This window comes from Chelon labrosus, assembly GCF_963514085.1.
Source record: "Chelon labrosus genome assembly, chromosome: 1".
NCBI classification, from domain to species: Eukaryota; Metazoa; Chordata; class Actinopteri; order Mugiliformes; family Mugilidae; genus Chelon; species Chelon labrosus.
In genome coordinates this window covers 30,367,991-30,433,963 of record NC_140337.1, presented here as the reverse complement: position 1 = coordinate 30,433,963, position 65,973 = coordinate 30,367,991, and the positions used below count along the sequence as shown (strand labels likewise).

The 65,973-nt window shown below is 42.0% G+C and overlaps 3 protein-coding genes across 3 annotated transcripts; all 3 read left to right on the top strand.

Annotated features, from left to right (window-relative positions):
- Nucleotides 1-9,748: 9,748 nt before the first annotated feature.
- LOC311492351 (Fc receptor-like protein 1) lies at nt 9,749-11,004 on the top strand (the record flags this gene model as incomplete). Its single annotated transcript, XM_084550613.1, has 5 exons — nt 9,749-9,779; nt 9,922-9,963; nt 10,143-10,400; nt 10,483-10,728; nt 10,823-11,004. 5 exons carry the CDS (start codon nt 9,749-9,751, stop codon nt 11,002-11,004), a joined length of 759 nt encoding a protein of 252 aa, XP_084406739.1.
- A 15,370-nt stretch (nt 11,005-26,374) lies between these two features.
- LOC311492343 (high affinity immunoglobulin gamma Fc receptor I-like) lies at nt 26,375-33,097 on the top strand (the record flags this gene model as incomplete). Its single annotated transcript, XM_084550601.1, has 6 exons — nt 26,375-26,405; nt 26,548-26,589; nt 26,765-27,022; nt 27,105-27,350; nt 32,560-32,805; nt 32,895-33,097. 6 exons carry the CDS (start codon nt 26,375-26,377, stop codon nt 33,095-33,097), a joined length of 1,026 nt encoding a protein of 341 aa, XP_084406727.1.
- A 5,468-nt stretch (nt 33,098-38,565) lies between these two features.
- Nucleotides 38,566-56,556, top strand: LOC311492335 (high affinity immunoglobulin gamma Fc receptor I-like; the record flags this gene model as incomplete). The annotated part of the gene is made up of 7 exons (XM_084550590.1): nt 38,566-38,596; nt 38,840-38,881; nt 39,061-39,318; nt 39,401-39,643; nt 47,059-47,313; nt 54,582-54,731; nt 56,516-56,556. The coding sequence occupies 7 exons, from the start codon at nt 38,566-38,568 to the stop codon at nt 56,554-56,556; spliced, it is 1,020 nt and encodes a 339-aa protein (XP_084406716.1).
- Nucleotides 56,557-65,973: the final 9,417 nt, after the last annotated feature.

The window sequence follows — 65,973 nt, the reverse complement described above, 5'->3', positions numbered from 1 at the left end:
GTCAGTGCAGAGTCTACACATCTTGTATGAATTGTCGAAAACTCCAATTAGGACTAGCCTGTCTCCAAGCACTGATGCTAGTATTATATATATGTATGTTAACCTCTAAGATGGTGTCATTCAAGTGGTCGAGGGGTTCAGAATTCTTCGTGGTAGAGGGTTAAGGGTAGAGATTTTAAGTCATGCTTTGCTCTTTAAATTTTGTAATGACTTCTTTTCTTTCTATAATCTACAACTTCCTTGATATTTGTCTTCTGTGTCCTATTAGTTACAGGTTGTTGAGTGCTGACTGAAAAGAGGAGCTTCATGATCTACATGAAAACCAGGAAGTGACCCAGTTAGGGCCAGTATCGTTGTTATTATTGTACAAGCTAAAACAGAAAGAAAATCTTTTGACCTCACGTCTGTTTGCTGTGTATCAAATTTAAAATAGTTTCTGTGCAAAAACAAACATACAGAGTTTGACAGCGTGTGCGCTTTAACCAACACATCAGAGAAGTTTCGGTCGATTTTCGTCAGGCAGTTTAACCAACTTGTTCCATCAGCTTAGTCTGTTCACACAGTTGCTCACCAGATGAGAGCTGCTGCTGCTGCTGCTGCTGCTTCTAAACGTGCCACGGTTAGCTGCATATCTGACATTGCTGCATTGCTTTTTTAGGTTTGTGGTCAGCTTCATGACGAGAGTTTCTTGTGAGAGTTTCACCAATGAGAATAAAAGCCATGTCCTACACGTCAGAGCGTCTGTTTGAGTTTGTTCTGTGGTACAAAATGTCAGCGTTTTCTCACGTGTGTCATGATAATTATAACTATAGCAGAACGTTCCTTGGTTTCATGAGTGAAATTCATGCACATCCTCATGAAATAACCTGTGTTCACAATGACAGTGGTCTTGAGGGTTATGTCTTTTGAAAGCGCAATCAGTCGATCTTCCCACGTTCTGATAAGACAGTCAGAGACGGTAGTTTGAAGATGCTCCAGCCTCGGCCAATGAAAAGGTCATTCCTTGATCTCACTTCTTTGTTTGACTTTAGCTAATGGACTTCTTGCCATGTCGCTGCAGTGCCTGTTGTTCTCCGGTATACAAATATTCATTACAGTTCTTTTATTTCCTCCCCTTCTCCCCCGCTACACCTTGTGACAATCTTTGTAGCAACTCAAAAGCCTGGGTCACTATACTCCCCCTTATGGTGAGGAAAGGTTTAATACAGACTGGCTGTGCCATGTTAAGTTTAATCAAAACTCTTATCATGAAAAATATTTATCTTTCTGTCTTGCTGGAGACCCAAACTATGTGCCAGAGATCTGGTGGCATGAAGTCTGGTTTTAGGGCTAGCTGCTGAAAAGAGTATAACCACACCTTTAATCACAGAGTCTGTCCTTAAAATCATCACACTGTTTATGTGTGGATCTTCCACATTCTCTGGTGCCCCCAGCATGATGGCTTCGGTGTCCTCTGAACATCTGATGGAGTTTTTCAACTATGACATTTACAGTAGCATGGAAAGCCCCATCTGTCAGGCTTTCTGTGATGTCACTGCAGAGGACATCCCTGTTAGAGTTCACAGAGGCTATAGTAAAAGAGGTCATCGACGAAATTAACTCTTCCCAACTCTGACCACACAAGCCGCTAAAGTGAAAGGAGAATGGTCCAAGTTAACCTTGAGTGGAGCTATTTCAACCATGAAGACCTCCTCACTGGACGTGGACATGTGAAAGACAAAGGTCAAAGAGACACAAACTGAGTCGGTCTCTTTTTACTGTGAGGGAGTCTTTTACTGTGATGTTGAAAATAAATTGATTGGAGGGAAGCCCTCATGTTGCACCACTAATGACAAAACATCAAGAGGACCTAACTGCACCATTAAAACTCTTTATCGAGAAGACTCTGGAAAGTATTGGTGTGAGGAAGGAGGAGAGAGAAGAAACATCATCAACATCAATGTCGCTTGTATGTTTGCAGTGAGGCAGTGATATTTTGTGATTATCTCAACATGATTTCAAGATAAATTAAATATGATCGTGTTCTTCAGCTGGTTCTGTGATCCTGGAGAGTCCTGCTTGTCCTGTGATGGAGGGAGAAGATGTGACTCTGAACTGCAGAACCAAAATATCTTCCTTCAATGTCGCGGCTGATTTCTATTGAGATGGAGTCCACAGGTGGAGAAGCTCCACAGGAAATCTGAGACTCAAAACAGTCTCCATGCTTGATCAAGGATTCTACAAATATCACATCTACGGAGCTGGAGAATCACCACAGAGCTGGCTGTCTGTTGGAGGTGAGACATATAGTTTTTTTTTTCAAAATAAGATTCATAGAGTATTGATCTCGTATGTGTTTACACTCTCAAACTATCTCCTAAAGTCTCAGCATAATGTCTGTTGTCTTGCCAAAACTCTCACAGATCATCGTCCCTCCTCAGATCATGTCTGTCACATTTACCCCATCCTAAGGACCGTCTGCACCATCATCATGGTGGTGGTGGTGCTGCTGCTGCTTAAAATGATTCATAACATTGTTAATCCCAATATCTGCGCATGATTTATTGTTCTAATTAAAAAGACACATTAGTAGGGAATATTTCATTTGTCTTCAAAGCAGCAGAGTCCAGCGTTCCCTCACTGACCCTAGACCTCGTTGACACTGATGTCTGCTATTCTACAATTCAGGATGTAAGTCAAATACAGTCTTTTATCTTCTCATTGCTACACAGTTGTCTTTGTTCTTGCTTTGGTCTTGCTGTCCACACATAGTTGCTGAAAGACAAGTCAAAAAGCAACTCAAAAACCTTGAGCCATCGAGCTCCTCATCTTCTGTCGGTGCAGAGTCTACACATCTTGTATAAATTGTCGAAAACTCCAATTAGGATTAGCCTGTCTCCAAGCACTGATTCTAGTATTATATATATGTATGTAAACCTTTAAGATGGTGTCATTCAAGTGGTCGAGGGGTTCAGAATACTTCGTGGTAGAGGGTTAAGGGTAGAGATTTTAAGTCATGCTTTGCTTAGTAAATTTTGTAATGACTTCTTTTCTTTCTAGAATCTACAACTTCCATGATATTTGTCTTCTGTGTTCTATTAGTTACAGGTTGCTGAGTGCTGACTGAAAAGAGGAGCTTCATGAGCTACATGAAAACCAGGAAGTGACCCAGTTAGGGGCAATATTGTTGTTATTATTGTACAAGCTAAAACAGAAAACAAAAAATCTTTTGACCTCAGGTCAGTTTGCTGTGTTACAAATTTAAAATAGTTTCTGTGCAAAAACAAACATACGGTTTGACAGCGTGTGCGCTTTAACCAACACATCAGAGAAGTTTCGGTTGATTTTCATCAGGCAGTTTAACCAAGTTGTTTCATCAGCTTAGTCTGATCACACAGTTGCACCATCATCATGGTGGTGCTGCTGCTGCTGCTGCTGCTTGTTTTCACTGTGTGATAGTCAGAGCTACAAAACATGACCCATCTCCAGCACAAGACAGAGCTTTCTGTTATATTAAAGAAAAAGATGGCCTGGTTGACAACTAATAGGAGAATAAAAGCTAGCTTAGTCGCTGACATCGTGAAGTTAATATTTTATCATGTCTTGACGTAAGCCCGCTGCTATCAAGCTGCTTTCTGTGCTTCTAGACACAGGGTTAGATGCTGTAACTGGATCAGGACATCAGCGTCTTGCTGAGAAACTTGTCTAACGTGTCTGCAAATGTGGTTTTTAAATCTTTCGCACTGGCCATAACTCTGACACATGGTGTTTAAAATAAACACAGCGTCTGAACACATCTATTAATTAATGCTGGTTTGTATAAACGTGTGAAATGTCACAGTGTCTTCTGGTGTTTGCAATTTTGTAAAATCTAAAGAAAAATAAACTTAGCAATGTATTACTGTGGTGTTCTTTAATGTGGTCGTTATTCATTTTCTTCCCAAGTTATATTTTAGAGTATTCTTAAAAAAATGTTTTAACCTGAATGGTGCACGGGTGAGAGAGTAAGGCAGAAGTGAGATAAAGACAAAGACTGACAAGTCTCCATTACTACAGAGACACTTATGAACACATATGTTATTATATTTATGCAAAGCATTTCAGTTTTTACACACTATTGGCTAGACATCTTCTAATTTAAAAACTGGGGGCTTGGAGGATAGGGGGGAACCAGATAGACAGTTGACAGTATTTTCATTCAACTTTTTCTTTCATTCGCAATGACTTCATGTTCTGATTGTTAATAACCACTAGTCTATTAGGTATACCGCTTCTCAGCATATTCACCAGGAAGTCCTTCCTCTAGGCTGAGCATTCACATTTATTCACCCCATTTTTATTTTTTATTTTTTATTGTTTAATTCACTTGCAACCCATCTGTGGTAAAAATCTATTGGTGTCAGATACAAGCAGCCATCTTCCCGACCGTATGTTTGTTTACGTTTACATTGGCCAAGACTTACCTTACTCTGGATTACCATTACGTTTATGTCATTGCAGGTATGTAAACTCCTTCAAGCCTTCCTAATCACTTGTCTTTTGAGCTCTTACTCCAAACGTCTTCATTTCACTAAAGTTCATAAACTATTTGGGTACATGTCTTTGTTCAATACATGTTGTCTGTGTTACTTGTGCAATCAACTCACTAAAAGTCATAATGTCATTTAGTTTGACTTGTACTCAACAGTGTCTTTTGAAACTAGAGAAGCTACTCTTCCAATTGACACATAACTGGAGATAAACAGCTAGCCTCAGCCAACAGAGAAAACACCAAAACCTTGACTTACAAAGTCAACATTGCAGAATTAGTCTCAATATTTTGACATATATGAAAACAATTGTGAACTGATATTGTTTTCATTACCTTTTGAGGTCCATTTGAGTTGACTCACAGGATTCTCCATCAACTGTGTAACACATGACTTGCCTGACAGAATCTGGGCCCTCTGCTTCAATTTCATACATGGTCCTTTGTCTCTGTCTTGTGGGCTAATGATGGTACTATAAATAGTATACACATATGAATCTATAAAAAAAGACCTTTACAACAATGCGCAACACACCTTTGTGACTTGTTCTAATATTTTATATTTTATTTTATATGTACACAATGGCAGAATTTGATGATGTACAGGATAAATAAAATGTCCAAAGGTTGAATTGTGTGTACATTGCTCCTGTAGTGTAATCAGTAGTATTTTGTAGCCAGATTCCCGTTCAAGAAGCAAAAACCGAATGTGGAACACTTTGCGTACCTTGGTTCTCCAAATGTCCAAATGGAGAGTGGGTCTGGTTCTATTTTCACTAGAACCTTTGTAGAATATGTGTGTGGTATTTCTATAAGCTCTTGGTCCAGTTCTCGTCTAGGCCCGGGTGTTTGGCACCTGCCGCAATTCGGTTGGCCCTCTTTCAGACCCGGTTTGCATGGACTGAGTCCAAGTCTGGGAGAGGACCCCCACAATCCCCTGTGCAGTCCTTATCACTCAGACTAAGTCCCTACTGTCCTCAGCTGTGCATCTCCCTTACCACACTTTCATACCTAGACAGAGGATGGGCTCTATTGTGGTCCTGTAGAAGTTAGTGTGTAGTCAACAGGAGAGTCCAGCCCTCTTCAGCTTCCTGAGGAAAAAGAGCCACTGTTGAGCCTTCTTCACCAGGTGTGTGGTGTTGACAGACCACGTCAGGTCAGATGTGATGTGGATGCCCAGGAATTTAATGTCGAGTAGTGTGCTCTGTCTTCCTGGACCTCCTGTAGTCCACAATCACCTCCTTGGTCTTGCTGGTGTTCAAACGAAGGTTGTTGTCTGAGCACCACTCTGTCAGGTGTTGGATCTCCGGTCTGTAATGGGTCTTATCATTGACACCCACCGCGGTGGTGTCATCAGCAACCTTCACAATCGTGTTTATGGGATGGATGGAGGAACAGTCATGTGTGAAGAGTATGAAGAGAGCTGGGCTGATTACACAGCCCTGCGGCATTTTAGTGTTAAGGACCAGTGTGGACGATGTGCAGTCCCCAATTTTCACCACCTGAGATCTGTTGGTAAGAAAATCCCTGATCCAGAGGCACATAAAAGCAGACAGTCCAAGGTCATTAAGCTTCAGTGTCGGCTTGTTCAGAATGAGAGTTAAAAGCTGAACTGAAGATGTCGAAAAGCATCCTGGCATACGTGTTAGGATGCTCAAGGTGGGACAGGGCTGTGTGCAGAGCTATGGAGACTGCATCCTCTGTTGATCGGTTCCCTCTGTAGGTGAACTGGTGGCTTGTCCAGATCAGTAGGGATGATGTGCTTGATGTGCTTTCGGACGATCCTCTCAAAGCACTTCATGATAACCGGGGTCGGACCGCCCGGGTGGTAATCATTGAGGCAGGTGATAGCTGACTTTTTAGGTAGAGGGACAATGATGGAGGACTTGAGGCAGACAGGAAGTGTGGACAGCTGCAGAGACAGGTTGAAAGTGTCCAGGAAAACTCCTGCCAGCTCGTCAGCACATAGTCTCAGGGTGCCACTTCATCAGGTCCTGCAGCTTTGTTCATGTTGATCTGCCTCAGGGTGAAGCTCAGTTGACGAAGCTGCAGGACAAGAGGCTGATGTTGCTCCTCCAGCTGGGGAAGAGATCTAGTTTCATTGCAATGAAGGTGTGATGAAGCGTGAAAAAAAATTGTTCAGGGTATTAGGGAACGTGGGATCACGGCTGACCTGCTGGTTGCTGAACTTGTAGTCTGTTATTGTCCTGATGCCCCTCCACATGTTGCATGTGTGGTTGTTTTCAAAGTGCTCCTCAATGTGTTGCCTGTATTTGAGTGTAACCAGCTGAATGCCTTTTTTTAGTTCACTACTGGCCTTGCTGTAAGCCATCCTGTCACCGGACCTGAAGACAGCATCCCGGGCTTTGAGCAGCGGCCGCACAGTGCTGTCCATCCACGGCTTCTGATTTGGAAAAAATTGTGATGGTCTTGGTGGGTAAATAGCATCTCTGCAGAACTGCACATAGTCCCGGACAGATGACAAGTAAGTCTCCAGGTTCGAGGTCCCTTTAAACACTCCCCCAGTCGGTGTGTTCAAAACAGTCCTGCAGAGCTGAAGCAACCTCCGCAGACCATACCTGCACTGTTCTGGTGGTTGGTTTAGTCCTGCAGATCAGAGGAAGAGATGTGGTCTGACATGCCCATGTGTGGAGCTGCTACCGCCTTGTATGCTCCCATATGTTGCAGTAAACCTGATCAAGGATGTTATTGTCTCTGGTTGGAAAGTTTATGAGTCTGTGGAGTTTGGGAAGTACTGCTTTAAGTTCCATGTGGTTAAAGTCTCCAACTACAATCACAGCTGACTCTGGGTTTGAATTCATCTGTCTGCTGATCAGACAATACAGCTCCTCTAATGTTAGTGGCAGATATTCCAGGTCAGGGGACCGTTCCGATAATGCTGTTAGCTGTACACCATGAGTTGTGAATGTATAGCACTAAGCCTCCACCTTTGCATTTGCCAGAGGCCGCAGTCCGGTTGGCTCAGAACAAAGAGTGCCCCTGTAGCTCCACCGCAGCATCTGGGATGTTATTTTCTAGTGATCGCCACACAACTGTCCCTCATTTGCTGGAAGATCCTCAGCCGTATCTCGTCCATTTTGTTGCCAATAGAGCTAGCGTTCACCAGGAAGAGACTGGGAAGAGCTGGTCTGTGTGGGTTAGCTTCTAGCCTGCTTGCCCCACTTTGGATTGGTAAGCCACTGCATTTCTGGTGGAATAAAATCTGGCTTGGGATAAGCGTAAATCTCTGCTGACTGTCATTTCCTAATAATTCAGCTCATCCATATGGAATCAAGGCATCCACAAGATGCAGCAGGGCAAAACACACATATAAACTAACAAGCCACTGTAACGAAAAACGAAAACAGCAAGGGAGGGTGAACAATACCACACAAGCACTCACACATATGGCCCACATTCACAACAGGACGCCAGGACTCACATCAGACTTTGTGCTAAATAGGAGGAGCCTGGGAGATGAGAGCGGATTTAAATGGACAACTGGTTATCCCAGCTGAGATAGCTAGCACCCGACTACGGCCAGATCTGCTGTTGTGGTCTGAGCCAGAGAAAGTAGTCTATTTCATAGAACTGACTGTCCCGTGGGAAGATAGAGTTGAGGAGGCTAATGAACGAAAAACAGTTAAGTATGCAGAGTTAGCAGCAGATGCAGAGCAAAATGGATGGAAGGCTTATGTCCGCCCGGTACAAGTGGGCTGCCGTGGATTTGTGGCAAAGTCGGTGATTGCTCTGCTGAGTGAGCTGGGCATACGGGGAAGGAGCCAGAGGACTGCGGTTAGCAATATGTCCCGGGCAGCAGAGAGAGCCAGCGACTGGTTATGGGTGCGCAGGAAGCATGCTAGCTGGGGAACTAGCAAAGGTAAGGATGGCCGCATGTAGGCCACGGTCGATTTGTTTGTTACGTAATTTGTTTGTTACGCGATTTGTCTGTTTGTTACGTGTTTCGACCCGCATCAACGGGGCGAATCCTGGTAGATTTGTTTGTTTGTTACGTGTTTCAGCCCGCATCAACGGGGCGAATCATGGTAGATTTGTTTGTTTGTTACGTGTTTCAGCCCGCATCAACGGGGCGAATCATGGTAGATTTGTTTGTTTGGCTCGTGGTTATTAGTTGCTATATTAGTTGTTGATAAACATCGAATGGTGAGGAAAACAGGGTTGTGCAGTGGCGGTGAGGGTGACTCTAGAACACTGGAATTCACTGTTAAGCCTTCTTGAGGTGTCGTGGGCCTAACTTAACGAAACATCGGTGAAAGGAGGTGCCCACTTGAAAACCCCAATGACATGCTGCATACTGCTGTTGTTTAGGCCAGGTTCCTGTTGTCTTCATATTGTAGCTATGGTTAGCTGCTGAGCAGGACATACAGTTTATGTAGATTATAGGTTAATTGTCATATCACATGACCATAAGGTTCGGTAGGGCCTCTTAGTTGAACAGGGCCTCTAAATGTGTTTTGCCTGGGATCTTGGCACAAGGGATTGTAACATCTTATCCTGTGTATTACTGAATAATAAGTATATATTAGAATGTTAATAAACCTCAAACCGACATGGAGAACAAACCCTATGGAGTCGATGGACGTTTACAGTTTACAGTTTAAGACGATGTAACAGCAAGACGCAGTCTCACTGAGTCTCCGTTTTACCTTACTTATTGTGACGCCTAATAGTTTTGGAAATGGTTGTAAATAGTTGTAAATAACTTTGTTGTTTTACACAACTTTTACATAAGCTTTTGAAATTTACAGTTAAGATTTGCATTCTAAGTTATAAAAACGGTTCATTAAATATGTTTATGGTTTCCCCAGTGAAAAGATTTTCCTAGTCGGATTTTTGTTTTTTAATGTGGTTTTAGGTTCACTGTGTTAATACAATATGTCGAAATTAAAAGATAACTGTAAAATCACACATGTGAGGTTGTGCTGAAAAGAATGATACCAAACAAGGCGAGGTAAACTGTTTTTAAGATGAAATATAAAGGTAAAAGTAAAAGTAGTCAAAAACAGCCAATTATACTCTAGACCTCAGAGGGTTCCGCAAATGTCAGAGTGGCTCTGAATGCAGATTCGCTCTGTCTTTGCTCTTTGCACCGCCCACTGATATTAAACTAAAACACTGAAGCTATTTCCATCACCTCTGTTTCTCAGAAATCACACAGGAAGAGACCACTTCTCACTTTCCACTTCAGTCTGATGTTCAGTCAGTCAGTGGCAAGACAACATGGAGGACAGAGCTTTCTGCGTCGCACTGTGTGAGTACTGGCTCCTTTCCAGATTAAAACTTAATGATAAAGACTTTATTTACAATTAAAAATCTTATGCATGTGAAAGTCTTTGAACATTATTTAGTGAATGAACCTAAATTTAACTAATTTATTTTCTTTGCGTCTTCAGTGACTGTGATGATCCTGCTGTGTGCACAGGACCAGGAAGTTGGTGAGTAGATGTTTTGTTGGGCAGTTGTAGAAAAGAGGCAAGAATATCTTGAGATTGGTGTGTTTAATCATCACAGGAGTTCCTCTATTACTTTTCTACTTTTAAATGTTGAAGACGTCATCCAGCTGTTCACAGGAGTAAATGTCTAAACTGAATTTCTCTGTTTTTCTTTGTCTCAGATGCAGCTTTTCTTCGTATCTCTCCAAACAGACTGCAGTTCTCTGAATATGAGTCGGTCACTTTTTACTGTGAGGGAGTCTTTTACTGTGATGCTGAACATAAATTGATTGGAGGGAAGCCCTCGTGTTGCACCACTAATAACAGAACATCAAGAGGACCTAACTGCACCATTAAAAATCTTTATCAAGAGGACACTGGAAAGTATTGGTGTGAGGAAGGAGGAGAGAGAAGAAACATCATCAACATCAATGTCACTTGTATGTTTGCAGTGAGGCAGTGATATTTTGTGATTATCTCAATGTGATTTCAAGATAAATTAAATATGATCGTGTTCTTCAGCTGGTTCTGTGATCCTGGAGAGTCCTGCTCGTCCTGTGATGGAGGGAGAAGATGTGACTCTGAGCTGCAGAACCACAATATCTTCGTCCAACATCACAGCTGATTTCTATAAAGATGGAGTCCACAAGTGGAGAAGCTCCACAGGAAATCTGAGACTCAAAACAGTCTCCATGCTTGATCAAGGACTCTACAAATGTCACATCTCTGGAGTTGGAGAATCACCACAGAGCTTGCTGTCTGTTGGATGTGAGATATGTAGGTTTTTCAAATTAAGATTCATAAAGTATTGATCACATACGTGTTTACACTCTCAAACAATTCCCATCTCCTTAAGTTTCAGCTTTTCCTACCGTCGATACAGAAGATCAGGAAGACTCTAATCCTGCCTCCTCTTCCTCCATAACCACACCATGGATCGTCATCTCCGTCTTGTTGATGCTTCTCTTGTTGGTTGTTGGACTACTTCACTTTGGCAGATTTCCCTGTGCCAGAGGTGAAGAACATAAAGTGAACTTTACTTAATGCACTCATTGGTTTTGCTTTGTCACAACACGATTCTTCCATGTACACAAATTAATAATTTCAGGAAATACTACACAATTTTCCAAACTAAATGAACTTCACTCTTCTGTAACTATTGTTACTTAGGAAATCCATTCCTCAGGTTACTTTAGTTCCATTCAATATACCTTCTTTGTTTTTTTACAGATTTTCTTTCACAGTTACTGGCAGTGCTTGATTCACACTCATCAGAGCATCAGCCAGGTAGGTTTAATGTTAAAAGATTAAATTTATAGCAGAAAGCATATTAAAGGAACAGTATGTAAGAAATGTATTTCAATTAATCATAAAATGGCCCTGATATGTCACTAGACATGAAGAAATCATGTTCATTTCAAATACATATATCACTGACAACAGTGGTCCGGCCAGGATATTGTCATTTAAAAGTGAGAGTTGCAGCCCTCAACTGATGTTGATGTTGTCATGTTGTGTTTTGGTCTGAGGCTCCACCCTCCACCCATCTACTAATCACGAAGTCAGTAGAGTTTCGTCATCCGGGTTGCCAGCACTGCTCTAGTTACCACAGCTACAAACGTGTCGGATAAAACATGTATAACGTTACGAAACCTAAGACCTCGTTATGAATCCGAACTACGTCGTGACAAAGTCCGAAATAACACAAGGATTTGTAGGAGATGCCTTTGAAAGATGGAGACGGCTGAAAACGGAGAAGAATTTGAAGACAGACGCCAACGTTGCTAATTTTCTCCTGGCTAACTTACTTGTACATAATGTAAATGGACATTTAAAATATTCACGAGAGTCGAACAAAGTTATGCATGTTCGTGCAAAGTAACGTTAGGTTAGCACATACAGAGGAGGTGGGTCATCGAATTGAAAAGGTAAGGAATTGTTTGGGAAATAAAAACGGCGAGTCATCATTGCTAACATTAGCAATGCATTATGAGCCCGTTTCTCTGTCATTATGCTGAAACGCCGAGGAAAACAACATTAGCACGTCGATTATGGCAATGTGAAACGTAATTGAGACGTATTGAGTAGCCTAACGTTACATCGGTAACCTGGCAACCTTGAGTCAGGGGGGAGGTTGGAGGGGATACACCGTTCTACAGTATTTTGAAAGTGATTGCAGTACCAGTTTTGGCCACAATCTTACATACTGTTCCTTTATATATGTATTTATTTATTGTTTTTTTCCCCCTAGTCTCTGTACAGACCAGTGCAGCTGAAGCAAGCCAAGCAATGTATGCTACTGTAACAAAGAACAGGAAGAAGAAAGGTATTTCCTCTAATATTATTTAGCCCAGGCCACAGTTAGCATGCTACTCAGCATTTACATTGTTTGACGAGACAGTGCTGTCGATAAAAGTCTTGGTGTTGTTGTTAACTTTCGCATCCTGCATAATCAAATCTACAGCGGCAGCTCAGACAAGGTAAACATGGCTGTCTGTACAACTTGAGACTTATATTCAGTTATCTAAGTTTCTGTAGAGTTTATATTTTTTCTATTTGAAACCTGAATTTTCGATCTCAAGCACAAGTTATTGACACTAATTCAACAACTGATCAGATTATAAATTGTGGAACAAGTCAAAGCTCCAGAGACATATGCTTATTGCCATTCAAGCTAAGAGCTGAATGTTAACTGGAGTCTGGTGGTGGTTAGCTTAGCTTAGCATTAAAACGTTGTGGATTTAACAATTGCAGAACCAATCCTGTAAAAGACACATTAAAGGGGAACTACTGTTTTTTAAAACCCGGACCGTATTTCTAGCATAAAATACGGTCGTTTACTCACCCAAATAACTTTTGTGTCATTTGCACTGGTTTAGGAAATAATTACATCAACGCATATCCATATAGCGGGAGTGACAGGGCACCGAGACACAGCCTCTAAATAACGCATTATCTGCTGCGAAACTCATTCATTTCGCCAATATTTTGTTATAATACGCTAGTGCTATTCTCCGCTGAGTCCAGAGTTACCCGTTATCACCATCCAGGGTCTGTAGATGGACTTAAAGACCCTGGATGATGTCTTCTGACTTGGATGATGCCATTTCTGAGTGGTGCATGCACCCGCGACGGTCGGCTTGTTTACCTGTAATTTGCTACTGCTATGGTTCATCCACAGCCTCAGAATTGGAAAAATATTCAGTCCTGTTGCAAAAAATTAGCAGTGCAAATGAGACAAAAGTTATTTGGGTGAATAAACGATCATATTTTATGCTAGAAATAAGGTCCAGGTTGTAAAAAAAAAACAGTAGTTCCCCTTTAAGTTGATATTTTTCAGCTGTGATTGTTTCTCTCTCTCAGATGAAAATGGAGATTTACCCGTTTACTACGCTTTGGGCCAGAGTGGCGCTCCACAGCTGGGTCAGAATTAAAATTATTCATAACAATGTTAATCCCAACATCTGTGACAGATTTATTGTTCTAATTAAAAAGGCACGTGTAGAAATATTTCATTTGTCTTCAAAGCAGCAGAGTCCAGTGTTCCATCGCCAAACCAAGCCCCCGTTGACAATGACGTCTACTATTCTACAATTAAGATTGTAAGTCAAATACAGTCTTTTATCTCCTCGTTGCTACACAGTTGTCTTTATATGAGCACGTTCTTGCTGTCCACTCATAGTTGCTGAAAGAAAAGTCAAAAAGCAACTCAAAAACCTTGAGCCATCGAGCTCCTCATCTTCTGTCGGTGCAGAGTCTACACATCTTGTATGAATGCCCAAAACTCTAATTCACTGATTCTAGTATTATATATATATATATATATATGTAAACCTTTAAGATGGGTTCAGAATAATTCCCAGAAGAGGGGTAAGGGTAGAGATTTTAAGTCATGCTTTGCTTAATAAATTGTGTAATGACTTCTTTTCTTTCTATAATCTACAACTTCCATGATATTTGTCTTCTGTGTCCTATGTGTTACAGGTTGCTGAGTGCTGACTGAAAAGAGGAGCTTCATGAGCTACATGAAAACCAGGAAGTGACCCAGTTAGGGCCAGTATTGTTGTTGTTATTGCACAAGTTTAAACAGAAAAAAAAATCTTTTGACCTCACGTCTGTTTGCTGTGTATCAACTTTAAAGTAGTTTCTGTGCAAAAACAAACGTGCAGAGTTTGACAGCATGTGCGCTCTAACCAACACATCAGAGAAGTTTCGGTTGATTTTCATCAGGCACTTTAACCAACTTGTTCCATCAGCTTAGTCTGTTCACACAGTTGCTCACCAGATGAGCACTGCTGCTGTTGTTTCTAAACTTGCCGCAGTTAGCTGCATATCTGAAGTTGTTGCATTACTTTTTTAGGTTTGTGGTCAGCAACGTGACAAGAGTTTCTTGTGTTTCACCAATGAGAATAAAAATCATGTCCTACACGTCAGAGCGTCTGTTTGAGTTTGTTCTGTGGTACAAAATGTCAGCATTTTCTCACGTGTGTCATGATAATTATAACTATAGCAGAATGTTCTTCGGTTTTATGAGTGAAATTCATGCACGTCCTCATGAAATAACCTGTGTTCACACTGACTATGGTCTTGAGGGCTATGTCTTTTGAAAGCACAATCAGTCGATCTTCCCACGTTCTGACAGGACAGTCAGAGACGGATCCATTACTTTCAGTATTCTTCTTTTGAATTTCTTGGGTCATCAGTAGTTTGAAGATTCTCCAGCCTCGATCAACAATAAGGTCATTCCTTGTCCTCACTTCCTGTTTTATTTCTGGTGGTTGTACTTCACCACCAAGACACCTCATCTGTGTCTTGTCAACTCTTATCCCTTATCTGTGGTGTACTAGTTCCTTTGTTATAGTTTTCACCTCATTACTCTGTGTACGTATATATAGTCCTGTCTTATCCCTTATGACTTTGTCTGTCCAGTTACTGTGGAAGTACCTGTTGTGCTCTCCTGCTATTGAATGTGTTCTTTTGCTTCTTCTGTTTCCCAGCGAACTTTTTTTTTTTTTTTTTTTTTTGGATTACTCTGCTGTAGTTACCATGAATCCAACAAAAGGGAAACTGGACCTTTTGTTTGACTGTAGCTGATGAACTTCCCGCCATGTTGCTACAGTGCCTGTTGTTCTCCGGTATACAAATATTCATTATTCTTTTATTTCCTCCCCTTCTTGCCACTACACCTTGTGACAATCTTAGTAGAAACTCAAGAGCCTGGGTCATTCAGCTTCCCCTTATGGTGAGGAAAGGTGTAATACAGACCGGCTGAGCCATGTTAAGTTTAATCAAAACACTTATAATGAAAAATATTTATCTTTCTGTCTTGCTGGAGACCCAAACTATGTGCCAGAGATCTGGTGGCATGAAGTCTGGTTGTAGGGCTAGTTGGTGAAGAGAGGAGACCACTCCTTTAATCAGAGAGTCTGTCCTAGAAATCATCACACTGTCGATGTGTGGATCATCCACATCCTCTGGTGCCCCCACCATGATGGCTCCAATGTCCTCTGAACAGCTGATGGAGTTTTTCAACTATGACATTTACAGTAGCATGGACAGCTCCATCTGTCAGGCTTTCTGTGATGTCACTGGAGGGGACATCCCTGTCAGAGTTACACCTGAGTTCACAGAGGCCATAGTAAAAGAGGTCATCGACAAGATCAACTCTTCTCTAACTCTGACCGCACAAGCCGCTAAAGTGAAAGGAGAATGGTCCAAGAGAACCTTGAGTGGAGCTATTTCAACCATGACCCTTACTTGAACTCCGCCCCTTCTTTTAGCTTCTAACCTGTTTAGTGTCAAAATCTACTGGTGTCATGCACTAGCAGCCACCTTCCTGACAGTATGTTAATGCCTGTTTACATTCCTTTAGACTGACCTCCATCTCGGTACCATTAGATGTAGGTCATTGCCTAGCTGCTTTTTAAAAAAACAGGCAAAGAGTTTTTAAACTCCTTCAAACTTCATCAATGTGAACTCTTTCGAAGATGACTTGCAGAGATACTCGGCCTTTGCTCTTTGTACCACCCACTGATATAAACTAAAACACTGAGGCTATTTGCACCACAACAGTTCTCAACAGTCGAACAGGAAGAGACCACTTCTCATTTCACACTTCAGTCTGATGTTCAGTCAGTCAGTGGCGAGACAACATGGAGGTCAGAGGTTTCTGCATCACACTGTGTGAGTACTGGCTCCTTTCCAGATTAAAACTTTACGATACAGTCTTTATTTATGATTAAACACTTTGAACGTTATGTAGTGAGTGAACTTAAATTGAACACTTTTAACTTAAGTATCACCAGCTACGACATTTAATAGAAAATATGCTAAACATCGTGAGCAGCTGTAGGAGACGACAAAACTTTTATTGATTCGTCTATTTTCTTTGCGTCTTCAGTGACTGTGATGATCCTGCTGTGTGCACAGGATCAGGAAGTTGGTGAGTAGATGTTTTGTTGGGCAGTTGTAGGAAAGAGGCAAAAATATCTTGAGATTGATGTATTTAATCATCACAGGAGTTCCTCTATTACTTTTCTACTTTTAAATGTTGTAGACGTCGTCCAGCAGTTCACAGGAGTAAATGTCTAAACTGAATTTCTCTGCTTTCTTTGTCCCAGATGCAGATCTTCTTCGTATCTCTCCAAACAGACTGCAGTTCTTTGAATATGAGTCGGTCACTTTTTACTGTGAGGGAGTCTTTTACTGTGATGCTGAAGATAACTTGATTTGGGGGAAGCCCCCGTGTTGCACCACTAATAACAGAACATCAAGAGGACATAACTGCACCATTCAAAATCTTTATCCAGATGATTCTGGAACGTATTGGTGTGAGGAAGGAGGAGAGAGAAGAAACATCATCAACATCAATGTCACTTGTATGTTTGCAGTGAGGCAGTGATATTTTGTGATTATCTCAACGTGATTTCAAGATAAATTAAATATGATCGTGTTCTTCAGCTGGTTCTGTGATCCTGGAGAGTCCTGCTCGTCCTGTGATGGAGGGAGAAGATGTGACTCTGAGCTGCAGAACCACAATATCTTCCTCCAACATCACAACTGATTTCTATAAAGATGGAGTCCGCAAGTGGAGAAGCTCCACAGGAAATCTGAGACTCAAAACAGTCTCCATGCTTGATGAAGGACTCTACAGATGTCACATCTCTGGAGTTGGAGAATCACCACAGAGCTGGCTGTCTGTTGGAGGTGAGACGTGTAGGTTTTTTTTTTTCAAAATAAGATTCTTAGTATAGTATTGATCTCGTATGTGTTTACACTCTCAAACAATTCCCATCTCCTTGAGTTTCAGCATAATGTCTTTTGTCTTCCCGAAACTCCCACAGAGCATCAACCCTCCTCAGATCACGGCTGTCACATTTACCCCATCCTAAGAACCGTGTTCACCATCATCATGGTGGCGCTGCTGCTGCTACTGCTCTGATGTCTTCACTGTGTGATAGTCAGAGTTATAAAATGTGACTCATCTCGAACAAAATAGAGAGTTTTCTGAAATATTAAAGAAAAGGATGGCCTGGATGACAACCAATAGGAGAATAAAAGCTAGCTTAGTTGCTGACATCGTAGAGTTAATATTTCATCATGTCTACTCTCACATTTCATCTAAGTTAAGCCTGCTGCTATCAAGCTGCTTTCTATGCTTCTAGACACAGGGCTAGATGCTGTAACTGGATCAGGAAATGAGCGTCTTGCTGAGAAACTTGTCGAAAAAGTCTGAAAATGTGATTTTTAAACCTTTCGCACTGGCCATAACTCTGACACATGGTGTTTAAAATAAGCACAGTGTCTGAACGCTTCTATTAATTGATGTTGGTTTGTAGAAACGTGTGAACTGTCACAGTGTGTTAGCACCATTTGGTGTCTTCTGCTGCTTGAAAATTTGTAAATCTAAAGAAAAATAAACTTAGAAATGCAATAACATGCGGATGTAATGTGGTGGTTTTTTATTTTCTTCCCAAGTTATATTTTAGAGTATTTTCAAAAAAAAGTTTTGAACCTGAATGGTGTACAGCAGATGACAAAGTAAGGCAGAAGTGAGATAAAGACGGACACAAATAGAAAGGATGTAAGAGAAGAAGCTTTTATAGATGAGTCTAGACTGAAGATGGAAGTCTGACAAGTCTCTATTACTGCAGAGACACATATGAACACACTTATATTTATGCAAAACGTTTCAGTTTTTAGATACTATTGGCTAGAAATCTTTTGATTTAAATACTGTGGGCTTGGATGATTGGGTGGAACCAGATGGACAGTTGACAGTATTTTCATTCAACTTTTTCTTTCATTTGCAATGACTTCATGTTTGAAATGTTAATAAACAGTAGAGTCGATCAGGCTTATAAACCCAAGTTGCCTCGGGAAAACAACTGATTTTAGCTCAAAAATCCTTCTCAGTATATTCACCAGAAAGTCCTTCCTCTAGGCTGAGCTTTCACATTAATTAACCCCATTTTTTTTTTTTTTTTTTTTTTTTTTGCTTGCAACCTATCTGTGGTTAAAATCTATTGGTGTCAGACACAAGCAGCCGTCTTCCCGACTGTATGTTTGTTCACATTTACATTTACATTATGTTTATGACATCTTTCTTGGGTGTAAATTAACACTTTTTAACCTACACCCTCCAGCCAATCAGAATCGAGTATTCATCCAGACCACAATATAAACTTAAGTGAAATAAAGATACACTGCTGCTACTCTCAATGACGTTGTGCGACTGTTTTATGCGTCTGTCCAGTCGACCAAAGAAGGAGGAGAATACAGTGTTGCCAGTTTGAGGAGTCTGAGAGCCGGCATTAACCGCCATTTAAGTGACGTCAACATCATTAGTGACACTGTGTTCAAGACCAGTAATGCGGTTTTTAAGGCGATACTGAAGCGTTACAGAAAGAGTGGGAAGGACACCAGCTTCCACCATCCTCGCATCACTCAGTTGGATCTTCAAAGAATCAAATGTTCATCTGCGCTGTCTCCCGATACGCCCCTCGGCCTCGTCAGAAAGGTGTGGTTTGACATCCAGCTGTGTTTTGCTCGGCGTGGCAGGGAGGGCAGCCGAGAGCTGACCATGACATCTTTCATCATCCAAAGAGACGAGCATAGCATTGAATACCTCAGCTTAGCGCATAATCCTCAGACAAAAATCCATAAAGATCCGAACGACCCACACAAGGAAAACCTATGAGGGTTCATGTTCACCAGGCCCGGGGATGCTCTGTGTCCAGTAAAAAGTTTTAAAAAGTACATCTCCAAGTGTCCACCAGATGCAAAATCATTTTATCTCCACCCGAAGTGCTCCATCACTGTGGCATCTGTTGTGTGGTACTCCAGGGAGCCGATGGGTGTCCACTACCTGGGGAACATTCTGAAATAAAATTAGCATGTTCCCCAGGAAGAGGTCTGTACACTAGCTACATTCTAATAATAATGAAGCTGTATAACCCCTCTTCTGTCCTCATTAATATAGCCTGTTTATTATTGTTTCTTTCAGGTGGGTCTGTCGCGGGTTTACACCAACCACAGCCGTCGCGGAAGCAAAGCACCAAAACTTTGACTTACAAAGTCAATGTGGCAGAATTTCTTCTTATGTCTGAATATTTTGACATATATGAAAACAACTGTAAACTCACATTGTTTTTATTACTCTTTGTGGTCCATTTGAGTTGATTCACAGGATTACCCATCAACTGTGCAACACATGGTGACTTGCCTGACAGAATCTGGGCCCTGTGCTTCAATTTCATACATGGTACTTTGTCTCCGCCTTGTGGGCTAATGATGGTACTATAAATAATAAACACATATCCATCTTGTATAAAAAAAATACATTTACAACAATGTGCAACACACCTTTGTCACTTGTTCTAATATTTTTATGGATTCTATATGTGCACAATGGCAAAATTTGATGATGTACAGGATAAATAAAATGCCCAAAGGTTAAATTGTGTGTACATTGCCTCCTCAGTAGTATCTTGTAGCCAGATTCCTATTCAAGAAGCAAAAACCCAATGTGGAACACTTGGGGGTACCTTGGTTCTCCAAATGCCCAAATGGAGAGTGGGCCTGGTTCTATTTCCAGTAGAACCTTTGTAGAATATGTTTGTGGTATTTCTATCAACTCGTGGTCCACTTCTAGTCAAGGGGTTGCTGTATGAGTTCAGAATGATATCACTGCTATCAGGGTGTTTTGTGGTTCTATTGTGGTCCTGTAGAAGTTTGTGAGTAATCAATGGAAGAGTCCAGCCCTCTTCAGCTTCCTGAGGAAAAAGTGCCTCCTCTGCTGGGCCTTCAGGTTTGCAGTGTTGACAGACCACGTCAGGTCAGATGTGATGTGGATGTCCAGGAATTTGATGTCGAGGGGTGTGCACTGTCTTCCTGGACCTCCTGTAGTCTGCGATGACCTCCTTGGTCTTGCTGGTGTTCAGAAGAAGGTTGTTGTCTGAGCACCACTCTGTCAGGTGTTGGATCTCCTGTCTGTGATGGGTCTCATCATTGACACCCACGATGGTGGTGTCATCAGCAACCTTCGTGTTTATGGGATGGATGGAGGAACAGTTATGTGTGAAGAATGTGGAAAGAGCTGGGCTGATCACACAGCCCTGCGGCATTTCGGTGTTCAGGACCAGTGTGGACGATGTGCAGTCCCCAATTCTCACCACCTGAGATCTGTTGGTAAGAAAGTCCCTGATCCAGAGGCACACAGAAGCAGACAGTTCCAGGTCATTAAGCTTCAGTGTCGGCTTGTTCGGAAGTTCGGAACTCTTCGGAAGAGTTAAAAGCTGAACTGAAGTCGTTGAAAAGCATCCTGGCATACGTGTTAGGATGCTCAAGGTGGGACAGGGCTGTGTGCAGAGCTATGGAGACTGTATCCTCTGTTGATCGGTTCCCTCTGTAGGTGAACTGGTGGCTTGTCCAGATCAGTACGGATGATGTCCTTGATGTGCTTTCGGACAATCCTCTCAAAGCACTTCATGATTACTGGAGTCAGGTGGTAATCATTGAGGCAGGTGAAAGCTGGCTTTTTAGGTAGAGGGACAATGATGGAGGACTTGAGGCAGACAGGAACTGTGGACAGCTTCAGAGACAGGTTGAAAGTGTCCAGGAAAACTCCTGCCAGCTTGTCAGCACATAGTCTCAGGGTGCGACGTGCCACTTTATCAGGTCCTGCAGCTTTGTTGATATCGATCTGCTTCAGGGTGGAGCTCCCTTGACGAAGCTGCAGGACAAGAGACTGATGTTGCTCCTCCAGCTGGGGAAGAGGCCTAGTTGTATTGAAGAGAGCAAAGAAACTGTTCAGGGTGTTAGGGAGTGTGGGCTCAAGGCTGACCTGCTGGTTACTGAACGTGTAGTCTGTCATTGTCCTGATAGTCCAGTACACATAACAAATAAGTCTATAGGTCCGAGCTCTCTTTAAACACTGCACAGTCGGTGTGCCTGAAACAGTCCTGCAGAGCTGAAGAAGCCTCCTCAGACCATACCTGCACTGTACTGGTGGTTGGTTTAGTCCTGCATATCACAGGGTGAGATGTGGTCTGACATGCCCATGTGTGGAACTGCTACAGCCTTGTATGCTCCCCGTATGTTGCAGTAAACCTGATCCAGTATGTTATTGTCTCTGGTTGGAACATTTATGAGTCTGTGGAGTTTGGAAAGTACTGCTTTAAGTTCCACATGGTTAAAGTCTCCAGCCACGATCACAACCTCCTCTGGGTTTGCATTCATCTGTCTGCTGATCAGACAATACAGCTCTTCTAATGCTAATTTAGCATTAGGCTACAGTGGAATGTAGACAGAAATGATCAGGACAGAGCACTCTCTAACCAGTTTATATGGTCTGCATTTTAATGCAAGACATTCCAAGTCAGGGGACCGTTCCGATAATGCTGTTAGCTGTACACCATGAGTTGTTAATGTATAGCACTAAGCCTCCACCTTTGCATTTGCCTGAGTCTGGTTGGCTTGGAACAAAAAGAGCCCCTGTAGTTCCACCGCAGCGCCTGGGATGTTATTCTCCTCCCAGGTCTCAGTGACTATCGCCACACAACTGTCCCTCATTTGCTGGACGATCCTCAGCCGAATCTAGTCCATTTTGTTGCAGATAGACCTAGTGTTCGTCAGAAAGAGACCTGGAAGAGCTGGTCTGTGTGGATTAGCCTGTAGCCTGCTCTGCTTGCCCCACTTTAGTTTGCCTTCTCCGGCTCCTAGGCCGCAAAAGGGGGGATCGTGAGAACGCTGGTGAGCCACTGCACAATAAAATCTGGCTTGGGATATGTGTAAAGTCTCTGCTGACTCCCATTTCCTAATAACTCCACACGTCTGTACTGAATTAAGGCATCCACAAGATGCAGTAGGGCAAAACTCACATATAAACAAAGAAAAACACGAGAGTCTCAAGCTGCCTCGTACATAGCCGCCGCCATCTTGGTCGGCCATCAGTCAGAGTATGGATTGGTTAAGCTCTTGATAGGTCACAGTAGAAGAAAGGGAGCACCTGGCTTCTCCAACAGAAGCCTTTTTAAACTCCAGCTCCTCAAGCATCCTCCAATCACTGACTGGCCTACAGGAAGCTGTAAAGAAAAACAGAAACAGCAACCCCTGCAGGAAGGGAGGAAGAATATTACCATACAGGCACTCACATGACCCACAGTCATAACAAGACTCAGCCGATAAATGTGTGAGCTGCTTTTAAGATGTTTCCTCACAGTCTCAGCTATACATCAGACTAATAAGTATACCGTAAATCCTCTAATATTGGCCTGTATTCCATTAGCGGCCGGGTCTCCAACATTGGCCGGTCTCGCTGTCAGCGGAGGTAAATAAAGGCCGGTCTCTAATAGTGGCCGGGGCTATTATTAGAACCATCTCGGCGGGTCAGGATTTCGGCGGCACGGTGGTCGGGACCTCTCCCCGGCGTCGGCCGGCCCCCGCCGGGCGCATTTCCTCCGTGGCGGTGCGCCGCGACCGGCTCTGGGTCGGCCTGGAAGTGCTCGGGGCGAAGGTGGCTCGCCGGCTCCGGCCGCGAGCTTTACAGCGACCCCCCGCCGCTTCCCTGGGGTCGTGGAATCAGTGCTCACTGCGCCCTCTCTCCCTGCGGGGAGGGACGGGGCCCCCTCGCTCCCGGTGCGACACCGGCTGCGGACTGTCCTCAGTGCGCCCCGACCGTGTCGCGCCGCTCATTTGTTGTTAATGTTCTGTATGCATACCAGGTTATGGTAACTGTCCCACTGCGCAAAGACACATTCAAATAACGTCTTTTTAACGTCCTTTTTGCACGTCGAAGTTTGGTCTTCTGAAGGTGCAGACTGATACAACAGATGACGTCTTTTCCCGACGTCGAGTGAACGTCCGTTACTGACGTCCACAGGACCTCTGTATAGGAGCCAGTTGTAGTCCGAATGTGGTCTTCTAGACGTCGTTTCTACGTTAAACTTAAACTCATTTTAGACTACAGTCAGGTCTACAATAAATCACAATCCAATCACGACAGTTTTTCCCCAATCTTTATTGCAAACGTCAGTCTTAGGCAGCATAAAATGCAGTACAATTTGTGAAAAAGTGGTAAAATACAATAAATAAAAATGACTCCATCTGCACAAGTAGAAAAAGACAAATGATTAGCGATCGAAACGGCAGTTAACACCGCCAGCTTTTTTAGAATGCGTCTGTATTGCCGGAGAAAAACAACAACAAGAACAGTTATCCCAACAATGGCGGCCAGCCAAAGTCTCACACAGGAATAACTACTATCGCTCTGATAATGATAGCGACTGAACAACTGTTGTTTGCAGTGTTCCCTGCAAACATTTCGACGTCTACTAAACGCTTTAATGTGTACAATTGTTCACGTTAAAGCGTCTGTAAACGTTAGCACGGTGGTTGTGTTCAAAAGCTAACGAGCTGATGGGAAAAGATGCAATGCTAATTGTAGCAACAACTGTTTAGATTAATACGACAAAGCTAAAACTGCAAACACTATAAATGAACATAAAGTTAACTATGCAGTATGGGTTGACCGAATTTACCTGCAATTTAGTGAACGATGATTTTGAACAGCTGTAGTAGCGTTCGTAGCCTACGGTGCAGACTCGGCCATTGCTTCCACAGAAGAGGAACACCTGGGCCAATCGGAGTGGCTCTTACGGTGTATGTGATGACACAATGCCTCAGCCAGTTAGAGTCGCGAATTCGCACACATTTCGCCCGATATGACTGTGGCGCAGAACTCAGTTAAATTTAGCCAGACCGGATTGGTTGTACAAACTACGGTCCAGAGACCCTTAAAGGAGTCCTAGAACACATTTTTTGACCATTAGGAATTGATCTGTGAGCCTAAATAATGGCATATGTAAATTTGTGGGGCTGAAAACGCCCCAGGAGCACTGCTAGAGAGCCTAATACAAGGTCATAAATAAGCCCTGCAATGAAACAGTTTGTTTTTCCCGCCCACTCAGCAAGTTCATGAATAATGAAATGAGCTGCGTGCTGATTGGCCAGTTTACCCAAAGGCTGATTGGCCCACATATCCTGAAAGCTGATTGGCCTAATCCACCGGGCTGAAGCTAGAGCCAAAGCCATCGATAGCTAACCGAACTACGTTTACTGCTGAGAAAGAAATTAGTCGAATTCGTCGGCGTTAGCAAACGCTATGCCAATTAGCAACACTAATTCTGCCCTGTATTTTTCGAGCCGGGCAAACTTAGTTTTCAATCCATATAATGACAACAGGTGATCGATTGCATTGCCACAAATGGTCCACAAACGGGGAAAAAACAGGGAAAAACATATCCTTAACCATAACCGGCCATTTGTCATACAAACTAGTCACAAAAACGCAAGACGTCAAACTGATAGCCGTAGAGATAGCTAGCCAAATCATATACAGATAGCTACTATGGCTAATAGCTGATACATTAGTCATTAACGACACACAAAACACACAAAATCCTAGCGTGATACTTACGGATGTCTGTTGTGGTGTCAAAATCATTGGCACTGATCCTGGGTTTAATTTCAGGCGCTGTGCAAAGCCGGCTTGATACTGTCCGAGGTTGGAGAAACACTCCGGGGTGAAGTGGGCAGAACAAACTACCAACCTCGGGTTGAAGCTCTGTGGAACGCGGTTGTAAATGAACATCAACCATTCCCGCTGACAGTTGAGTTCTTGGGGAAGTCTGTGTAGAGTCTTGACCTGCCCCAAACATCCTGGAACATTACACGCATAGTCCGACATACCGTATCCCTCTTGTCAGAAACTGTGGTTAGCTGTCGCCGGGGCTAGCTAGCTAACGCCTCCGCCCTTACAGTGGGCTGGAACATGCAAATGAGAGAGGGTGTATCCAAAAGGGCTGGGCGCCTATTACGTGTTATCGGAGCTCTGTTCAGATTTGCCCATTTCAACACGGCCATTTCTAGTTTTGAATTTGCATACGAAAGCAGGCTGGAGAAGGCGGTGAAGTTTTTGGTGTGGTCCTTAGACACCACTCGGAGCCTAAATTCAACAGGAACAACGTAAATGTGGTTTTGAATTCTAGGACTCCTTTAAACAAACCAGTAGGAAAAATACGAAAATGTAAAATAACAAAATATTATGTATACAATAAATAAATAATAAATATTTTTAAATCTCAAATCAACAATCAACAATGAATATGAATATAAATTATTAATTATTCATATTGATTAATCATGTTGATAACAACAAGTTTGATATTTATCTTAAATAAAAAAAAAATAATACATTCGTCAATTTCCTGCACCTGTCTTAGACGTCCATATGACCTCCAGAAAAGTTATCTAGTCTGACGATCAAATGTTGAACGGCATATTGACGTCTAAATGGGGTCATGGTTAGACGTCGAAATAGCGGACCTAGTTTGCACATCGTGTAGACGTTCAGAATTGGTCATGGGCCGATGGACGCAATATAGACATGATCTGCACGTCAATCAGACATCTAATGTTTAGTGGGGTACGTTTTCAATAAATGAACCTAGTATTTTACAGGTTCAAATAGACACAAACTATTGTTTTTATTCATTCTACCGGTAGTTCATTTTGCTCAAACAGAAATTGAGGCCTGCCTCTAAAATGGCCTCCTTCCAATAAAGGCCTGGACCGCAATGCGCTTGAGTAAAATAAAGGCCCGGGCCTGTATTAGAGGATTTACGGTATGTTATAATGTTAAAAAAACACAAACAACATGGAGAACATTTAGCAAATGTCAGAGGTGCTTTGACCACAGATTTGTTCTGCCTTTGCTCTTTGTACCACCCACTGATATTTAACTAAAACACTGAGGCTATTTCCATCACCTCTGCTTCTCAACAGTCAAACAGGAAGAGACCACATCTCACTTTACACTTCAGTCTGATGCTCAGTCAGTCAGCAGCAAGACAACATGGAGGTCAGAGCTTTCTGCATCCCACTGTGTGAGTACTGGCTCCTTTCCAGATTAAAACTCAATGATAAAGACTTTATTTATAATTAAAAATCTCATGCACGTGAAAATCTTTGAATGTTATTTAGTGAGTGAACTTAAATTTAACTAATTTCTTTTCTTTCCGTCTTCAGTGACTGTGATGATCCTGTTGTGTGCACGAGACCAGGAAGTTGGTGAGTAGATGTTTTGTTGGGCAGTTGTAGAAAAGAGGCAAAAATATCTTGAGACTGGTGTGTTTAAGCATCACAGGAGTTCCTCTATTACTTTTCTACTTTTAAATGTTGTAGACGTCGTCCAGCAGTTCACAGGAGTAAATGTCTAAACTGAATTTCTCTGTTTTTTTCTCAGATGCAGCTTTTCTGCGTATCTCTCCAAACAGACTGCAGTTCTTTGAATTAGAGCCAGTCATTTTTTACTGTGAGGGAGTCTTTTACTGTGATGTTGAACATAAAACAATTCTGGAGACGAACTCGTGTTGCACCACTAATAACAGAACATCAAGAGGACCTAACTGCACCATTGAAAATCTTTATCCAGAGGATTCTGGAACGTATTGGTGTGAGGAAGGAGGAGAGAGAAGAAACATCATCAACATCAATATCGCTTGTATGTTTGCAGTGAGGCAGTGATATTTTGTTATTATCTCAACGTGATTTCAAGATAAATTAAATATGATCGTGTTCTTCAGCTGGTTCTGTGATAATGGAGAGTCCTGCTCATCCTGTGATGGAGGGAGAAGATGTGACTCTGAGCTGCCGAACCAAAATATCTTCCTCCAACATCGCAGCTGATTTCTATCAAGATGGAGTCCACAAGTGGAGAAGCTCCACAGGAAATCTGAGACTCAAAACAGTCTCCATACTTGATCAAGGATTCTACAAATGTCACATCTCTGGAGTTGGAGAATCACCACAGAGCTTGCTGTCTGTTGGAGGTGAGATATGTAGGTTTTTCAAATTAAGATTCATAAAGTATTGATCACATACGTGTTTACACTCTCAAACAATTCCCATCTCCTTAAGTTTCAGCTTTTCCTACCGTCGATACAGAAGATCACAAGGACTCTAATCCTGTTGGAGGTGAGACGTGTCACTTTTAAGATAGATTGAATAAAGTGTTTTGCTTATTTCACTTCTATTTAGTCACAACCACTTTCTGTCTCATAATGTCTTTTCTCTCTTCGGAAACTCGCATAGATCATCGTCCCTCCTCAGATCACGGCTGTCACATTTACTCTATCCTGAGGACCGTGTTCACCATCATCATGGTGGCGCTTCTGCTACTGCTGCTCGGATGTCTTCACTGTGTGATAGTCAGAGTTATAAAACATGACTCATCTCCAACAGAATAGAGAGCTTTCTGTTATATTAAAGAAAAAGTTGGCCTCGATGACATAGGAGAATAAAAGCTAACTTAGTCGCTGATATTGTGGAGTTAACATTTTATCAAGGCTACTGTCACATTTCATCTAGAATTAAGTCCGCTGCCATCAAGCTGCTTTCTATGCTTCTAGACACAGGGTTAGACGCTGTAACTGGATCAGGAAATGAGCGTCTTGCTGAGAAACTTGTCTAACGTGTCTGCAAATGTGGTTTTTAAACCTTTCGCACTGGCCATAACTCTGACACATGGTGTTTAAAATAAGCACAGCGTCTGAGCGCTTCTATTAATTGATGCTGGTTTATAGAAACGTGTGAACTGTCACAATGTGTCAGCACCATTTGGTGTCTTCTGCTGTTTGAAATTTTGTAAAATCTAAAGAAAAATAAATTTGTTTGTTGACAGTGTTGACAGAAATGCATTAACATGGTGTTCTTTAATGTGGTGTTTTTTTTTTTGTTTTTTTTTTAAAAAAAACTTTTTATCCTGAATGGTACACCTCAGATGAGAGAGTAAGACAGAAGTGAGGTAAAGACAGATGTAAAAAGAAAGAATGTAAGGGAAAATGAAAATCATGATATTCTTCATCAATTTGACCCTTTTATTTCAAAAGTAGCTTTTATAGATGAGTCTAGACTGAAGATGTAAGTCTGACAAGTCTCCATTACTGCAGAGACACTTTTGAACACATATGTTATTATATTTATGGAAAGCGTTTCAGTTTTTACACACTATTGGCTAGAAATCTTTTGATTTAAAAACTGTGGTCTTTGAGGATCGGGGGAAACCAGATGGATGCACTAGAGTCTATTACATATAGCAAGTATACAGCATATAAACCCAAGTTGCCTCCAGTAAACAACTGATTTTAGCTCAAAAATCCTTCTCAATATACTAACCAGAAAGTCCTTCCTCTAGGTTGAGCATTCACATTAATTGACCCCATCTGTGGTCAAAATCTATTGGTGTCAGACACAAGCAGCCGTCTTCCCGACTGTATGTTTGTGCACATTTACATTCCCTGAGCCTTACCTTACTCTGGACACCATAATGTTTATGTCGTTGCTTAAATGCTTTTTTGAAAACATGCAAACAGTTCTGTAGCCCCCTTCGAGCCTCTTAATCACTTTTCTTTTTAGCTCTTACTCCAAACGTCTTTATTTTACTAAAGTTCATATACTACTTGGGTACAAGTCTTTGTTCAATACACCGAACAATACCCGATTTGCATGAACTGAGTCCAAATCTGGGAGAGAACCCCCTACAGTCCCCTGTGCAGTTTTTATCATTCGGACTAAGTCCCTCCAGTGCTGTGCAGCTCCCATACCACACTGTCATACCAAGACAGAGGATGGGCTGTATTGTGGTCCTGTAGAAGTTATTGAGTAGTCAACAGGAGAGTCCAACCCTCTTCAGCTACCTGAGGAAAAAGAGCCTCTGTTGGGCCTTCTTCACCAGGTTTGCGGTGTTGACAGACTACGTCAGGTCAGATGTGATGTGGGTGCCCAGGAATTTGATGTCGAGGAGTGTGCTCTGTCTTCCTGGACCTCCTGTAGTCCACAATGACCTCCTTGGTCTTGCTGGTGTTCAGAAGAAGGTTGTTGTCTGAGCACCACTCTTTCAGGTGCTGGATCTCCTGTCAGCAATGGGTCTCATCATTGACACCCACCACGGTGGTGTCATCAGCAACCTTCACAATTGTGTTTGTGGGATGGATGGCAGAACAGTCATGTGTGAAGAATGTGAAGAGAGCTGGGCTGAGCACACAGCCCTGCGGCATTTCGGTGTTCAGGACCAGTGTGGACGATGTGCAGTCCTCAATTCTCACCACCTGAGGTCTATTGGTGAGAAAGTCCCTGATCCAGAGGCACATAGAAGCAGACAGTCCCATGTCATGAAGCTTCAGTGTCAGTTTGTCCAGAATGATAGAGTTAAAAGCTGAACTGAAGTCGTCAAAAAGCATCCTGGCGTACGTGTTAGGATGCTCAGACAGGGCTGTGTGCAGAGCAATGTAGACTACATCCTCTGTTGATCAGTTCCCCCTGTAGGCAAACTGGTGGCGTGTCCAGATCAGCAGGGATGATGTCCTTGATGTGCTTTAGGACGATCCTCTTAAAACACTTCATGATTACCGGGGTTGGAGCGAACGGGTGGTAATCACTGAGGCAGGTGACAGCTAACTTTTTAGGTAGAGGGACAATTATGGAGGACTTGAGGTAAACATGAACTTTGGACAGCTGCAGAGACAGGTTGAAAGTGTCCAGGAAAACTCCTGCCAGCTGGTCAGCACATAGTCTCAGGGTGCGACCTGCCACTTTATCAGGTCCTGCAGCCTTGTTGATGTTGATCTGCCTCAGGGTGGAGCTCACTTGATGAAGCTGCAGGACAAGAGGCTGATGTTGCTCCTCCAGCCGGGGAAGAGGCCTAGTTACGTTGCAGCCAGGTGTAATGAAGCGTGCAAAGAAATTGTTCAGGATGTTGGGTAGAGTGGGCTCAAGGCTGACCTCCTGGTTGCTGAGCTTGTAGTCTGTTATTGTCCTGATGCCCCTCCACATGTTGCATGTGTGGTTGATGTGGTCTGACATGCTCACGTATGGAGATGCTGCAGCCTTGTATGGTCCCTGTATGTTGCAGTAAACCTGATCCAGGATGTTATTGTCTCTGGTTGGAAAGTTTGTGAGTATGTGAAGTTTGGAAAGTACTCCTTTAAGTTCCACGTGGTTAAAGTCTCCAGCTACGATCACAGCCGCCTGTGGGTTTGTATTCATCTGTCTGCTGATCAGACAATACAGCTCCTCTAATGCTAATTTAGCATTAGGCTACACTGGAATATCGACGGAAAGGATCAGGATAGAGCACTCTCTAACCAGTTTATATAGTCTGCATTTTAATGCAAGACATTCCAAGTCAGGGGACCGTTCCGATAATGCTGTTAGCTGTACACCATGAGTTGTTAATGTATAGCACTAAGCCCCCATCTTTGCATTTGCTGGAGGACGCAGTCTGGTTGGCTCGGAACAAAGAGTGCCCCTGTAGCTCCACCGCAGCGTCTGGGATGTTATTCTCCTCCCAGGTCTCAGTGACTATCGCCACACAACTGTCCCTCATTTGCTGGACGATCCTCAGCTGAATCTAGTCCATTTTGTTGCAGATAGACCTAGTGTTCGTCAGAAAGAGACCTGGAAGAGCTGGTCTGTGTGGATTAGCCTGTAGCCTGCTCTGCTTGCCCCACTTTAGTTTGTCTTCTCCAGCTCCTAGGCCGCAAAAGGGGGGACGGTGAGAACGCTGGTTAGCCGCTGCACTTCTGGTGGAATAACATCTGGCTTGGGATATGTGTAAAGTCTCTGCTGACTTCCATTTCCTAATAACTCCACACGTCTGTACTGAATTAAGGCATCCACAAGATGCAGTAGGGCAAAACTCACATATAAACAAAGAAAAACACGAGAGTCTCAAGCTGCCTCGTACATAGTTGCCGCCATCTTGGTCGGCCATCAGTCAGAGTATGGAGTGGTTAAGCTCTTGATAGGTCACAGTAGAAGAAAGGGAGCACCTGGCTTCTCCAACAAAAGCCTTTTTAAACTCCAGCTCCTCAAGCGTCCGCCAATCACTGGCCGGCCTACAGGAAGCTGTAAAGAAAAACGAAAACAGCAACCCCTGCAGGAAGGGAGGAAGAACAATACCACACAGGCACTCACATGACCCACAGTCATAACAGGACTCAGTGGTTAAATGTGTGAGCTGCTTTTAAGATGTTTCCTCACAGTCTCAGCTATACATCAGACTAATAAGTATATGTTAGAATGTTAAAAAAACACAAACAACATGTAGAACAACATGGAGAAGCAAATGTCAGAGGTGCATTGACCACAGATTTGCTCTGCCTTTGCTCTTTGTACCACCCACTGATATTTAACTAAACCACTGAGGCTATTTCCACCACCTCTGAACATCAGACTGAAGTGTAAAGAGAGAAGTGGTCTCTTCCTGTTTGACTATTGAGAAGCAGTCAGTCAGTGGCAAGACAACATGGAGGTCAGAGCTTTCTGCATCCCACTGTGTGAGTACTGGCTCCTTTCTAGATTGAAACTCAATGGTAAAGACTTAATTTACAATTAAAAAGCTCATGCATGTGAAAATCTTTGAATGTTATTTAGTGAGTGAACTTAAATTTAACTAATTTCCTTTCTTTGTGTCTTCAGTGACTGTGATGATCCTGTTGTGTGCACGAGACCAGGAAGTTGGTCAGTAGATGTTTTGTTGGGCAGTTGTAGAAAAGAGGCAAAAATATCTTGAGATTGGTGTGTTTAATCATCACAGGAGTTCCTCTATTACTTTTCTTCTTTTAAATGTTGTAGACATTGTCCAGCAGTTCACAGGAGTTAATGTCTAAACTGAATTTCTCTGTTTTTCTTTGTCTCAGATGCAGCTTTTCTTCATATCTCTCCAAACAGACAGCAGTTCTTTGAATATGAGTCGGTCACTTTGTACTGTGAGGGAGTCTTTTACTGTGATGCTGAAGGTAAATCGATTCTGGAGAAGCCCTCGTGTTGCACCACTAATAACAGAACATCAAGAGGACCTAGCTGCACCATTGAAAATCTTTATCCAGAGGATTCTGGAATGTACTGGTGTGAGCAAGGAGGAGAGAAAGGAAACATCATCGACATCAATGTTGCTTGTATGTTTGCAGTGAGGCAGTGATATTTTGTGATTATCTCAACGTGATTTCAAGATAAATTAAACATGATCATGTTCTTCAGCTGGTTCTGTGATCCTGGAGAGTCCTGCTCGTCCTGTGATGGAGGGAGAAGATGTGACTCTGAGCTGCCGAACCAAAATATCTTCCTCCAACAGCAAAGCTGATTTCTATAAAGATGGAGTCCACACGTGGAGAAGCTCCACAGGAAATCTGAGACTCAAAACAGTCTCCATGCTTGATCAAGGACTCTACAAATGTCACATCTCTGGAGCTGGAGAATCACCACAGAGCTGGCTGTCTGTTGGAGGTGAGACATGAAGGCTTTTTCAAAACAAGATTAATAAAGTATTGATCACGTATGTGTTCACACTCTCAAACAATTCCCATCTCCTTAAGATCACAAAACCTCTAGTCCTGCCTCCTCTTCCTCTGCAAGCACACCATGGATCGTCATCTCCGTCTTGTTGATCCTTCTCTTGTTGGTTGTTGGACTACTTCGCTTTGGCAGATTTCTCTGTGGCAGAGGTGAAGATCATAACTCGAATTTTACTCAAAAGTTCAGAAAAGCCACGGAGGAGTTCCTCAGGGTTGGGTGCTAGGGCCCGAAGTTTTTCAAGTTATAAATAATTCTGTTGGGTATTAATTTCAGGAAACACTGCGCAATTTTCCAAATGAAATGAACTTCCCTCTTATGTAACTATTGTTACTTAGATAATCAGTACTCAGGTTTAGTTCCACCGCAATGTTCAAAATACCTTATTTTTTACAGATTTTCTTTCACGGTTACTGGCAGTAATGGATTCAGAATCATCAGTGCAGCAGACAGGTAGGTTTAACGTTAAGACAGGGATGGGCCACAATTTTTCATCGACACTGACAGAGGGCCACATAGGGCCGCACACTTAACTAGATAAAACTGCCACTTTAAATATGTTTGTGTGTGTGTATGTATATATGTATATATATATCTATATATATATAGATATATATATATTCCTCAGCTACCACAGGGCTAGTGTTGTCCCTGTGGTAGTAGGAGCACTCGGGGCAGTGACCCCCAAACTGGGGGAGTGGCTCCAACAGGTCCCAGGAACAACATCAGAAGCCTCAGTCCAGAAGGGCGCAGTCCTAGGAACAAGAACCCTCAAACTCCCACTCTGGTAGAGGACCCGAGCTTGAGGATGACACAGATACCACCCCAAGAGGGTGAGAGGGACATTTATATAATATGTATATACATATATATATTGAAGCAAACAAAAAATAACCTCTTACTGTTATTATTATTTTTTTTATTATTATTGGAGGCACTATCTAGTGGCCAACTGTGTCATCACAACTGATTCAGTGCCGCAGAGGACACATTTTTATAATTTTCAAAAATTAATCTACTTAATTAACCCACTTCGAGAGAGCTTGTGGGTTGTGTGTGGCCCCCAGGCCACCAGTTGCCCATCTCTGCGTTAAGAGATTAAACATTTAGCAGAAAGGATATGAAATAAATATATTTTTTGTTTGTTTGTTGTTTGTTTTTCAGTCTCTGTACAGGCCAGTGAAGCTGAAGCAAGCCAAGCAATGTATGCTACTGTAACAAAGAACAGGAAGAAGAAAGGTATTTCCTCTAACCTTATATTATTTCAGTCCAGACCACAGTTAGCATGCTACTCAGCATTTACATTGTTTGATGTGACGGTGCTGGTGTTAACTTTAGCTTTTTCTGCACAATGCAGGATTTCAAAGTTGCATTTTTGATGTCAAGCACAAGTCATTGACCCAAATTCAACAACTGATCAGATTATAAAATGTGGAACCAGCCAAAGTTCCAGAGACATATGCTTACTGCCATTCAAGCCAAGAGATGAATGTTAACTGCAGCCTGGTGGTGGTTAGCTTAACTTAGTATTGAAAAAGTTGTTGATTTAAACAATTGCAGAACCAGGCCTGTAAAAGAGACATTAAGTTGATATGTTTGAGCTGTGATCGTTTCTCTCTGTCAGATGAAAATGGAGATTTGCCGGTTTACAACGTTTTGGGCCAGAGTGGCGCTCCACAGCTAGGTCAGAATTAAAATTATTCATAACATTGCTAATCCCAAAATCTGTGTATGACTTATTGTTCTAATTAAAAAAAAATAAATAAATAAAAATAAAAATAAAAAATAAATCATGTAGTAGTGAATATTTCATTTGTCTTCAAAGCAACAGAGTCCAGCGTTCCCTCACTGACCCGAGACCCCGTTGACAGTGACGTCTACTATTCTACAATTCAGGATGTAAGTCAAATACAGTCTTTTATCTCCTTGTTGCTACACAGGTGTCTTTCTTTGAGCACGTTCTTGCTGTCCACTCATAGTTGCTGAAAGAAAAGTCAAATATAACTCAAAAACCTTGAGCCATCGAGCTCCTCGTCTTCTGTCGGTGCAGTGTCTATACAGCTTGTATGAATGTCCAAAACTCTAATTTAGGATTAGCCTGTCTCCAAGCACTGATTCTAGTATTATATATATATATATATATATATATATATATATATATATATATATATATGTGTGTAAATCTCTAAGATTTAAGTGGTTGAGGGCTTCAGAATATTTCCTGGTAAAGGGGTAAGGGTAGAGATTTTAAATCATGCTTTGCTTAGTACAGTAAACTAATGCAATGACTTCTTTTCTTTCTATAATCTACAACTTCCTTGATATTTGTCTTTTGTGTCCTATTAGTTACAGGTTGCTGAACACTGACTGAAAGAGGAGCTTCATGATCTATGTGCAAACCAGGAAGTGACACAGTTAGGGCCAGTATTGTTGTTGTTATTATACAAGCTATAAAAGAAAAAAAAAATCTTTTGACCTCACGTCTGTTTGCTGTGTATCGCATTTAAAATAGTTTCTGTGCAAAAACAAACATGTGGAGTCTGACAGCGAGTGCGCTTTAACCAACACATCAGAGGAGTTTCGGTTTATTTTCATCAGGCAGTTTAACCAACTTGTTCCATCAGCTTAGTCTGTTCACACAGTTGCTCACCAGATGACAGCTGCTGCTGCTGTTGTTTCGAAACGCTCCGCGGTTAGCTGCATATCTGACGTTGTTGCTTTGCTTTTTTAAGTTTGAGGTCAGCAACGAGACGAGAGTTTCTTGTGTTTCAGTAATGAGAATAAAAGTCATGTCCTACACGTCAGCGCGTCTGTTGGAGTTTGTTTTGTGGTACAAAATGTCAGTTTTGTCACATGTGTCATGATTATTATAACTACAGCAGAACGTTCCTCAGTTTTATGAGTGAAATTCACGCACGTCATCATGAAATAACCTGTGTTCACACTGGCAATGGTCTTGAGGGTTATGTCTTTTGAAACCGAAGTGAGTCGATCTTCCCACACTCTGATAGGACATTCACAGATAGATAGATTACTTTGAATTTTCATCTTTTGAATTTCTTGGGTCATCAGTAGTTTGAAGATTCTCCAGCCTCGGCCAATGAAAAGGTCATTGCTTGACCTCACTTCCTGTTTTATTTTTGGTGGTTGTACTTCACCACTAAGACACCTCACCTGTGTCTTGTCAACTCTTCTTCCACCCCCACTCTTCATTTCTTTCCTCCCCTTCTCCCCCGCTACACCTTGTGACAATCTTAGTATCAACTCAAAAGTCCAGGCCAGTGAGCTCCCCCTTATGGTGAGGAAAGGTGTAATACAGACTGGCTGGCCCATGTTAAGTTTAATCAAACCACTTATAATAATGAATAGTTATCATTCTGTCTTGCTGGGGATGTACACTATGTGCCAGAGACCTGGTGGCATTAAGTCTGGTTGTAGGGCTAGTTGGTGAAGAGAGGAGACCACTCCTTTAATCACAAGCCACTAAAATGAACGGAGGATGGCCCAAGAGGACCTTGGGTGGAACAATGAAGACCTTCCTCATTGGACGTGGCCATGCGGTAAAGACAAAGGTCGAACAGACACAAATGGATCTTGAGCCTTTCAGTGTAGCGCACAGAACGAGGATCCATCCTGTTCCAAGTGAAGACTCTGGCCAAATCAGAAAGAAAGTAAAGACCAAAATACCTCTGTGGACAAGACTCTTCTGCTGCTGTTGAAGAACTTGATTTCAGCCTGTGCCCATCTTTTCCTATCTCCCGGCCGGAGACAGAAAAAGGACACAACCAGGCTCCAAGGCAGGTACAACCAGGTTTGTCCACACCTATGTGAATAACGGAATGGATGGGTCAAATGCATGAATAGAATTAAGGGAATAATTCGTTTTTTTAGCTGATGTTTAGATGGGGCCAAACTGGTTTATTTACATGAGGCCCGTGCCGGCCCCACCTATCTCTTTAACAAGGATCTTACTGGGCCATAGGTGGGACACAACCGGGCTGCAAGTGGGTTTGTCCACAGTTTCCACAGTGGCCCAACCTATGAATGCCCATATGGGGCATAAGTGGGATCTAATTGGGCTTTAGATGGTGGCTATCTGGGGAATTTAAATGAGGCCCATGTCGACCCAACCTATTTCTTTAACAAGGATCTCACTAGGTCAGAGGCACGACCCAACCAGGCTTCAAGCAGGCTGCAGGTGAGTTTGTCCATACTTTCCATAGTTGCCGTACCCATGAATGCCCGTATGAGGTATAAGTGGAAACTACCTGGGCTTTAGATGTTGGCTATTTGGGGAATTTAAATAAGACCCACATATGTGCCACATATGCCTTGAACAAGGCATATTTCACATGAGGATGGATCCTCGATGGATCCACTCAGCCCCCTCTTTTAGCTTCTAACGTGTTAATGGTCAAAATCTGCTGGTGTCATGCTCTAGCAGCCACCTTCCTGACAGTATGTTAAAGGGGAACTACAGTTTTTTACAACCTGGACTATATTTCTGGCATAAAATACAATCGTTTACTCACCCATATAACTTTGGTGTCATTTGGAGCGTTGGGGAGATATTTTGAACCGCATATATCCACATAGTGGGAGTAACTGGGACACCAAAACGCAGCCTCAAAAGAATTATCTGCCGCAAAATATTTTGTTATGATACACTAGTGCTATTCCTTGTTGAGTCCGGAGTTACCTGTTATCATCATCCAGGTTCTGTAGATTGACCTACTATCCTCTGACCTGGATGATGTCATCTCTGAGCGTCACGCGCACCCGCAACTGTCGCCTCGTTTACTTGTAGTTTGCTACTGCTAGTTTTTTGCAACATGGCTGAATATTTTTCCGATTCTGAGGTTGTGGACGACGACTTTGTTTATGATGGATGTCCTTACCGTTTTGAGCCAGAGTATACGGATGAGGAGCTCGTTGAAAGGAGAGGAACAGCTGGCCACAGAACAACAAGCCACTGCACGTCCGAGAGTAGACAGTAACTGGTGGTGTTCTTGTGGACAACATTCATCTATGACAACAGAGGAGGAATACCTCTGTTGCTCAGAGTGGGATTTGACAACTCTGGAGGTTTTCCGTTCTATGATAAACCAGGCTGTGGTAGAGACTTTTTCGTGTCCTGAAAGTCAACTGGAAGAACCAGCCAAAGTCTGGGGTGAGCACGAGCACTAGCATATCATAAGAAAATATTGGTGAAATGAATGAGTTTTGCGGCAGATGTGTTATTTACAGGCTGCGTATTGGTGCCCCGGTCAATACCACTATATGGATATACACTGATCTAAATATCTCCCAAACGACTCCAAATGACACCAAAGTTATATGGGTGAGTAAACGATCATATTTTATGCCAGAAATATGGTCCAGATTGTAAAAAAACGGAAGTTCCCCTTTAATGCCTGTTTACATTCCTCCAGCATGACCTCTACCTAGGTACCATTATGTGTAGGTCATTGCTCAGCTGCTTCTTTAAAAAAAAGGGTTTTAAAACTCCTTCAAACTTTATTAATGTCAACTTTTTCAAAGATGACTCGCACATTTGCTCTGCCTTTGCTCTTTGTACCACCCACTGATGTTTAACTGAAACACTGAGGCTATTTCCATCACCTCTGCTGCTCAACAGTCGAACAGGAAGAGACAGCTTCAGTGTGATGTTCAGTCAGTCAGCAGCAAGACAACATGGAGGTCAGAGTTTTCTGCATCGCACTGTGTGAGTACTGGCTCCTTTCCACATTAAAACTTAATGATAAAGACTTTATTTACAATTAAAAAGCTCATGCATGTGAAAATCTTTGAACGTTATTTAGTTAGTGAACTTAAATTGAACACTTTTAACCTAAGTATTATTCTTTACCAGCTACAACATTTAATAGTAAATATGCTGAACATCGTGAGCACCTGTAGGAGACGACAAAACTTTTTATTGATTCGTCTATTTTCTTTGCGCCTTCAGTGACTGTGATGATCCTGCTGTGTGCACAAGATCAGGAAGTTGGTGAGTAGATGTTTTGTTGGGCAGTTGTAGAAAAGATGCAGAAATATCTTGAGATTGGTGTGTTTAATCATCACAGGAGTTCCGCTATTACTTTTCTACTTTTAAATGTTGTAGACGTCGTCCAGCAGTTCACAGGAGTAAATATCTAAACTGATTTTCTCTGTTTTTCTTTGTCTCAGATGCAGCTTTTCTTCGTATCTCTCCAAACAGACTGCAGTTCTTTGAATATGAGTCGGTCACTTTTTACTGTGAGGGAGTCTTTTACTGTGATGTTGAAAGTATATCCAAAGGGAGGAAGCCCTCATGTTGCACCACTAATAACATAACATTAAGAGGACCTAGCTGCACCATTATAAATATTTATCGAGAGGATTCTGGAAAGTATTGGTGTGAGGAAGGAGGAGAGAGAGGAAACATCATCAACATCAATGTCACTTGTATGTTTGCAGTGAGGCAGTGATATTTTGTGATTATCTCAACGTGATTTCAAATTAAATTAAATATGATCGTGTTCTTCAGCTGGTTCTGTGATCCTGGAGAGTCCTGCTCGTCCTGTGATGGAGGGAGAAGATGTGACTCTGAGCTGCAGAAACAAAATATCTTCCTCCAATATCGAAGCTGATTTCTACAAAGATGGAGTCCACGAGTGGAGAAACACAGGAAATCTGAGACTCAAAACAGTCTCCATGCTTGATCAAGGATTCTACAAATGTCACATCTCTGGCTTTGGAGAATCACCACAGAGCTGGCTGTCTGTTGGAGGTGAGATATGTAGGTTTTTTCAAAATAAGATTGATTAAGTATTGATCTCGTACATGTTTAGACTCTCGAACTATTCCCATCTCCTTAAGTTTCAGCTTTTCCTACCGTCAATACAGAAAATGACAATGAATGTAATCCTGTTGGAGGTGAGACGCGACACTTTTAAAGTTGAATAAAGGGTTTGCTTCTTTCACTTATTTTTAGTCACAACAACTTTCTGTCTCATAATGTCTTTTCTCTCTTCAGAAACTGAACATCGTCCCTCCTCAGATCACGGCTATCACATTTACCCCATTCTAAGGACTGTGTTCACCATCATCATGGTGGCGCTGCTGCTACTGCTGCTCGGATGTCTTCACTGTGTGATAGTCAGAGTTATAAAACATGACTCATCTCCAACAGAACAGAGAGCTCTCTGTTATATTAAAGAAAAAGATGGCCAGGATGACAACCAACAGGAGAATAAAAGCTAGCTTAGTCGCTGATATTGTGGAATTAATATTTCATCATGTCTATTCCCACATTTCATCTAGAATTAAGCCCGCTGCTATCAAGCTGCTTTCTATGCTTCTAGACACAGGGTTAGACGCTGTAACTGGATCAGGAAATAAGCCTCTTGCTGAGAAACTTGTCTAACGTGTCTGCAAATGTGGTTTTTAAACCTTTCGCACTGGCCATAACTCTGACACATGGTGTTTAAAATAACCGCACGGTCTGAAGGCTTCTATTAATTGATGCTGGTGTGTAGAAATGTGTGAACTGTCACAGTGTGTCAACACCATTTGGTGTCTTCCTCTGTTAGCAATTTTGTAAAGTCTAGAGAAAAATAAACTTAGAAATGCATTAACATGCTGTTCTTTATTGTGGTGGTTTTTCAGTTTCTTCCCAAGTTAGATTTGAGAATATTAAAAAAAAAAAAAAGTTTTTAACCTGAATGGTGCACAGCAGATGAGAGAGGAAGGCAGAAGTGAGGTAAAGACAGATGTAAAAACAATTCATGTAAGAGAAAATGAAAATCATGTTCTTCATCAATTTGACCCTTTTATTTCAGACGAAGCTTTTATAGATGAATCTAGACTGCAGTAATGGAGACTTGTCAGACTTCCATCTTCAGAGACACTTATGAACATATGTTATTATATTTATGCAAAGCGTTTCAGTTTTTACACACTATTGGCTAGACCAAGTATAAAAAGGAAGTACAGTACAACATGGCAGAATTTCTTCTTGTGTCTCAGTATTTAGACATACACTACCAGGCAAGGGTTTGGACACACCCTCTCATTTAATGTTTTTTCTTTATTTTCATGACTATTTACATTGTAGATTCTCACTGAAGGCATCACAACTATGAATGAACACATATGGAATTATGTAGTAAACAAAAAGTGTGAAATAACTCTAAATATGATTCATATTTTAGAGTCCTCAAAGTAGCCAACCCTTTGCTTTGTTGATAGCGCTGTGAACGCTTGGACTTTTCTCAATGAACTTCATGATGTAGTCACCTGAAATGGTTTTCACTTCTAGGCACAGGTGTGCCTTGTCAGGGTTACTTTGTGGAATGTCTTCCCTTCTTAATGGGGTTGGGACCATCAGTTGTGTTGTACAGATGTCAAGTTGGTACACAGCTGACAGCCCTATTTGACAACTGTCAAAAAAAAAAAAATAAAAGAAGAGATTTGTTTGGGTCAAGAAATCTGTGGTTTGGTCTGATGAGTCCAAATTTGAGATATTTGGTTCAGAACCCAGTGTCTGTGAAACGCAACAAAGGTAACCGGATGGTCTCTACATGCATGGTTCCAACTGTGAAGCAGACCCTGACTACTTGTTTGGGCCTACAAGGTCTGCTCAGTGTCCTCCCTTGCCATCTGAGCCAACTCACCACCAGGTGGTGATCTGTTGACAGCTTTGCTCCTCTCTTTACCCGAGTGTCCAGAACCTACAATCGCAGGTTAGACGATATGACTATTAAGTCCATCATCGACCTACGACCTAGGCCATTATGGTGCCAAGAGCACCTTATGTTAAAACATGGTGTTAGTTATGGAGAGACAGCGACTCACACAAATGTCCAACAACTGAACACCACTCAAGTTCGGATCAGGCAGGCCACCCAGGAGAACCCCAATGGCAGAGAGTCCAGGGACAAGCAAGAAGCCCACTCCAGCCCTCCGCCTCTCACCTGGAGCAACTCCAGGAAGGACTGGGTTCCAGACCCAATGCTATGTGTCAAGGTGAGGCCCACTATATCTAGTCGATAGCACTCAACCTCTTCCACAAGGTCCAGCTCCTTCCCTGCCAGAGAGGTGACCTTCAGTGTCCCAAAAGCCAGCTTCCATAAATGAGGATCAGACAGCAAAGGCCCCAGCCTTGGTCTCCTGACCCTTCATCCTCCTCCTGTGGGTGGTGGGCCTAGAGCCCATGTCTCTAGTTTGGGCTGGACAAGCCTTACTCCATAGGCAAAGGCCCGGCCCCCAGGCGCTCGCCCATGAGCCCCAGCCCCAGGCCAGGCTCCAGGGTGAGGCCCTGGTAACCCTCCAGGCCGGGTACACAGACTCTTGTTGCCTTCTCCATAAAGGTTCACATGGTGACTTGCCTGACAGAATCTGGGCCCTGTGCCTCAATTTCATACATGGACCTTTGCCTCCATCTAATGGGCTAATGGTGGTACCATAGATAGTAAACACATTATATCCATCTTGTATAGTATGAGACCTTAACAACAATCTGCAACACACCTTGGTGACTCGTTTCAATATTTTTATGAGTCTTGAAAGGTGCTTATAAATAAAATGTATTATTATTATTATTATTATGGATTTTATAATGTGCACAATGGCAGAATTTGATGATGTACAGGATTAACAAAATGACCAAAGGTTGAATTGTGTGTACGTTGCCTCCTGTAGCGGAATCAGTAGTATTTTGTTGCCAGATTCCCATTCAAGAGGTAAAAATCCAATGTGGAACACTTTGGGTTCTTTGGTTCTCCAAATGTCCAAATGGAGAGTGGGTCTGCTACTATTTGTTACTAGAACCTTTGTAGAATATGTATGTTTTGTGGTATTTCTATAAACTCTTGGTCCAGTTCTAGTCAAGGGGTTGCTGAATGAGTTGAGAATGATATCATCACTATCAGAGTGTTTTCTACTATCTAATCGAGAAAACATTTTAAACTTTGTCTTTTAAAGCTAGTTTCACCTCCATCACTCTCGGGACTAAGTGGTTAAATGTGTGCAGTCTTTCGGTAATTTGTCCAAAGTTCATGACCATAAGTGAGGATTGGACCGTAGAACGACTGGTAAATTGAGAGCTTCACCTTTCGACTTAGCTCTGTCTTTACCACGACAGACTGCTTAAGCGTCCGCATCACTGCAGATGCCACTCCGATCCACCTGTTGACCTCCCACTCCATCCTACCTTCACTTGTGAACAAGATCCCGAGAACTCCTCCATTTGAGGCAGGACCTCCTCCCTGACCTGGAGTGGGCAATCCACCCTTTTTCGACTGAGGACCATGGCGTCAGACTTGGAGGTCCTGATCTTCATCCCAGCCGCATCACACTTGGCTACGAACCGCCCCAGCAAGAGCCGGAGGTCATTGTTTACTAGAACCTTTGTTAAATATGTGTTCCTTGTTTTTAAGATGACTTTCCTTACAGTCTCAGCTGTACTTTAGGCTTGGTGCTAGTAAGTATATATTAGAATGCTAATAAACCACAAACCTACATGGAGAACATTAAGCAAAAGTCAGAGGTGCACTGGCCGCAGATTTGTTCTGCCTTTGCTCTTTGCCCCAACCACTGATATTTAAAACAATGAGGCTATATTCACCACTTCAAATCTTCAAATCACTTGCAAATCTGCTGAAATCACACAGGAAGAGACCACTTCTCACTTGTCCAAAACTCAAATAGCCTGTCTCCAAGGACGGATTCTAGTATTACATATATGTAAACCTCTAAGATGATGTAATTTAAGTGGTCGAGGGGTTCAGAATATTTCCCACTAGAGGGGTAAGGGCAGAGATTTTAAGTCATGCTTTCCTTAGTACAGTAAATTTCTGCAACAGCTTTTATTCTTTCTAGAACCTACAACTTCCTTGATATTTGTCTTCTGTGTCCTATGTGTTACAGGTTGCTGAGTGCTGACTGAAAAGAGGAGCTTCATGATCTGCATGAAAACTAGGAAGTGACCCAGTTAGGGCCAGTGGTGTTGTTGTTGTACAAGCTATAAAAGAAAAAAGACAAGTTAACATTCTTTTGACCTCACGTCTGTTTGCTGTGTTACAAATTTAAAATAGTTTCCGTGCAAAAAGAAACGTATGGACTTTAACCAACACATCAGAGAAGTTTCGGTTGATTTTCATCAGGCAGTTTAACCAACTTGTTCCATCAGCTTCGTCTGTTCACACAGTTGCTCAGCAGTTGAGTGCTGCAGCTGCTGCTGCTTCTACACGTGCCGCGGTTAGCAGCATATCTGACGTTGTTGCATTGTCTTTTTAGGTTTGAGGTCAGCAATGAGACGAGAGTTTCTCGTGTTTCACCAATGAGAATAAAAGTCATGTCCTACACGTCAGAGCGTCTGAGTTTGTTCTGTGGTACAAAATGTCAGCATTTTCTCACGTATGTCATGATAATTATAACTACAGCAGAACGTTCCTCTGTGTTATGAGTGAAATTCATGCACGTCCTCATGAAATTACCTGTGTTCACCCTGACAATGGAATTAGGGGTTTTGTCTTTCGAAAGCACAGTCAGTCAATCTTCCCGCGGTCTGCCAGGACAGTCAGAGACAGGTCCATTACTTTGAATTCTTCGTTAGAATTTCTAGGGTCATCATTAATTAACAGATGCTCCAGCCTCGGTCAATGAAAAGGTCATTCCTTGACCTCACTTCCTGTTTTATTTCTGGTGGTTGTACTTCACCACCAAGACACCTCACCTGTATCTTGTCAACTCTTCTTCCTTGTCTGTGGTTTGCTTGCTCCTCTGTGATTAGTTTCACCTCATTACTCTACGTATACGTATATATAGTCCTGTCTTATCCTTTGTCACTTTGTCTGACCAGTTACTGTGGAAGTACCTGTTGTGCTCTCCTGCTATTCCCTGCATTTTTTTGGTTCTTGTGTTTCTCAACGTCCTTTGGTTTTTGGATTACTTTGCTTTTTCTGCTGCAGTTACCATGAATCCAACAAAAGACAAACTGGATCTTTTGTTGGACTTCCTGCCATGTTGCTACAGTGCCTGTTGTTCTCTGTTACACAAATATTCATTAAAGTTCTTTTGTTTTCTACCCTTTTCCCCCGCTACACCTTGTGACAATCTTAGTAGCAACTCAAAAGTCCGGGCCAGTGAGCTCCCCCTTATGGTGAGGAAAGGTGTAATACAGACTGGCTGTGCCATGTTAAGTTTAATCAAACCACTTATAATGATAAATATTTATCTTTCTGTCTTGCTGGGGACCCACACTATGTGCCAGAGAATTGGAGGCATGAAGTCTGGTTGTAGGGCTAGTTGGTGAAGAGAGGAGACCACCCCTTTCATCAGAGAGTCTGTCCTTGCAATCGTCGCACTGTCGATGTGTGGATCATCCACATCCTCTGGGGCCCCCGCCATGATGGTTCCGATGTCCTCTGAAGATCTGATTGAGTTTTTCAACTGTGACATTTACAATAGCATGAGGAAACATACCTGTCACAGAGGCCATAGTGAAAGAGGTCATTGATGAGATCAACTCTTCCCCAACTCTGACCACACAAGCAGTTAAAGTAATGAGAGAACGGTCCAAGAGAACCTTGGGTGGATGTCACCATGAAGACCTTCCTAACTGGACGTGGCCATGTGGTAAAGACAAAGGTAAAACAGACACAAACAGATCTCGAGTCTTTCAGCATGGAGCAGAGAATGAGGATCCATTCTGTTCCAAGTGAAGACTCTGGCCAAAGCAGAAAGAAAGTGAAGACCAAAAGACCACATACCTGTCTCTTTAACAAGAATCCCACTGGGCCAGAGGCAGGACTCAATTAGGCTGCAAGTGGGTTTGTCCGCAGTTTCCACAGTGGCCCAACCTATGAATGCCCACATGAGGTATAAGTGGGATTTAACAGGTTTTTAGGTGAGGCCTATCCAGGTTTTTTCATATGAGACCCATGAAGTCCCCACCTATGTACTGAAGTATCTGGGCCCTTGGGATGAGCTTTCACGTGAACTTCTTCTAGCTTCTAACCCGTTTATGGTCAAAATCTACTGGTGTCATGCACTGGCAACCACCTTCCTGACAGTATGTTAATGCCTGTTTACATTCCTCTAGCCTGACCTTTATCGATGTACCATTATGTGTAGGTCATCGCTTAGCTGTTGTTTTTTTTTAAATAAACAGGCAAAAGGGTTTTTAAACTCCTTCAAGACTTATTAATGTGAACTCTATCAAAGATGACTCATAGATTCACTCTGCCTTCGCTCTTTGCACCACCCACTGATATTTAGCTAAAACACTGAGGCCACCACCTCTACTTCTCAACAGTCGAACAGGAAGAGACAGCTTCAGTCTGATGTTCAGTCAGTCAGCAGCAAGACAACATGGAGATCAGAGCTTTCTGCATCGCACTGTGTGAGTACTGGCTCCTTTCCACATTAAAACTTAATGATAAAGACTTTATTTACAATTAAAAAACTCCTGCACGTGAAAGTCTGTGAAGGTTATTTAGTGAGTGAACTTAAACTAAACACTTTTAACTTCAGTATTATTCTTTACCAGCTACGACATTTAGTAGTAATAGTAACATCATGAGCACCTGTAGGAGACGACAAAACTTTTTATTGATTCAACTATTTTCTTTCCGTCTTCAGCGACTGTGATGATCCTGCTGTGTGCACAGGACCAGGAAGTTGGTGAGTAGATGTTTTGTTGGGCAGTTGTAGAAAAGAGGCAAAAATATGTTGAGATTTGTGTGTTTAATCATCACAGGAGTTCCTCTATTACTTTTCTAATTTTAAATGTTGTAGACGTCGTCCAGCAGTTCACAGGAGTAAATGTCTAAACTGAATTTCTCTGTTTTTCTTTGTCTCAGATGCAGCTTTTCTTCGTATCTCTCCAAACAGACTGCAATTCTTTGAATTTGAGTCGGTCACATTTTACTGTGAGGGAGTCTTTTACTGTGATGTTGAACATAAATTGATTGGAGGGAAGCCATCGTGTTGCACCACTAATGACAGAACATCAAGAGGACCTAACTGCACCATTAAAAATATCTATGCAGATGATTCTGGAAAGTATTGGTGTGAGCAAGGAGGAGAAAGAAGAAACGTCATCAACATCAATGTCGCTTGTATGTTTGCAGTGAGGCAGTGATATTTTGTGATTATCTCAACATGATTTCAAGATAAATTAAATATGATCGTGTTCTTCAGCTGGTTCTGTGATCCTGGAGAGTCCTGTTCATCCTGTGATGGAGGGAGAAGATGTGACTCTGAGCTGCAGAACCAAAATATCTTCCTCCAACATCAAAGCTGATTTCTATCAAGATGGAGTCCACAAGTGGAGAAGCTCCACAGGAAATATGACACTGAAAACAGTCTCCATGCTTGATCAAGGACTCTACAAATGTCAAATCTCTGGAGTTGGAGAATCACCACAGAGCTGGCTGTTTGTTGGAGGTGAGATATGTAAGTATTTTCATAATAAGTTATTGATCACGTATGTGTTTACACTCTCAAACAATTCCCATCTCCTTAAGTTTCAGCTATTCCCACTGTCGATACAGAAGATAACAAAGAATGTAATCCTGTTGGAGGTGAGATGCGTCACTTTTAATGATAGGTTGAATAAAGTGTTTGCTTCTTTCACTTCTATTTAGTCACAACCACTTTCTGTCTCACAATGCCTTTTCTCTCTGCCAAAACTGCCACGAAACATCGTCCCTCCTCAGATCACGTCTATCACATTTACCCCTTCCTAAGGACTGTGTTCACCATCATCATGGTGGCGCTGCTGCTGCTGCTGCTCGGATGTCTTCACTGTGTGATAGTCAGAGTTATAAAACATGACTCATCTCCAACAGAAGAGAGAGCTTTCCGTTATATTAAAGAAAAAGATGGCCTGGATGACAACCAGCAGGAGAATAAAAGCTAGCTTAGACGCTGAGATCATGAAGTTAATATTTTATCATACCTACTCTCACATTTCATCTAGAATTAAGCCCGCTTCTATCAAGCTGCTTTCTATGCTTCTAGACACAGGGTTAGATGCTGTAACTGGATCAGGAAATGAGCGTCTTGCAGAGAAACTTGTCTAACGTGTCTGCAAATGTGGTTTTTAAACCTTTTGCACTGGCCATAACTCTGACACATGGTGTTTAAAATAAGCACAGCGTCTGAGCGCTTCTATTAATTGATGCTGGTTTATAGAAACGTGTGAACTGTCACAGTGTGTTACCACCATTTGCTGTCTTCTGCTGTTTGCAATTTTGTAAAATCTAAAGAAAAATAAACTTAGAAATGCATTAACATGCCGTTCTTTAATGTGGTGGTTTTTCCATTTTCTTCCGAAGTTATATTTTAGAGTATTTAAAAAAAACTTTTAACATGAATGGTGCACAGCAGCCTTTCTGTGTGTAGTTTGCATGTTCTCCCTGTGTCTGCATGGGTTCTCTCCAGGTACTCCAGCTTCCTCCCACCGTCCAAAGACATGCTTGTTAGGCTGATTGGTGATTCTAAATTGGCCATAGGTGTGAGTGTGAATGATTGTCTGTCTCTCTGTGTTAACAAACCCTGCCACCCTTACAAGAGATTTATAAACTGTGGGCTTGGAACATCGGGGGCAATCAGACTGACAGATGACAGTATTTTCGTTCAACTTTTTCTTGTATTTGCAATGACTTCTTGTTCTGATTGTTAATAAACACAAGAATCTATTAGGTATAGCAAGTATACAACTTATAAACCCAAGTTTCCTCTGGAAAACAACTGATTGTAGCCCAAAAACCCTTCTCAATATATTCACCTGGGCATGACCTGGGCATGATACGGCCTGCGGGCCATATACTGCCCTTCAGCTGACTCTGACCAGCCAACGTAAAGCATGTTTGTTCTCATTTGTTCTCGAGAGATCATCCGGACAGACCTTCCTTTTTTTTTTGGCATGGTGTCCTAAGTTAGCATGCTAATGCCACATGCTGCTGTTTGGCTAACGGACACTTTCAGTGTGTCTTTATGTTAGCATGTATGTTAACAGACTGGTGTTTAGCTTAGGGTGGCCATACGTCCGGATTTAGGCCGGACAGTCCAGAATTTAAATGCCTTGTCCGGCGTCCGGCGCAGCCTCAAGCCGGACGCTTATTTGTCCTCCTTTTTGGAGTTGCACCTGAACGCAACGCTACATATCATCCAACGGTGTAAGATTTTCGGTTAAAAAAAAAAGATTGGTTAAAAATCATTGGCTAAAAGTGGTGTCACTCAATTCTCTGATTCAATTCTCGGAATACAGTGGAATACACTGTGGACTTTTCAGTTCAATATTTATCCGTTACATGGTGTTTTTTCTTCTCACTGTCTTTTGTTGTTTACATAAAAAGTTCTATATGCTTATTAAGAACTGGAATGTATATTTTTTGCATTTATTTGTTTATTTTTATGTAAATTTAATTTGCACATTTAAGGCCATAAATGTTCTGCTTTGTGGCACTGCACTTTGCAAGACAGATGTATTGAATAAATACAAATACTGTGAACAAATACTTTTCGCCATCTCAGGAATATTTTTTCCTCTTCTGTTACACATAGCTACATCATGATATATCATAGATAAATTATCTTGTGATGAACAGAGTATCTCAGAATCACTGTATCATGATACCATCGTTATCATGTACAAAATTGTATTGTCGTGGGGAATACACTAGAGTTGTATGTTGCGATTTTTCTTTCCAAACTATATGCCGCAAAGTGTCCTCCTTTTTGGTGTTGTGGAAATGGCCACCCTAGTTTAGCTGCAGTGGTGTTGTCATTTATAGTAAGTTTTCTGTTAGCCGTGTGTGCTACCGTGGAACAGTAGGCTAACAGATTTAGCCCGTTCTCTGCTAACTGGTTACAAAGACATAGTGACTCTGCTAACTGGTACATCGTTACTACGTCTTTGTGTCAGAATCTCCGTTAACATATTTAGTATTATTGGTCAACTGTATTTTTAGTATTATTGGTCGACTTCAGAGCGCCGCGCTGCTATACCGATATGCTGAGTGGTTGCCAAGGCAACCATAAGACTCTGACAAGTTTGTCAATGAAGTTGGGAGGAGAAGCTGATTGACGTACCTGCCTGACACATGCAAAATACCTGCAGGCCAGTTCTGATAGATATAAAATATTATCTTGCGGGCCGGATACAATGGGCCTTGAGTTTGACATGTGTGGTTTAGTTGAATGAATGGTAATTTATTTAATATACAGTAGTATTAGCCAATATAAATATTATATGTGGTCAATTGAAAAAACAAATCATACTAATTGGTATAGATTTCATTGAAGATTTAATTAACTGCATTTTATAAGAGAATGTGTTCATTGTTAATAAAGCATTTCAAGCTTTAAGTATGACTCATTGCTTTCTTGATCATCCTTTTACTAAAAACACCAGCACAAAATAAAACATACCAATGAATTGAGTTCAGCCTATTGGCATGGCCCTCCAAGATATTTACAGTTTCCCATGTGGCCCCTTGGGAAAAATAATTGTAATGTAATGTATATGATGTTTATATTCCCTGAGACTTACCGTACTCTGGACACCATTATGTTTATGCCGTTGCTTAGCCACTTTTTTGAAAACATGCTAACAGGTCTGTAAATTCCTTCAAGCCTTCTTAATCACTTGTCCTTTTGTTTTGTTCTTACTCTAAACGTCTTTATTTCACTAAAGTTCATATACTACTTGGGTACAGGTCTTTGTTCAAAACAAGTTGTCTGTGTTACTTGTGCAATCAACTCACAAAAAGTCATAATGCCATTTAGTTTGACTTATACACAACAGTGTCATTTGAAACTAGAGAAGCTACTCTTTCAATTGACACAAAGCATCACATAACTGGATCTAAACAACGAGCCTCAGCCAACAGAGAAAACATCGAAACTTCAACTTACAAAGTCAACATGGCAGAATTTCTTCTTATGTCTCAATATTTAGACATGCAATACCAGTCAAAAGTTTGGACACACCCTCTCATTTAATGTTTTTTTTTTTTTATTTTCATGACTATTTACATTGTAAATTCTCACTGAAGGCATCTAAACTATGAATTAACATATATGGAATTATGCAGTAAACAAAAAAGTGTGAAATAACTCTAAATATGATTCAGATTTCAGAGTCCTAAAAGTAGCCAACCCTTTGCTTTGTTGACAGCACTGCGGACCCTTGGACTTCTCTCAATGAGCTTCATGATGTAGTCACCTGAAATGGTTTTCACTTTACAGGTGTGCCTTGTCAGGGTTCATTTGTGCCTTCTTAATGGGGTTGGGACCATCAGTTGTGTTGTACAGAAGTCAGGTTGGTACACAGCTGACAGCCCTATTTGACAACTGTTAGAATTCATATTATGGCAAGAACAAATCAGCTAAGTAAAGGTAAACGACTGACCATCATTACTTTAAGAACTGAGGGTCAGTCAGTCCAGAAAATTGCAAAAACTTTCAACGTGTCCCCAAGTGCAGTTAAAAACCATCAAGGGCTACGACGAAACTAGCTACATGAGGACTGCCCTAGGAAAGGAAGACCAAGAGTCACCTCTGCTGCTGATGATGATAAGTTCATCTGAGTCACAAGCCTCAGAAATCGCAAGTTAACAGCACCTCAGATTAGAGCCCAGATCAATGGCACACAGAGTTTCTAGTAGCAGACACATCTCTACATCAGCTGTTCAGAGGAGACTGTGCCAATAAGGCCTTTATGGTCAAATAGCTGCTAGAAACCCATTACTAAGGAAAAGCAGCAAGCAGAAGAGATTTGGTTGGGTCAAGAAACACAAGGAATGGATATTAAACCTGTGGAAATCTGATGAGTTCAAATTTGAGCTCTTTGGTTCTAACTGCTGTGTCTTGGTGAAGGTGAACAGATTGTCTCCACATGCATGGTTCCATGGATTTTATTCAAAACTGAAGGCACACTGAACCAGCATGGCTACCACAGCATCTAGTGACATAATGAGACAAAACTATGAGAGGAGTACAACCTGACAGCAAACAAAGGGGAAGGCAGGGCTATATATACACACAAGGGACAGCGGTGTGACGAGACACAGGTGAAACAAATCAAGGCAGAGCTCACAAGGAGAAATCAATGACAATCAAAAGGGAAAACACAGAGAGTAACAGAAGACAGGAAACCAAAAACATAACAAAATAAAACAGGAAACCCAGGAACACGAAGCACAAACCATGACAGTAAGGGCTATTTGACCAAGAAGGAGAGTGATGGAGCGCTGCACCAGTTGACCAGGGGCCTCATGTACAAAATTTCCTTTGTACATTCCAATCAACGTGGAAGTGAGTGCACATGTTGTACCTGACCCCTCCCTGTCCACGCCTCCTTTAAAATATGCAAATTATATTTAAATTGACCCTGCACCTGAGATTCCCCTCTCTGCACAATCAGAAAATGAAAACACAAGAATGAGTAAGACAGGAAAAAAGAAGAACTTCACAGAAAGTGAATTGGAGACACTACTTACTGGAGTGGAGGTGAGTGAAAATGTCCTCTTTGGCAGCTGTCCTCAACGCGCCACAATGTTGGTTAATTGCATTCGCACATCACATATGATCAGTACATTGACCAAATGAAAATGTTTCCTGTTGACATTTACAAATTCATCATGTGATGACGCTTTTATAGCAATGTGTGTGCAGTCAATATCTCTGATTACATTCGGAAAGCCGTCTCTCACTGCAAATTGCTCTTTAATGTTGACCTGTTCAGATGCATTGTTTGGGTATTTGATATACCTGGCTGACATGCGGATAATTCCGTCCCACACGGCTGGCATGGCTCTGCTCAGGGTCGACCGGCACAGTCCCAATCGGTTGAACTAATTGTTTTCACATTTATGACAGTTTCCCAGCATCACCTCTAAGTGTCGCCAGAGGATGCAAGGTACACATGCCATAGCGTTGGCGTGAGGCACGTACACGTTTGTGGTCATTTCACTCTTGATACATCTGAACTTTTCCTTGAACAAGAATGTACAGAATATTTTTGTGCATACGCATCCTTTGTACATGAGGCCCCTGGCCTCCACAGTCACCTGACCTAAACCCAATCGAGATGGTTTGGGACAAGATGGACCACAGAGTAAAGGCCTCCCTCCAGTGGGACATGCCCGAAACAGGAGGCACCCTCACTAGATGCCCTAGCCACCTCAACTGACTCTACTTGATGTGGAGGAGCAGTGGTTCTACTCAGATCTCCTCCCGTTTGTCCGAGCTCCTTACCCTATCTCTGAGGCTGAGCTCGGCCACCCTGCGAAGGAAACACATTTCGTCCACTTGTATTCACGATCTCTTTCTCTTGGTCATTATCCAAAGTTCATGACCATAAATGAGGGTTGGACGGTAGATCGACCGGTAAACTGAGAACTTCACCTTTTGGCTTAGCTCTGTCTTTAAAATGACAGACTGCAGACACCGCTCCGATCCGCCTGTTGACCTCCCACAAAGGTTAGATTCGCTCTGCCTTTGCTCTTTGCACCACCCACTGATGTTTAACTAAAACACTGAGTCTATATTCACCACTTCTGCTTCTCAGAAATCACACAGAAAGAGACCACTTCTCACTTTACACCTCAGTCCAATGTTCAGTCAGTCAGCAGCGAGACAACATGGAGGTCAAAGTTTTCTGCATCGCACTGTGTGAGTACTGGCTCCTTTTCAGATTAACACTTAATGATAAAGATTTTATTTACAACTAAAAAGATCATGCTCATGAAATTCTTCAGTTATTTAGTGAATTAACTTAAATTTAACTCATCCATTTTCTTTGCGTCTTCAGTGACTGTGATGATCCTGCTGTGTGCACAGGACCAGGAAGTTGGTGAGTAAATGTTTTGTTGGGCAGTTGTAGAACAGAGACAAAAATATCTTGAGATTGGTGTGTTTAATCATCACAGGAGTTCCTCTATTACTTTTCTACTTTTAAATGTTGTAGACGTCGTCCAGCAGTTCACAGGAGTAAATGTCAAACTGAATTTCTCTGTTTTTCTTTGTCTCAGATGCAGCTTTTCTTCGTATCTCTCCAGACAGACTGCAGTTCTTTGAATATGAGTCGGTCACTTTTTACTGTGAGGGAGTCTTTTACTGTGATGTTGAACATAAATTGCTTGGAGGGAAGCCCTCGTGTTGCACCACTAATGACAGAACATCAAGAGGACCTAACTGCACCATTAAAAATCTTTATCAAGATGATTCTGGAAAGTATTGGTGTGAGGAAGGAGGAGAGAGAAGAAACATCATCAACATCAATGTCGCTTGTATGTTTGCAGTGAGGTAGTGATATTTTGTGATTATCTCAACGTGATTTCAAGATAAATTAAATATGATTGTGTTCTTCAGCTGGTTCTGTGATCCTGGAGAGTCCTGTTCATCCTGTGATGGAGGGACAAAATGTGACTCTGAGCTGCAGAACCAAAATATCTTCCTCCAACATCGAAGCTGATTTCTATCAAGATGGAGTCCACAAGTGGAGAAGCTCCACAGGAAATCTGAGGATCAAAACAGTCTCCATGCTTGATCAAGGACTCTACAAATGTCAAATCTCTGGAGTTGGAGAATCACCACAGAGCCAGCTGTATGTTGGAGGTGAGACATGCAGGTTTTTTCAAAATAAGATTCATAAAGTATTGATCACATATGTGTTTACACTCTCAAACTATTCCCATCTCCTTATGTTTCAGCTTTTCCTACCATCGATACAGAAGATGACAAAGACTCTAATCCTGCCTCCTCTTCCTCCATAACCACATGGATCATCATGTCCGTCTTGTTGATGCTTCTCTTGTTGGTTGTTGGACTACTTCACTTTGGCAGATTTCCCTTTCTCAGAGGTAAAGAACATAATTTGAATTTTACTTACTTTATTTTTTTAAGTACACAAAAGTCACGGAGGAGTTCCTCAGGGTTGGTTATCAGGGCCGAAGTTTTTGACGTTATAAATGTTTCCATTGGATAAGAATTTCAGGAAACACTGTTCACAATTATTCAAATCAAATTAACTTTGATCTTGGTAACCATTGTTACTTAGAAAATCAGTTCTTTCACAGTCACTGGCAGTGCCTGGTTCACACTCATCAGAGCATCAGACATGTAGGTTTAACGTTAAGGAATTAAACATTTAGCAGAAAGGATATTAAATATATATATTTATTGTTTTTTTTTTGTTTGTTTGTTTGTTTTTCAGTCTCTGTACAGGCCAGTGCAGCTGAAGCAATGTATGCTACTGTAACAAACAACAGGAAGAAGAGAGGTATTTCCTCTAACCTTATATGTTTTTAGCCCAGACCACAGTTAGAATGCTACTCAGCATTTACATTGTTTGACGTGACGATGCTAGTGATAAAAGTCTTGGTGTTGTTGTTAACTTTAGTGTCCTGCATAATCAAATCCACAGCGTCAGCTGGGATGAGCTACACATGGGTGTCCATACAACTTGAGACTTATATTCAGTTTTTTAACTTTCTGTATCAGTTCATAGTTTTTCTGTTTGAAACAGTTTTAATCTCATGCACAAGTTACTGACCCATATTCAACAACTGCTTATAAAATGTTGAACAAGGCAAAGCTCCAGAGGCATATGCTTATTGACATTCAATCCAAGAGCTGGATATTAACTGGAGCCTGGTGGTGGTTAGCTTGTGTCTGAAGCATATGTATGTTTTTTAGGAGTTAGGGTTGCTCGCCCCATGCCTTCCCCCATTTCTGGATTCGGGATTGTTTTGGGGTTGGTCTGTTAGTTCCCTACTCTAACTTCTAGTCCTCCAGGATTACAGCCTCATACCACTTGAGACCAGACAGGTTTCGGGTCGAGTACAGGCTGCCTCGGCAAGTCAAGCCCGGCCAACCCCTGCTACTGTGTAATCAAGGATTCCCCAAGAGAAAACATTTCATACCAGCAGCTCGATACAGGGTGATTAGCTTAGCTTAGCATTAAAAAAGTTGTTGATTTAAACAATTGCAGAACCAATCCTGTAAAAGGGATATTAAGTTGATATGTTTCAGAGTGGCGCTCCACAGCTGGGTCAAAATTAAAATTATTCATAACATTGTTAATCCCAACATCTGTGAATGATTTATTGTTCTAATTATAAAGACACAGTAGTAGGGAATATTTCATTTGTCTTCAAAACAACAGAGTCCAGCGTTCCCTCACCGCCCCGAGACCTCGATGAAAATGACGTCTACTATTCTACAATTCAGATTGTGAGTCAAATACAGTCTTTTATCTCCTTGCTGCTAAACAGTTGTCTTTCTATGAGCACGTTCTTGCTGTCTACTCATAGTTGCTGAAAGAAAAGTCAAAAAGCAGCTCAAAAACCTTGAGCCATCGAGCTCCTCATCTTCTGTCAGTGCATTGTCTACACATCTTGTATGAATGTCCAAAACTCTAATTAGGACTAGCCTGTCTCCAAACACTGAGTATTATATATATGTAAACCTCTAAGATGGTGTCATTTAAGTGGTCGAGGGGTTCAGAATATTTCCCACTAGAGGGGTAAGGGTAGAGATTTTAAGTCATGCTTTGTTTAATAAAGCAAACTTCTGCAACGACTTCTGTTCTTTCTAAAATCTGCAACTTCCATGATATTTGTCTTCTGTGTCCTATGTGTTACAGGTTGCTGTGCGCTGACTGAAAAGAGGAGCTTCATGATCTAGGTGAAAACCAGGAAGTGACCTAGTTAGGGCCAGTATTGTTGTTGTTATTGTGCAAGCTATAGAAGAAAAAAGAAAAGTTAACATTCTTTTGACCTCAGGTCTGTTTGCTGTGTTACAAATTTAAAATAGTTTCTGTGCAAAAAGAGAAGTTTTGGTTGATTTTCATCAGGCAGTTTAATCATCTTGTTCCATTAGCTTAGTCTGTTCACACAGTTGCTCACCAGTTGAGCGCTGCTGCTGCTTCTAAACGTGCTGTGGTTAGCTACATATCTGAAGGTGTTGGATTGCATTTTTAAGTTTGCAGCATTGAGACGAGAGTTGTTTCCGATGAGAATAAAATTCATGTCTTGCACGTGAGAGCGTTTGTTTGAGTTTGTTCTGTGGTACAAAATGTCAGCGTTTTCTCAAGTGTGTCAAGATAATTATAACTACAGGAGAATAATCCTCGGTTTTATGAGTGAAATTAATGCACGTCCTCATGAAATAATCCAGTACTTCTGAATTTAGATTCAAAAGTGGGCACCTCCCTTCACCGATGTTTTGTTAAGTTGGACCCACGACACCTCAAGAAGGCTTAAGAGTGAATTCCAGCATCCTGGCATCACCCAGACAACCCAGAAATGAACCAAGCCATTTCTTGCAGCAATCGGAGCAAACAATCAATCTTACTTGAAACGCTGACGTGGACTGAACCACGACCTAAACGACCAAATCTACCATGATTTGCAAATACTAGCTTAACGCAGCCAGCTTTACATTTAGCAGAGTTGGCAGCACATCATAAGTAGCCCCTATCATAAATCTAATTCTACTGGCCTCCATGCTCCAAAGCTCTCTCCACATCTCTCTCCACTTCAAATTCCTTTTCTCCACACTCTCCCAGTTCACCCATTGTCTTTGCTTAGCCTGTGACACTGCCTTAGTGCATCTTACCGCTTCCTCTTGTTTGTACCTCTTCCACTACCATCTTCCTCTTTTCTACTACTGATGCCTTGCTCCACAGAGGTTTCCCTGCAAACAGCACGTAGCCTATGATATGCTGCCTGTGCTTGCCGTACTGCCTCTTTTGGGTTCCACTTCCTCCCTGTTTTAGCCTTGGGGGCTGCACTCCTAACCACTGGATCCTATGACTGCGTGAGAGTAATTTCCAGTCTAACCTTAGCACACTTAAACTCCTCCATTAGGCTGGTAACTGGGAGTTCCAATATGTCTTTCCCATACAAGGCTGTGCCGTTTAAGCAGCGTGAGACAGCGAGCCATTTTCTGGTAAATTAATTAATTACCCTTTCTAACTTTTGTACCTTTGAAAGAGGAGCCTCGTACTCTGTCAGCGGCCACATTATCCAGGGCAGTAAACCAAATTGCAAGCACCATAACTTTAACTTTCCTGGGAGTCCTGACTGGTCTATGCTTGAAATGCCTCAACCCTTCAAACTGCACCTTATCACTGAGACTTGCATCATACCATCTTCCCAAACTCTTCACTGGCTTCTCTAGCACTGTGGGCACCACATCATTTATACCAAACTTCTTATCTACCATCTTTCCTTTAACAACTGAATACTTGAATGACTTCACTTTCATCCTAGCCCACTGCAGGTTGCTGTTTATCTCTCAGCAATCTGCTGGTACAAGGAGCAGTTGACGTTGTAGTTGTCATGTCATCCATGTAGGCCCTAATTGGGGGGAGGCGAACCCCTCCCTGCAGCTTTTATCCACCTACCGCGCATTCCGAAGCCCTAATAATGACCTCCATTGCCATTGTAAAGGATGGTGGAGAGAGTGTATGATGATGCCTACTTCCAGATGCTGCCATGCTGTAGTGTACTCTGCTGTGGTAAAGCAGAGTTGTATGTCTAAACAGTAGGCTTTGACTATGCTTTTTATACCACCTGGAACTCTAAAGAAGTTGAATGCTTCCCATAGCAGACTCTCTCGCTTTTGCACAGATGTATCAATTAGCCTGTTTTGTTTCCAAGTAAGTGGACAACCTCTGTGCCACAACACTGAAGAAAACCTTCCCCTCAACATTAAGTAGACTGATTAGTCTAAACTGGTTTATCTCCAACAAGTCCCTCTCTTTGGGAATAAAAATCCCTCCAGCCCTGTGCCATGCCTTGGGAATAACCTGTTTCTTCTATACTACCTTCATCAATTTCCACAGTAACATTAGTACATCTGGTGCACTCTTATACAGCCGGTAGGGGACTCCATTAGGTCCCCGGGGCTGAAGAGGCTCTTGTGAAAGACAAACTAGATCTTTTGTTGGACTTTAGATAATGGACTCCCTGCCATGTCGCTGCAGTTCCTGTTGTTCTCTGGTATACAAATATTCATTAAGTTCAAGTTCTTTTGTTTCCTACCCTTCTCCCCCGCTACACCTTGTGACAATCTTAGTAGCAAATCAAAAGCCTGGGTTATTGAGCTCCCCCTTATGGTGAGGAAAGGTGTAATACAGACTGGCTGGACCATGTTAAGTTTAATCAAACGACTTATCATGATAAATATTTCATTCTGTCCTGCTGGGGACAGGCTGTCAGGTTTTCTGTGATGTCACTGGAGGGGACATCCCTGTCAGAGTTCATCGATGAGATCAACTCTGACCACACAAGTTGCTAAAGTGAAAGGAGGACAGTCCAAGAGAACCTTGGGGGGAGCTATTTCAACCACGAAGACCTTCCTCACCGGACAAGACAAAGGTCAAAGAGACACAAACAGAACTCGAGCCTTTCAGTGTAGAGCAGAAAATGAGGATCCATCCTCTTCCAAGTGAGGACTCTGGCCAAAGCAGAAAGAAAGTGAAGACCAAAATACCTCTGTGGAGAAGACTCTTCTGCTGCTGTTGAAATACTTGATTAATTTCAACCTGCATCTAAGACAATTGAGCTGCAGAAGCGTGAAATCACAAATTTGCTCAATTTATGTTTAACTGAAATCCAGAATGACTTGAAAAACCTCTGGAAAATATTTGATACCATCCACAAAGCTCAGATATCAATCAGTGTCTTCTTTATTGCACAGAGAGGTAAAACAAAATGTAAGCTTTTATTCTGAAAGAAACATTTTAGTTGTTGTAATGATATATTAGGTAAACTACTTTTGACTAATCCAATCCAATCCAATCCACTTTATTTATATAGCACAAATTAAACAAACACAATGGTTTCCAAAGTGCTTTACAACATAAAAAAGAATAAAACTAAATAAATAAATAACACAATAAAAACAATAAAAAACACAATAAAAGATTAAAATAGTAAAAAATGTGCACGTATACACATAAAATAAAATCACATAAAATCAACACTCTACATGGTGTTAAAAGCCAAAGAAAAGAGGTGGGTTTTAAGAAGTGATTTAAAATGAGCCAGTGAGGAGGCCTGCCTAATGTGTAGCGGCAATTCGTTCCACAGTTTTGGCGCTGCAACGGCAAACGCTCGATCCCCTCTGAGCTTAAGCCTAGCTTTAGGCACCGTCAGGAGCAGCTGGTCAGCTGACCTGAGAGATCGGCGAGGGGTGTAGGGATGCAGAAGCTCAGAGAGGTAAGGTGGGGCAAGGCCATTCAAGGCTTTAAAAGCAAATAAAATAATTTTAAAATGGATCCTAAAATGGACAGGCAGCCAGTGGAGTGAAGCTAAAATGGGTGAAATGTGCTCATACTTGCGTGTACCAGTTAAAAGACGCGCAGCAGCATTTTGTACCAGTTGAAGACGACTGATCAAGGACCCACTAACCCCCAAATAAAGTGCATTGCAGTAATCCAGCCGAGTGGTCACAAAGGCGTGGATTACTGTCTCAAATTGTTGTCTCTGAAGGACTGGTTTGATTTTTGCTAGCTGCCGTAACTGATAAAAGCTGGACTTTACCACAGCTTTAATTTGGCTGTCAAATTTCAGATCCGCGTCCACTTTGACCCCCAGATTTTTTACAACTGGGACGCGATACTGTGCCAAAGAGCCCAGATCAACTGAGAGGGAGGTCCCAGATGTGCCACCAAAGATCATGACTTCTGTCTTTTTCTCATTAAAATTCAGAAAATTTAAAGCCATCCAAGCTTTAAGGTCGTCTAGGCACTTTAGCAGCGGGTAAACAGAGTATGAATCAGATTTTTTGAGGGGGACATAGATCTGGCTGTCGTCTGCATAGCAGTGAAAAGAAATGCCATGTTTCCTGAGGATGGAGCCAAGTGGAAGTAAATAAAGGCAAAATAAAAGAGGGCCAAGCACAGAGCCCTGTGGGACCCCACATGAGAGAGGAGCAGTGGAGGACACAGAGTCATCAAGGCTGACACAGAAAGTCCGACTAAGACACCAGTGAGCGACAGACCAGTGACAGTTATGTTCTCTTCTCTGTCTAAGAAGTTAAAATTATCAACAGCATCTGCAAGGACAGAAAATGAGGACACACAAAGCACATCCTAATAAAAAAGGTCATGTGTGCTGCCATTTTTGACCTATTCTGCTGAAGTCTGATAACAACCACTGGACGAGCATTGTCAGCCTTTGTTAAAAATAACGTAGCTGAATCAGTAGAATAAATTATAGAACCACAGCAGTCAATTCTTTAAAAGTAAACACAAAATGATACGTGGAGAGACAGAACAACATGACCAAGCAACACGGTGCTATGTTGGGGAATCTGAATCACTTCTTTACAGCTTTGAGTTTCCCTCGGTGAAGGAGTACCACCAGGAGCAGAAGCAGAGCCACCATCACTATGGTGAAAACCGTCCGTAGGACCAGGTAAATATGGCAAGATGAGTCGGCAGAGCGGGGAGTTTCTCTGTGGGGTGCTGCAAAACGGAAACACTCCTTTAGTTTCTATTATACTGCCAGCGAACAAATACAAAAAAAATGTTATTGCTTCCTTGTGTTTACTGTGTTAAAAAGAGGAGTCCATGAAAATGACGCCCTCTTGTGGTGAGTGGGCAGTTTTTTGGAAACGGTGGAGGTGTATATACTGCCTGGCCAAAAAGAAAGGTCACACACTCTAATATTTCATTGGACCGCCTTTAGCTTTGATTACAGCACACATTCTCTGTGGCATTGTTTCAATAAGCTTCTGCAGTGTCACCAGATTTATTTCCTTTTACTGTTGCAGTAATTTTTCACCAAGATCTTGTACTGATGATAGAAGAGTCTGACCACTGACCAAAGCCTTCTCCGGCACATCCTAAAGATTCTCAATGGGGTTAAGGTCTGGACTCTGTGGTGGCCAATCCATGTGTGAAAATGATGTCTCATGCTCCCTGAACCACTCTTTCACAATCTGAGCCCCATGAATCCTGCCATTGTCAACTTGAAATATGATCCATTGATGGAATAACCTGGTCATTCAGTATATTCATGCTGTAATGCTCTAAAACAAAAACTAAGAAGAATCATTTTCGGAGATGAAAAGCATTTGTCCTCACCTCTGACAGACATCCAACTCTCTGGTGATTCTCCTAAGCCAGAGATGCTGCACTTGTAGAGTCCTTCATGAGACTTGGAAACTTTGACGATGGTCATCTCTCCCATGGATGCGTTGCCAATATGAAGGCCATCCTTGAAGAAGTCAGCCATGTGGCCGGAGGAGGTAGTTTTACTTGTGCATCGCAGAGTCGCTGCTTCTCCCTCCTCCACAGGGAGCACAGGACTCTCCAGGATCACAGCTCCAGCTGAATGAGAAATTAATTTCATATGAACTGTTAATATAACACTGCAACACAACCTCTGCATGACACATGAACAATTCTGCATTTAGTTCGATAGTTCACTCTATTACTACTTCACACAACGGGCTATTGCCATTATTAGTGATGCGTCGTTCACGAACGAGCCGATTCTTTGTAGAGAATGAGAAGAGCCGATTCTCGCCAGGAAGAGCCAAAGCTTCTGTGGCCCCTGCGAATCCATGCACTCAGGAGAGGGACTTTATTACGGCTACCCATGCGTCCAATCACGTGTGTGGACAGACGAGGATCATACCATTGTGTTAAAAAAGGAAGGGGGGCTTTGATTAAAATGTTAACAATTTTTTTGAAGCAAAGAAAAGGCATAAAAATAAGGCTTTTATGAGAACAGCAAATAAAACATTGCTTACCAGCCCACAAACTATTCGTATTTTGCTAGATTAGGATAAAATAGAAGAGCTGTTTGGGAGCCAAAGAGTCAGCACTTGTAAGGGACCGAGCCAAAAGAGTCGAATCTTTGAAAACATTCATATTTACTTCTGATCATAATGGTAGCTATCTTGTATTTTTCACTTAGTTACAATCACAATAAAATCATATAAAGATTCATATTTATTTACAGGTCTGTTACCGGTGACAGTGATGTTGACGGTATCGCTTCTTTCTCCTTCGGTCTCACACCAGTACAGCCCACTGTCTGAAAGGTAAACTGGTTTGATGGTGCATGTGGACTGCGTTGTCGACGACACCCAGTTTGTGACGCATGCACTGACTTCTCCCCTTCGGTTCCTCATGACCACCCAGCCAGATGTGGCCTTGGATCCTTCACAGTCAACCGACAGGGAGGTGTACTCAAAGACCTGCAGTCTGGTCGGAACAATCTGAACAGAAGCTTTGTAGTGTAGAGTTAAAAAAAAAAAATAAATAAAAAAAAAAAAGATTCCTAATGTTAAATCATGACACAAGCATTCTGTTCAAGCTTCAAAAAAGTAGTCGCGGTAGTTGGCTTAGAGCTGCTTACATCTGTCCTGGGAGCAATTACGTTGAATTTGTGCAACCAGCAGCAGCAACACATTCACTACTGCAGAGAGGAGTAAAGAAAACTGAACTTTGACCTTTATAGTTGTAACTAAATTAAATGAAAACACTTCAGTGCATGATCAATACTCACCCAGTCTGACGCAGAGAGCTGTGGCCTCCATGCCGTCGTGCTGCTGACTGTCTGAGCATCGGACTGAAAATGCAGCTAAAATGAAATGGCGGTTAGACCGTCCTCTTCCTGTGTGACTGAAGCTGAAACCGTGTCAAACGGAGGGGCCATCTTTAGATATCTGAACTGTTTTGGCGTGCGAGCAACTTTTGCAATCATCAACTCAAAATGATCTACCTACATTAAAAACTGCTATATACACCAATGAGCCATAACATAATGACCACCTTCCTAATATTGTGTAGGTCTCCCTTGTGGTGACTCATCAGAGAATGGACATCTTCTGAGGGTGTCCTGTGGTGTCTGGTAACAGAATGTTGTTAAAGTTCCCCAGCATCTGGACACACACTGCTTGAGCCCTAATAGCACAATATCATTTAACACACTTATGGTCACTTAACTTATTCTAATCACTTGCACTGCATGGAGTCAGCCAGGGTTGCATAGTCCAGCTCTCCCACTCATTCATCTTCATCTTCCGTAACCGGTTATTCCTGTGAAGGGTCGCGGGGTCTGCTGGAGCTTATTCCAGCTGTCATGGGGCGGGGGGGGGGGGGGGGGGGGGGTACACCCTGGACAGGTCGCCAGCCCATCGGAGGGCCAACACAGAGAGACAGACGACCATTCGCCACCCCCAGTCATTTTTATATGAATTGGAAAACTAGCTACATAGCTTGCTAGAGTTTTGCTACTTAGCTTGCTCGAGTTTTGCAGCAGCTTGTCTGTTTGACGGACCCTAAAACCCTGCCTCGTTGACAAGGTTGACAGCCTATTGGCCTTGGTGTAAAACCACCCAAATTTATAATTCTTGACAGAGAGTAATGTGTTTGAAGGACATAGTGGAAAAAAACAAACAAACCAGTAATGACGGTCAATAGTCAAATACTTTAATTTAATTGATATAAATATATTTCCATGTGCCCTATGACATGAACAGATTAAATGTAGCTGTCTGAATTTGTCAGTGCTAAAAGTGTTCTTGTGAAACTGTGACCAGTTGTTTCCATCTCGTCAGCTCCACCACACATACGTCATGAACGTCAGGTTCAGCACAGTGTATCTAAAAACTGCAGATGCACCGTTCTTCTAAACAGCGTCTTCAGACGTGTTCAGTGGAACAAGTTGGTTTGAACCACACGCTTAAAAAGAGATGCTGGTGCTGCAAGACGACTGTAGAGTGAGAATCACGTGGGGCCATTTTTAGCAACACTTCACAGAGACACTCAGAACATGCACATATCTGCTTGCAACTATAAAATGTTTCAGTCTTAAGTCAGACTTTTGGACCTGGAAGACAATAGATTTGGTTCCAAAATATGTAAATTCACAAAAAATATATAAAGAACCGTGAGTTCTAAGAAGATCTATAATCTAAATGATTGTGACTTTTGTTTTATGAATTGCCTTGCTTAATTTATATTCTATAATCTATACCCATATAATCTATAACCCCAAATTGTACCCAGGGAGCAATTTGGGGGTTAGATGCTTGCTTAGGGCACCATAGCCATGGACATGGTGGAAGGTGAACCCTAACCCTAACCCTAACTCTTGGCCCCAAGCTGCACCTCTAACTACTACTAACCAAGACTCCACAGCTCCCCCATATGACCTGCATTCTTATAATCCTTGCAAAAAGGAATTTCTGGAGATTAGAATCAATCTGTTTCTTATCTACGTGATTATATAGTACGCAAACGGAAGTTGCATCTGGTGCACGCTGGTAGGTTCCAGTCACAGGAGCACTTGTATTCTTGCTGGATTCTCCTCGTTCTGTTTTGGAAACAAGTTAAATACATTACCAGGTTTGCATGCACAATTTGTCAGTGAGTCAGTATTAGCTTCAACGCTTTCAAACTGAAATATTGCTCAAGCACTTGTTGATTTTGTGACTGTCACACAGCAACAAGCGTTGGGCCTCAACCGGCATTCATTTTCTGCCGTGGTTGCTCCACACTACGTGTTGAGTGTTGCTAAGGTAAAGGGCCGCTATATAAGTTCTGACTATTTACTTGACTCATTTCCTGTTGCTTTTTTGTCGGTTGTGTGAGAACAGCATTAGATCTGAAAGCAAAGGTCATTTATACTTCATGAGAAACTCAAGCTCCGAACTCAGAGGCAGTCCTCATAGGCCCCTCCCACTGCAGCATACAAGATGGACAACTGTTTTCGGATGTTGGCCTGTCATTTTGACGACTTTGGATCACGCCACTCATTCAGCATTAACCACGCCCACTGCTGTTTAACATTCACTTTACCTCTTACCTCTTTTCCACATCGTCCAAATGTGAGCAGTGACAGAGAGACGGTGAAAAACAGTTTTTATAGAAACTTAACAGTTTCTCTGAGGAATGTCTCCTCACAGAGTCACAGGTTAGGACAAGACTCTCCATGATCACAGGGCCAGCTGAATAAAAACATTATTGGTGCCAGGACAAGGAAGGAAGGTCGTTACTTATTGAACATTATGATGATATGTGTTTAAGGCTTGCACGACACCTATTTTAACATGTTGGGTTTGCATTATATCAAA